Source organism: Panthera tigris, chromosome D2 (genome assembly GCF_018350195.1).
Source record: "Panthera tigris isolate Pti1 chromosome D2, P.tigris_Pti1_mat1.1, whole genome shotgun sequence".
Lineage (NCBI taxonomy): Eukaryota > Metazoa > Chordata > Mammalia > Carnivora > Felidae > Panthera > Panthera tigris.
In genome coordinates this window covers 48,762,734-48,823,681 of record NC_056670.1, presented here as the reverse complement: position 1 = coordinate 48,823,681, position 60,948 = coordinate 48,762,734, and the positions used below count along the sequence as shown (strand labels likewise).

The 60,948-nt window shown below is 41.5% G+C and overlaps 3 long non-coding RNA genes across 4 annotated transcripts; 2 read left to right on the top strand and 1 right to left on the bottom strand.

Moving 5' to 3' along the window:
• Positions 1-12,574: 12,574 nt before the first annotated feature.
• LOC122231925 lies at positions 12,575-23,672 on the top strand. Of its 2 annotated transcripts, none has more exons than XR_006209218.1 (2): positions 12,575-12,932; positions 22,878-23,672. It is a non-coding gene; the product is annotated as an uncharacterized LOC122231925 (long non-coding RNA). The 2 variants fall into 2 exon arrangements; XR_006209219.1 differs by lacking the exon at positions 12,575-12,932 and adding an exon at positions 17,249-17,287.
• On the bottom strand, positions 23,139-32,236 carry LOC122231926. The gene is made up of 3 exons (XR_006209220.1): positions 32,151-32,236; positions 30,099-30,158; positions 23,139-23,341 (listed from the first exon to the last, which is right to left on the bottom strand). It is a non-coding gene; the product is annotated as an uncharacterized LOC122231926 (long non-coding RNA).
• Positions 32,019-34,239, top strand: LOC102963834. The gene is made up of 3 exons (XR_006209217.1): positions 32,019-33,383; positions 33,632-33,690; positions 34,206-34,239. It is a non-coding gene; the product is annotated as an uncharacterized LOC102963834 (long non-coding RNA).
• The last annotated feature ends 26,709 nt before the right edge of the window (positions 34,240-60,948 follow it).

Sequence of the window (60,948 nt, the reverse complement as noted above, 5' to 3'; positions counted from 1 at the left end):
TGCCTTATTAGGGAGCAGCCTCTCCTACCTCTGGTTCTTCACGGCAGACTTTGTGCTCCCCAAGGGCAAGTGAGAAAGGAGGCCAGAGTTGGCCAATGACTCCTGAGCCTCATTGCATGTGGGGCAGAGGTGATAGGACAGAAGTGTGGGCACAGGCCATGGGAGCTCCACTCCCTGTGAGGGCTGAATATATGCTAAGCATTTTCATGATCTATGCTTTTGTTAGAAGTTCTCTCTCTCTCTTTTCTTTAATCACGTGAGAGTTATTAAGCAGCAATGGCATCCTGTTAACATGTACATTTTGACTACTTTATGAAAAAAATAAACCCCAAATTTTATTGTGCAAAATTGGAACAAATTTCAGATCTTTATCTTCACAATGGAAGTTGTTAATAATGTTGACTTTGAGGGGCACCTGCGTGGCTCAGTTGGTTAAGCGTCCGACTTCAGCTCCAGTCATGATCTCATGGCTCATGAGTTTGAGCCCTTCACTGGGCTCTGTGACAGAGCCTGGACCCTGCTTCGGATTCTGTGTTTCCCTCTCTCTCTGCCCCTCACCCACTCATGTTCTGTATCTCTCTCCTTCAAAAATAATAAACATTAAAAAAAATTTTTTTAAATAACGTTAACTTTGAAAGTTTTTGATCTACAACAGAAAAAAGGGGGAGGGGACAGTTGTAAGTTAAAGATCAGTTGAGTAAAGTGGTTTGGTATGTGAGTGGCAATGAAAGAGACAGAAAAAACATAGAAAGGATAGGGCTTACTCTTCTGTACAAGGAAGAAAAAAACAAAAATTAATTGTACTGGGGTGCCTGGGTGGCTCAGTCAGTTGAGTGTCCCATGGAGTCTGCTTAATAAGATTCTCTTTCACCCACTCCTTCCCTGCTTGCGCTCTCTTCCTATCAAAAAAACAAACAAAAAAACAAAAAAACCTGTATCACAGCCTCAAATGAAGAATCACTAACATGTCCTAAACTCTTGCTCTTGTCAGGGCATACCAGGGGCAGGCCACGTGGGGCACAATAAAGAAATCAGGGTCAATGGCTTCACGTGTAGCCACCTGGTTAAGCTGGAGGATATTGCCCAGAATTCCCTTCCCTGTGTATTTCCATTTGGGGTAGGGATTTCAAGAGAGATCCTTGTGTGAGCTTTCAGGCAGTAGGACCTGCGGTTCCTTATCCTCCTAGGTGGGTGGCAGCACCTAGCCTTATAGCTGCTGTCCTTCCCCTGCGGCCTCTGTTTACTTCCCCACTCCCGGGCCAGGTGTGTGTTTAGCTCAGGAAGGAAGGGTCTTCTACTGGATACCCACACTACCAAGGTCAGAGGCAAGAACAAGGAGAGCTAAGGTGAATTTTAGCTTCATCTCTGACTTGTGAGTTCCAGCCATTCTGGCTGTTGCCGACTTCATATCCACCTTCCCTTATAGACAGAGACTGCTTAACCAGCTCCCACAGTAGTATAATTTTCAAATCCCTGTAAAAAATTATATATATACACATTCTCTGGTGGTACTCTTCTTGTCTTTGAACCTTGATAGATATGGAAAGCCGCCCAAAATTTTTAGTTGCACTTACACAATAGATGGGTATTTAATGACATAGCTGAGTTCTTAGTGCCCTCCTGCTTAATACACTGGAAGAGATAAATCACCTGATCTGATAAGCAGTTGATTCTGCTGCTTTCCAGACATGTGGCAGCAGACATTTTTTTTAAGTTTATTTTGAGAGAGAGAGCACGAGCAGGGGAGGGGCAGAGAGAGAATCCCCAGGCAGGCTCCGAGCTGTCAGTATGGAGCCCAATGCAGGGCTCGTGAGATCATGACCTGAGAGGAAATGAAGAGTTGGCTGCTTAACTGACTGAGCCACCCAGGTGCCACAGTAGAAATCTTTTTTTAAAAAAAGTAGTCCTGTGAACATTTTCCTAAAATGATATATTTTGCTATTGTCATCAAATGTACAATATATATCTACATACATTAAAAAGCTCTACAAGGATGTACCTAAAAGTGTTAACAAGGTTTCCTTCATGCTCACACTCTTCTGAATATTCGGATAACCACCAACTGCAATTATTCCCGCCCTTTGTCCTTTCTTCCTGGTTTCTCGTGTTAAGAAAACCAAAATATAACTGAGTAAACTTGAAGATGGATTGGCTTTATCAAGTGAGTCATGAATTGGGCAGCAAGCAGAGAGAGAACTTCAAGGAGTTCTACAAAATGGAAGGCTATTATAGAAAGGAGGGTTGGGCAAGAAAGTCATTGGCAAAGGAAAAATGAAAGTTCTGGTAGGAAAGAGTTCAGGGTGACAAGGCTTCTCATTGGCTGAGCTACAGCATTTTCTGTTGGCTGGGCTTGTTGCTGGGCAGGAGAACATCTTCTTTTCTCTTGCTAGGGTAGTAAAGTAGTGACATCTTCCAGTTGGAGATGCAAGGTATCTCTCCTTTTCTTTGGGGTAACTGACCAGTGATAGGGGGTAAGAGTTTCCTCTAGAAGTCTTCCCAACTCCAATTTTAGTTCAGGTTTCCTTTATTAATTTTCACATTCTCTTTTTTGGTCAAGATTGGTCTCTGAAAGCATCACTGATCAAGACTTAGGTTTTCCAAATTCAGTAGCCTTTTTTCCCTAATTTCAAGGAAGGACCATCCTTGATGATTGTTTCCCATGTCAGAGGGAGAGTGCATGGACCCAAAACACTTGAGGCCACATCTCAGTAACAAAAAAAAAAAAAAAACAAAAAAAACCAAAACCAAAACAAACAAACAAAAAAAAAAGTGGTAGGGAGAACTCTCAGGCATTTCTTATCCAAAGTCTATATTTTGTCAAGGTTGTAAGCACTGGAGATCATCTCAAAGCGCTGAGCAAGCATCACACTCCAAACTTAGGGGCTTCATTGTAGCAACCTCACTTGTAGGTCATCTGGGGGCCCTAGTGCAATAAGTTGTCTCTCTTTGCTCTTACAGGTCTTAACTACCTATTATCAATGTTAATTTCATTGGCTATCACCAGAACCTGAGGAGCAAGCCCCTCATCAGAGAAAAAGTTCTTACACTTTCTCAATGACCATCTTATATGCACTGGGAATAAAGTGTTAATAAAGACTATGAGTCATCTACCTTGTTATCCTTAATGCCTATCACACACAAACACACACACACACACACACACACACACACACACACACACACACACTGAGAAAGAACAGTGGTAAACTAAAATTATAGATGTGAAAAAAGGTAATGTTACTATGTTACTTGTTACTGGAATGTTTTTTGTTTGTTTGTTTGTTTGTTAAGTAATCTCTATACCCCAACATGGGGCTGGAACTCACTACTCAAGATTGAGAGTCGCATGATTTACCGACTGAGCCCGCCAGGGGCCCCTGGAATGTATTTATTCTTGCACTTGTTAATAGACTGGCTCATGTTCTGGACATTATTGCAAACCAAATAATAAAGATACCATGTAGATATGACTCAGAGAAACACAGATCAGTGCACAAAATCCCATCCCTTTCTTCATCTAACACCCTAGTTCCATCTCCTCCCTCCCCAGAATAAGGCAGTCCTCTTAAGACAGCTACAGCATACCTTCCTTTAGATATTCTTCCTTCCCTACCTCCTCAAAACTAGACAGACACCTTAAGTAGTCTTAAGAGGTTTTGGACTGCAAGAAAGGGAGTGATATGCTTCCATAAAGTATTTTATCTCCCTGTTTAATTACAATAAGAATGTAAAAGTAATTTTGGAATTGTCTATGGAAAATTAAGATTCCATTTCTGCTGCTAAGCCTGGCAGGCATCTGCCCAATGCTAAGTGAAATCAAATCTTGATATGATCACTACTTCTCACAGTAACCCTGAGAGATGGGATAGTTTTGTCTAATTTTACAGGTGAAGGACTTGCCTAAGGGTGTGAAAAGGTGTTAAGGAAAACTAACTCAAAATTAGTCAGGAAGCCATGAAGGGAAGGCTGTCACACAAGCCACTCCTCACAGTTTGCATAATCCAGCAGGAAGGAAGACTTCCTCTCGTCTCAGCCACCAATGAAAGGTGCCTTTCATTTTCACCTGCAGCCAATGACTTCTCATTTTCCTCCAATGAACTTTGTTCAAAACACCCCTTCCCAACTTCCTCCTTTCCTCTATAAAAGGATGCTCTCCTCCATTGTTCTCTGTACTTCCTTATGGTTTGCCATAGCGTGCTTGTTCTGAATTGCAATTCCTCTGCCATTCCCAATGACCTCAATTTTGCTGGCTGAATTGCTTACCTTTTTCTTTTAAAAGGTTGACGACGACGGTTATCCTGGATTTAAACCAGTCTGTCAAAGCTTCAAGTCTATATTCCTCTTAAACTCTCTACTAATTGCACCTGGACACAGCCAGCCCTCACTTTGTAGGGTTCCCTTATGCACAAATTACACTTACCATGGTTTAGTTACATATTAGTCCCTCAACAAGATGGTTCAAATTTTAGTTACCACAGTGTATTAACTGTAATTGCATAAAATATAAACTTTGGCTGCTGGCTCTTCAGGCCATAAACCACTACATACGTAACAGATGTGTATTATGATAAGTGACAAGGCATGTAAGTTCTCTGTCAGTGATCATCACTGTGAGTCTGTTGTACAGCTCACATATGGACAGAAAAGCATGTGACTGGGTCACCTCTTGTCTCCCAAAATAAAACTATGTGACATTTCAAAAAAAAAAAAAAAAATGGATGATCAAAAGAGAGAATTGACCAACAAAGACAAAAGTGCAGCAAATAAGTGAAAAATGATAATGCTGGGAGTGAAATTGGAACTGAGTGTAAATGGAGTTATAGCCAAAAGAGCTGACAGGGGGAATGTTGACATTGCTGGTGTTCAAGAGACTCCAGATCTGCAGCCAGGGGGACTTCTTGAAAGAGAAGTTAACATAAAAAAAAGTATTTGTGATGAAAAGGTTAAAGGTGTCCTAGAGGAAGTGATGCTGGCAAAATAACTTTGTGCTAGAGGATTCTTGGAGATATTTCTTGACATTAAAAGTGCAAATGATAAGATGTTGGAAGGTGATCCAAATCTATAAAGGAGTATGACAGTTGGCCAAGGAATTAAAAAGATGCTCTTTCTGTCATAAGCTATACAATGAACATAAGAAGCGAGCATTGTTCAGACTACTCGTGGTAAGTTTTTACATATAAAACACTTTAATTCTCAATATTTCTAATAGGTTCCAGAATACAAAATAAATATTACTTTTAGTGTTGTTTTCATTTTCCAGTACACTTATTACTGTCAGAGTTTTTAATGTTTTGGCAAAAATTTTTATCACAGAAATAAGAATATTTATAATAATTTATAATAATAATTTTTCCCCATTGAGCACTAAGATCGCTTTGCATCATTTCAGCTTGCATGGTCACCTTGACAGTCCCACACTACTGTACAAAGTGAGGAACACACAAGCACACTTACACATAGAGCAAAGAATCAGTCTGGCTTAAGAGGAACATCGCTAGAATGGGTCCCAAGCCTTCCGGGTTCTGTGCAATAATTTACTATTTGGGTGACTTTGCAAAAGTCATTTAACTTCCCTGGGCTGAATCTGAACAGTGAAATAAGGGGTCTTACCAGTGACTCTCTTCTGTCCTGGCCAGTCTGACTTCTGTTAATTGACAACCAACAAGTTACTATTGGTAAAGGCCTTCGTATTATCTTCTAAGTGAGAGGGCAACCTGACTCAATTTACAATGCAGTCATGAATATTGAATCTATAAATAAATCTACTGAATTCTGTAAGTACAATGAAAAATGTTTTGGCATTTCCTGAGAATGTGAACTATAAACTCTTCATTTCCTATTGGGACGTTGGCTGAGTCACAAAGTTGGTTTTCATTCATCTTCACCACAGCTGACAGAGAGGCCCCTATTTCCGTGGCTGAGCTCCCGTGAGCATGGCTCTTCTGGGTGCTGAATGTACTCAGACAATTGTGCCCCTTAAATGTGACTTTATGTTTATAAAATCCGAGAGGATGTCAAAAACCTCACTTTTGCTGTATTTTTTAACACTTAAAATATTTATAGGAGAGTTCTTCCTAAGGATTAATACATGCGATTATCTGCTCATTTTATTTATTTTTATTTGTTTAAAGATTTTGTTTTTAAGTAACCTCTACACACAACATGGGGCTTGAACTTACAACCCCGAGATCGAGAGTTGCATGCTCTACCCACTGAGTCAACCAGGTGCCCCATAATGTACATCTTTCTTTCTTTTAAGATTTTATTTTTGGGGCGCCTGGGTGGCTCAGTCGGTTGGGCGACCGACTTCAGCTCAGGTCATGATCTCGCAGTCGTGAGTTCGAGCCCCGCATCGGGCTCTGTGCTGACAGCTCAGAGCCTGGAGCCTGTTTCAGATTCTGTGTCTCCCTCTCTCTCTGCCCCTCCCCTGTTCATGCTCTGTCTCTCTCTGTCTCAAAAATAAATAAACGTAAAAAAAAAAAAATTAAAAAAAAAAAAGATTTTATTTTTAAGTAATCTCTCCACCCAACAAGGGGCTTAAATTTACAACCCTGAGACCAATAGTCCCATGCTCTACAGACTGAGTCAGGCAGGCACCACCTCGACTCATTTTAGAGCAGTTCACTTTAAAAAGCAGTTAGTTTCATTTATTTATCTATTCAATACTACTTGGGCCCTTCCTTCAAGCTGGAGACCATTCCAACTGCCCTGGATACTCAGTAACTAAGCTAAACTTGGCACCTGCCTTTGATTACTGGTGAGCAACAAAGACATTTAAACCTTGTTAAATAAAACTAGGTATTTTCATTTAAAACACACATGAACACCTGCAGAAGAAGTATGTCTAGCCATTAGCAAATACTTACTGAGAACTTGAGCCCTGTGCTTAATGGTATGGAAGACAAAAAGAATTAAATTGTTCTGTCCTTGCATTTAGAGAGCTTATCACCAAGCCAAGGGATTTTCATTCTTTTCTGAAAAGGCACAATGTGTGTCTTATCAGGCTTATCACATATTATGCCCTTTCAGAAAAGAATAAAAATTCTCAGGAGCTACAAGTTAACTAAAAAGACCTTGAAATTGTAAAATGTGATTAGATCACATGGTAATAAAATACAAAAATTACTATAAAAACAACTCTAATCAATCCTTGTCTAAAATATAAGCACCTGATAGGAAACTTAAAGTATATTAACAACTGTAAATAAAAGTCAACCACATTTAAGCCCTAGAGAGAAAGTCGAGAGCAAATCTCATATCTCCTTCACCCTTCTTTCTGTCCCTAAGGGGTCAAATCTCTGTGCTATTCACAAATGAGACTTAATACAAGTTGCTCTCAAATCTTATTCGTTGGATCACAGTGATTTCAGTGTTAAATAATCCACTTTGGGATACAATTTCACAGGGTGACAACTGGAGTTAGCAGAAGTCTCTTGCACCTCTCTTTGAGAAATATTACACCCACAGAGTCAAAGTGGATAGCCAATAATTAGAAGGCTGCCCTGCCCTCTGTATTCAAGTGAGACTCCCTAAAGGAAACCGAAGCTTATTCTGCAGTAATAGTGTGAGTATTTAACACAGGCAAGACTTAAGTAACAGGTTCTAGCCCTCCAGGCACAGGGGAGAAAGGCGGTGGCTTACAGCAGAGCCAGCCTTGGAGAAACCCTTTCAAAGTGGCAGTTGAAGATAGTAGCATTTCAGTTCCTCCTTTCTTAGTCTAAAGCTGCACTGTGTGATAAGGGGGCATTTAGCCACACAAGGCTATTGAGCATGTGAAATGTGGCTAGTGTGACTGACGACATGACTTTTTATTTTAATATTTTAATATTTTTATTTTTTATGTTTAAAAGTAATCTCTACACTCAACATAGGGCTCCAACTCATGACCCCAAGATCAAGAGTCACATGCTCTACTGACTAAGCCAGCCAGATGCCCCTGACTTTTTATTTTAATGTTTACTTTATTTTAATTATTTTAAGAGAGAAAGAACAGGGGAGGGGCAGAGAGAGAGGGAGACAGAGAATCCCAGGCAGGCTCCATGCTGTCAGCACAGAGCGCCCTTCTAACTTTTTAGCTGTGGTAAAATACACAACATAAAATTGGCCATCTTATGGAGTTCCTGGGTGGCTTAGTTGGCTAAGCGTCTGACTTTGGCTTAGTTCATGATCTCATGGTTCGTGAGCTGAGCCGTGCATTGGGATCTTTGCTCACAGAGCAGAGCCTGCCTAGGATTCTCTCTCTCTCCCTCTCTGCCCCTCCTGTGTATGTGTGCTCTCTCTCTCTAAATAAATACAATCAAAATTTGGCCATCTTAACCATTTTCTAAGATTTGTGATGTTAAATACATTTAACGTCGTGCATGGGCGGCTGGGTGGCTCAGTTGGTTGAGCGTCCAGTTTGGCTCAGGTCATGATCTTGCTGTTTGTGAGATCGAACCCCCTGTTGGGCTCTGCACTGGCAGCTCGGAGCCTGCTTGGGATCCTCTCTCTTCCTCTCTCTTTGCCCCTTCTCTGCTCATGCTCTTTCTCTCAAAAATAAAATAAAACTTAAAAAAAAAATAGTAATAAAGTTGAGCAACCAATCTCCATAACTCTTTTCATCTTGAAAGTCTGGAACTCTACACATATTAAACAATTCCCCCATTTCCTGCCTCCCCACGGTTCCTTGCAACATCACCGCTCTTCTTTCTGGTGTATAAATCTGAGTACTTTTGATACCTGATGTAAGTGGAATCATGCAGTACTCAACTTGTGATGGCTTATTTCATGTAGCATGATGTCCTAAAGTTTCATCCACATAGTAGCATGTCTCAGAATCTCCTTCTCTTTTGAAGTGGGATAATATTCTATTGTATGGATATAGCAAATTTTGTTTATTCATTCATCTATCAATAAATTGGGTTGCTATCACCTTCTGACTATTGTTAAGTAATGCTTCTATGAACATTGGTGTACAGATATCTCTTTCAGACCTTGCTTTCAATTATTTTGAGTGTATATCCAGAAATGTAATTGCGGGATTATATGGTTGAGGATTTTCCATATTGCTTTCCATAGTGGCTATACCATTTTGCATTCCTGTTGGCAACACACAAGAGTTCCAATTTTTTCACATCCTTGTCTTATTTCAAATTTAAATACTGATTTAAAAAATAAATTTAAATACTGATACTCAATTCAGTTAGTGGAAAACTTTTAACTATGTTTGGAACAACATGGATATGCGAATCTACTTTTCTAAATGTAAATTTTTAAAAAATTTTTTATGTTTATTAATTTCTGAGGCAGAGAGAGACAGAGCATGAGTGGGGGAGGGGCAGAGAGAGGGGGAGACACAGAGTCGGAAGCAGGCTCCAGGCTCTGAGCTGTCAGCATAGAGCCCTATGCAGGGCTGGAACTCACAGACCACGAGATCATGACCTGAGACGGAGTCGGTCGCTCAACCCACTGAGCCACCCAGGCGCCCCATAAATGTAAATTTTACCAATAAAAATTTAACATCCGTATTGACATGTGCTGTAAGTGGAAAAAACACATCAGGTTTCAAAGGTCTAATCCAGTAAAAAATAATATAAAATGTCTCATTGATAATTTTATACATTGACTGCATATATAATATTTTAGATATACTGAAACAAATAAAAACATTAATATTAATTTTACCTGAGGGGCACCTGGGTGGCTCAGTTGGCTAAGTATCTGACTCTTGATTTTGGCTCAGTTCATATCTCACAGTTTGTGAGTTTGAGTCCCACATCAGCCTCTGTGATGACAGTGTGGAGCCTGCCTGGGATTCTCTCTCTTAAAATAAACAAACATTAAACAATTAATTTTACTTGTTTCTTCTTACTTTTGTAAATGCACCTCCTAGAAAAATTTTAAATTACATATGTGGCTCACATTATGTTTCTATTGGACAGTACTGCTATACTGGGAGCCTCCACTCCTACAGCATAATGAAAATCGCCAGATTCCAGAAGATAAACTTATCTCTGAGTCCCGGTTGTTTTAATATTTACACCCTCTGCTCTTAATATTTATATCTATCTTTCTTTTACTATGGGAGGATTCCCTGAATGAAAACTTCTAGTCACCTTTACAGCGAAAAGCTGGGCTGTTCTACCTAGTTCCCCAGTGACTATCTGGTTTCCATGTTTTCTTGGTGTATTACAGTCTTATGCCTTCCATTACAGTGTCAATTAACTCCTGTGCCTGGGGTGAAGGCTGGGGGCCACATGAGAAACACTTCACTGAGGAAAGCTCAGGAGATAGGCTCATGTGTTTTCAGAGTAAAAGTGGCAGTTTCCTTCTTCTTTAATTTGAAAATGCCTTGACACAACTTCTCCCATACCTTTGTGGTTCTTACCACTTACAGCTTCCATTCAGGAAGCAGTCAGGAATGCTGGAATGACTTATTTCCATGTCACAACAAAGTAGTGGGGCAGTACCTGGACCAGGTATGGTCACTTGCAGTGACTGATGGCTACACACCAGAGAGGTGTGTGGGGACCAAGGAAGGAACTCTGAAATGTTGGGTAGGGAAGAACCAAAAGCTGGAATTGAGGCAAAAGAGTTGTTGACTGTATTTTTGTCCCTCATACCTAGATCACTCAAGTTATAATAACTATCACCAGCGCTCTGAGTGCAAAAATAAAACTCTTTTCCTGGAGGATAATTGTTCATACTTTTTTTAAAATAAAATTTTTATTATGGGATTACTTTATTTTTCAAAGATAGAGTTTGGTTATTTAAAGCTTATTTATTTATTTTGAGAGAGGGAGACAGAGTAAGAATGAATAAACATGCAAGCGGGAGAGGGGCAGAGAGAGCGAGAGGGAGAATCCCAAGCAGGCTCAGCACTGTCAGCGCAGAGCCCCAACGTCAGGCTCGAACTCACAATCTGTGAAGATCATGACCTGAGCCGAAATCCAGAGTAGGACACTTAGCCGACTGAGCCACCCAGGCACCCCTGGGATAATTTTAAATCTACAGAAAAGGTGCAAAGATAGTATAGGGAATTCCTGCATACCCTTTACTATTTCTCTTATATTTAATGTCTGATATAACCATGGCACCTTTGTCAAAACTAAGAAATTCACATTGGTAGAATACTCTTAATCTATAGATTTTAATTTGGTTTTACCATTAATGTCTTTCAATGATTCTAGAACCCAACACACAAGCCACATTGCATTTCACATGCAAGCTTTTTATATACAAAGACCTTGCCCCATTTTACCATTCACCTTAATGTTTTGATTTCTCATTATAGCCTGTAAGGTTTTATTTTTTGTGTATGCTTACGTATAATTCTTTTTTTTAATTTTTTTCATTTTTGAAACGTTTATTCATTTTTGAGAGAGTGCAAGCAGGGGAGGGGCAGAGAGAAAGGGAGGCACAGAATCTGAGGCAGGTTCCAGGCTCTGGACTCTCAGCACAGAGCCTGACGCAGGGCTCAAATCCACGAATTGTGAGATCATGACCTAAGTCGAAGTCGGACGCTCAACCGACTGAGCCACTCAGGCGCCCCTGCTTACGTGTAATTCTGAAATAGGAGTTTATTCATATTGGTGATGCCCACCAAAGACTACGCGTAGTTATGATCAAACAATGAAGGATTAAAACAAAACAAAACAAAACAAAACAAAACAGGGGCACCTGGGTGGCTCAGTCGGTTAAGCCTGAACTTTGGCTCAGGTCATGTCCTCATGGTTCCTGAGTTCGAGCCCCAAGTCTGGCTCTGTGCTAACAGCTCAAAGCCTGGAGCCTGCTTCAGATTCCGTGTCTCCTTCTCTCTCTCTGCCCCTCCCCCACTCACACTCTGTCTCTCAAAAATAAACATTGAAGAAAAATCTTTTTTAAAGATGAAAAGCAAAAGAAGACTGCTTAGCAGCTTTTGCTACAGAAATATGACAACTTTTGGCCCCCCATACTGCTAATTACGACTGTGTACAAATTCAGTCTGTCTTGAGAGCAGAAACACTGGTGGCCTGGATGTAGGAGGAACTCAAACGACATCGAACTGGCGCTTTTCTCCAGCAATGAAGATCTTAGCGATGACATCCTCTACCCCAGCGCTTTGTCTCTGAGAACCGGGCCAGAAGCCAAAGCCCTGTTCTCCAGAGGAACCTAGAGCCAGGTGAAGCTACCTGACAGTGCGGAGTAGGAACCCAAGAGCTGGGAGCACAACCTGCACCCACTCCTCATGCTCTGCCCTCTGAGCAGCCTTTATGTCTCTGGTGTTCCTGGTTCCCTCTTTCTCCCTCGACAGGAAACGACTCCATATCTCCTCTCACGGTGGTCTTCTATCTAGACATCTTTGGGGCCCGCCCTTTGAAGTGCTTCTCAGTGGGCAGCCTCAGCGACTCAGGAATGTTCTGCGGCGCCACTCCCCTACCTCACTGTCCGCACCCACAGGCCCTGGCTCCGCCCACGCTTGGCAGACCAATCCCCGCTCCGTTTCAGGCGCGTCACAATGGCGCCCTCGCGGCCCCGCCCCCGGAGCCAGCCACTGAGGGCCTGCCCCGCCGCGCTAAGTCCTTCCCGCTCCATCTTCCTGGGGAAGAAGGTGGGGTTTGGCGAGAATATGGAAGCGGAGCGGGGGCGCGGGCTCCCGGTGCTGGTGCTCCCGGGTGCTGGGGGTGCAGGGTGGAGCGGAGACCCGGCAAGCCCAGAACAGCGGGGCTGCCGGAAGCGCTGCGTGTGCCCGAAGGGCGGGGGGGGGGGGGCGCTACCGCGCGCCAGACCCCACCCTTCGGAGGCCCCGCCAGGGGAGCAATGCCAGGGGTTTCCATGGTGATAATAAACAAGCGCCAACTGCCTTAGCTACAGATGCCTAGTCCCCAGTGTTCCATCCTTCCCTGGGTGCTCAGAGGGACGACCAAGGTGCGGAATGTGAAGAAGAGCGAGAGCGTGGAGACTCGGAGTCCGATGTGAGGGGCGGGACGGGCGGCGGGTCCGAGGCTGAGGGTCGTACAAGGGGGACCTGCAGAGAATTGGGCCCTCTGGGGGTGGGGACAATGGGACTGGGGTTTGGAGTGTGTGTGTGTGTGTGTGGGGGGGTCGTTGTAGAGCTAGCCAAGGTTCTTGGCTCCAGTGGGGGAATCGCTATTCTGTCTGGGGAGATGGAGACAGGAGGATCCAGAGGGACCAAGTGTGAGGAATCCCTTCCTTAGGGCAGGGGTGTCAGGGAGGGGCAGAGAAAGGGGGAGACAGAATCTGAAGCAGGCTCCAGATTTTGAGCTGTCAGCACAGAGCCCTGTGAGGGGCTCAAACTCAAGAACCTCAGGATCATGACCTGAGCTGGAGTCGGAAGCTTAACCAACTGAGCCACCCAGGTGCCCTATGATATTCCGTTTAATAAGCAGGCAACAACTTATTTCTTCACTATTCTGTTAAAGGACATATAAGTTATTTCCATTTTGGGATATGATAAACAATGGTACTTTGAACCAGCATATGTCTTCTGGAGCGCATGTGCCAGATTTACTTTAGATTATACCTGCAGTGGAATTCCTGGGTTATAGGGATTGCCCACATTCAACTTCGTCACATAAAGATACTATCATTTTATTTTATTTTTTTTAGTTTATTTTTGAGAGAGAGTGTGTGTGCGCAGGGAGGAGCAGAGAGGGAGGGAGAGAGAGAATCCCAAGCAGGCTCCATGCTATAAACACAGATCTGGACTCGGGGCTCAATCTCACGACCCTGAGATCATGACCTGAGCTGAAATCAAGAGTCGGTCGGTCGCTTAATGACTGAGCCAGTCAGGCACCCCCATAAAGATACTTTCTAAAATAGTCGTACCAATTTACCTCCCTAACCCCAGTGGGATTGCTAGATTATAAAGTATTTAACTTTATAAGCAATTACTAAACTTTTCCAGTGTGTGTACCATTTTGCATTCCCATTAGCAATGCATGAGAGTTCCAGTTGCTTTACATCTTCACTAGTACTTGATATTGTCATTTTAGAAACTTAAAATATTTGTTCTAGCCATTCTAATGGGCTATATGGCCATATTTTATCATGGCTTTAATTTGCATTTCACTAATGGCTAATGATTATCTTTTCATGAACTTAACTTGTCATCCCCATATCCCTTTGTACGTATCTGAATAAGTGTTTTTCCCATTTTTAAAAATTGGGTTGAAGGGGCGCCTGGGTGGCTTGGTTGGTTAAGCGTCCGACTTCGGCTCAGGTCATGATCTCACGGTCCGTGAGTTTGAGCCCCGCGTCGGGCTCTGTGCTGACAGCTCAGAGCCTTGAGCCTGTTTCAGATTCTGTGTCTCCCTCTCTCTCTGCCCCTCCCCTGTTCATGCTCTGTCTGTCTCTGTCTCAAAAATAAATAAACGTTAAAAAAAAAAATTAAAAAAAATTGGGTTGTTTCCTTCCTGTTGAGATCTGACAGTTCCTTATACTTTCTAAATACAGGTCCAGATGAGTGATTTACAAAATTTTCTTCCAGAGGCCCCTGGGTGGATCAGTTGGTTAAGCAACTGACTCTTGATTTTAGCTCAGGTCTTGATTTCAGGGTTGTGAGTTCAAGCCCCATGTTGGGCTCTGTGCTGGGCATGAAGCCTAATTTAAAAAAAAAAAAAAATTCTTCCAGTTTATAGTTCATCTTCTCTTAATATTGTATGGGGTGCCTGAGTGGCTGTTGGTTAAGTGTCCAACTCTTGATTTCAGCTCAGGTTATGAACTCATGATTTGTGGGTTTGAGTCCCACATTGGGCTCTGCGCTGACAGTGTGGAGCCTGATGGGGATTTTTTGTCACCCTCTCTCTCTGCTCCTCCCCCACAGTATTGCAGGCAGAAAAGTTGTTTTTTTTTTTTAATGTTTATTTATTTTTGAAAGAGAGAGAGACATAGTGCGACTGGGGAAGGGGCAGAGAGAGGGAGACACAGAATCCAAAGCAGGCTCCACATGGGGCTCCAACCCACAAACCGCGAGATCATGACCTAAGCAGAAGTAGTTGTTTAACCGACTGAGCCACCCAGGTGCCCCCAGAGCAAAAAAATTTTTAATTTTGATGAAGTCAAGTCTGTCAACTTTTTCTTTTATGGATCTTGCTTTTGGTATTATATCTATTTGCATAACACTAGGTCTTGATTTTTTCACCTATATTTTCTTTTAAAAGTTTTATACCTTTACATTTTACATTTAAGTTTCATTCTGAGTTTTTTGTTTTTGTTTTTAATGAGGTGTGAGATTTAGTTCAAGGTTCTCTCTGTTTTTTTTTTTTTTTAATTAAAAACCACTTTTTTAAATTTTAAGTAAACTGTACCCTACACGTGAGGCTCAAACTCAGGATCCCAAGATCAAAAGTTGCTTGCTCTACTGACTGAGTCAGCTGGGCACCCCATCTTTTTTTTTTTCTTTATAGATATGGGTATGAAGAAAAATGGCTATACAATTGTTCTAGCACCATTGTTGAAAAGACTATTTCTCTCCTGAATTGCCTTTGCTCCATTGTAAGAAATCAAATGGCCCTGTCTGTGTGGGTCTAGATCTGGACTCTTTTCTCTGTTCTGCTGACTTACAGGAGCCACCCCCCCCCTTTTAAATGTTTATTTGTTTGTTTATGTATTTAGAGACTGCGCATGAGCAGGGGGAGGGACAGAAAGAGAGGAGAGAGAGAATCCTGAACAGGACCCATGCTATCAGGCTATCAGTGGGGAGCCCAACTCAGACTGATCCCAAGGTTTGCGAGATCATGACCTGAGCCGAAATCAAGAGTCAGATGCTTGGCTGACTGAGCCACCCAGGCTCTCCTCATATACATTTTAGAACAGTTGTTTATATTTTATAAAAAATATTGCTGGGATTTTGATAGGAAATATGTGAAACCTATATATCATTTTGGGAGAGAATTGACATCTGTCTTTGCTATGTTGAGTCTTCCAATCTCTGAGCATAGTACGTCTGTTCATTTACTTAGATCTTAGATTTCTTTCATAAGTTTTTTGTAGTTTTTAGCATACCAGTCCTCCATATGTTTTGTTATGTTTGTTAAATACCTAAGTAATTTTGATTTTGCTGAGCTATCATAAATGGTATTGTTATTTAAAACAATATTTGTTAATTTGAGAGAGAGAGTGTGAGCAGGGGAGAGGGGTAGAGGGACAGAGAGAGAGAATCCTAAGCAGAGCATGGAGCCCTATAGGGGGTTCGGTCTAACCACCCTGGGATCATGGCTGGAGCTGAAATTGAGAGTCAGCTGCTCAACTGACTGAGCCACCCAGGTGTCCCAATAGTATTATATTTTTTAATTAGATTTCCACATATTTTATTGCTACTATAAAAAATACAATTCATTTTTTTAAATGCATTGCATTCTTTAAAAAAAATTAGTGTTTATTCGTTTTTGAGAGACAGAGTGCAAGCAGGGGAGGGGCAGAGAGAGGGAGACGCAAAATCTAAAGCAGGCTCCAGGCTCTGGGGTGTCAGCACAGGGTCCAACACTGGGCTCGAACCTGCGCACTGTGAAATCATGACCTAAGCTGAAGTCAGACACTCAACTGAATGAGCCACCCAGCTACCCCTGAGATAGCTAGTTTTATAGGAAAACTCCACTGACTGAAGTCTAAGCTTATACAATGAGCAGCTGTTATTACAGAAGTGGAAGCTGTGTAACAGATTTGCACCATGAACTTGTGAAATCAGTATTTTTTAAAAATTGCCTTTTTAATATTTTGTAATGCCGGGGCGCCTGGGTGGCTCAGTCGGTTAAGCGTCCGACTTCAGCTCAGGTCATGATCTCAGGGTCCATGAGTTCGAGCCCCGTGTCGGGCTCTGTGCTGCTATCTCAGAGCCCGGAGCCTGCTTCGGATTCTGTGTCTCCCTCTCTCTCTGCCCCTCCCCTGCTCATGCTCTGTCTCTCTCTGTCTCAAAAATAAATAAAACATTTAAAAAAAATTTTTTTTTAATATTTTGTAATGCCTCAAAATGTCTCTTGCATTTTGAGCTTATTTCAATTTATATTGTGGTAGTGTAAGTCAGCAATTATATATGCATATTAAAATGATTATGTGAAATAAAACTTTTATGCCATGATGCTCTAAACACAGTCAAGAGACATGCTTTTGAAAAATTCAATTATAGCTATTAGAGTCATAATATTTTAAGATTTTGATTTTTTTCATTCTAATATATATATTTTAAGTTTTATTTTTATTTAAGTAATCTCTATACCCAACGCGGGGCTTAAACTCATGACCCCAAGATCAAGAGCCGCATGCCCTTCCAGCTGAGCCAGCCAGGTGCCCCCTAATCTTTTCTTCTAAGGTAAGTTAAGGTTTTATAACATTAAATTTGAAAATTGAAACATAATATTCATACTGTAGGGTTTTGGTCTTTGTGATTATATGAAATTGTGAAGCCTCAATTTAAAACTTTCTTTTTACTGTTAGTTTATTTTAGGTGTGTTTTGCTGAGTGAAACACTTAACTAAAATTTCTATTACCAAATTAAAATAAACGATTTTTCACAGAAAGGTTCATAGGACTCAGGATATAGTCGTACTTGTGGCTAAGATATATTTACATTATGAGGATGCAAAACAGAATCAGCAAAAGTTCATGGGGTGATGTCTGGAAGAAACCAGGCCTGAGCTTCCCAGAGTCCTCTTAGTGGAGTCACACAGGATGCTCTGAATTCTCCCAGCAACAAGTTGTTGTTATGAGGGAAGCTCACCAGAGCTAGGAATTCGGGATCTTTCTCAGAAGTCAATCACGGAGGCACAAAGTACCAGTGTTACTCGGGGCAGTCACTGAAATCCCAGACGTCCAGAAGGAAAGCAGGTGGTCAGCATACACGTTTGTTTAGGTGCAGTGAGCTACCCTTACCATTTAGGGAAAGTTTTTTATAAGTGTAGGCAGCCATTTACCAGGCATGTTCTCAGATACCAGCCAAGGGCTGGCCTTGCAAGCAGGCCTTGATAAAGTTAGCAGGCTCAGGCCTGCTGTGTTAACTCTTTGGCATGAAATATAAATGGCATAAACAAACCAATTAAACAACAGCAATTGTTGGAATGGCTTTAAAAAAGACCCAGTATCTACAAGAAAATCTGTATAGGGAGTTTTAGATAAAGGGATAGGAAAAGATATAACATGGAACAGTAAACAAAAATCTGAAGTGACTGTATTAATATCAGACAAAGTAGACTTCTGAACAATGAAAATTACCAGGGATAAAGAGAAACAGTATATAATGAAAAAAGAACTGAATAGCCAAAACTATTTTAAGTGAGCTCTATGCCCAGCGTGGGGCTCAAACTGATGACCCAGAGATCAAGGGTCACACACCCCACCAACTGAGCCAGCCAGGGGCCTCACCAAAACTTTTGTTTTTAATGTTTATTTATTTGTTTTGAGAGAGAGAGAGGATGAGCAGGGGAAAGGCAGGGAGAATCCCAAGCAGGCTCTGTGCTGTCAGTGCAGAGCCAGACCTGGAGCTCGATCTCAGGAATTATGAGATATGACCTCAACTGAAATTAAGTCAGGTGCTTAACCGACTGAGCAACCCAGGCACCCCCTTGCCAAAACTGTTTTGAAAAAGAAGAATAAAGTTGGAGGAATCATACTACCTAATTTTAAGGCTTCCTATAAAGCTATAAGAATTAAGATAGCACGGTATTAGTGAAGGGATAGATTAGTGGAACAAAATAGAGTCCAGAAATTGACACAAATATGGCCAACTGATTTTTGACAAAGTTTCAGAAATTCAGTGGAAAATGGATAGTCTTTAATAATTCAGTGAATTAATTAATAATTAATTAATAATTAATAATTCAGTGCCGAATGATTGGATATCCATATATGGATAAAATAAACCCTAATTGAAACTTCACGCCTTATATTTTAACTCAGATCACAGATCCAAATATAAAACTATAAAATGATTTATAGTTTAACCTCCTTAGGGACCCTGTTGAAGTAACAGCAATTAAAATATATTCTATGAGCACCTCCCTTATGGTCTGTGTAATGGTAATATCACCGCTATTGTTTTATAAATGGGGAAACAGAAGCAAATGGAATATCAGTAACTTAAGGGTACCCAACTCGTAGATGTGTTTTGCAGTAATGTTTTATGAGGGATTTGTGTGACAAGTGAAGATGGTGGAGAAACAGGTAGGAAGCAATGGCTTAGAAGGCTCTCGAGAAGAGCGTCTCTGGACATTGGAAACTTGTTGCTTTTCCTGCTGATTCTGTTAATAAATCGTACAACTGCGCATCTGTATGGTGTTACCTATTCTGTTCCTTGGCCTTACTGCCTCAAAGGAAACACCATGATCCATGGGCTGGAAAGGTGAAGCGGTTCACCCTCTGCTGGCCTGTGTCAGCTGTCCTGGGATTGGACCCAGCTAGACTGTAGAGTGCTCAGATGCACCCCCACCCCGACCCATGTCCTTGCCTTACCCCGTTTACCAAGTTCTATTTTGTATCTCTCCACACCGTTTTGAGTTTGTCCTTATAAATGTCATGCTCTTCTCAGCAAATACCTCGATGCTTCTATATTTATTACAATACGACTAGAATTTAGTCACATTTTATCAGATTACTGGGGAGTAGGAAAGTTTTTGGGTAATTAAATAGTTCAAATATCTTGCTAGTATTTCAGTAGTTTTTTTTTTTTTTTCTTAGTTTGGTTTTCAATTTGTTTTTAAATATTTTATTTTTTTTAAGTAATCTTTACACCCAACATGGGGCTCAGACTCACCACCCCAAGATTAAGAGTTGGGTGCCCTACTGACTGAGCCAGCCAGGCACCCCCCATTTGTTTTAAAAAAAATTTTTTTAACGTTTATTTTTGAGACAGAGAGAGACAGAGCATGAACGGGGGAGAGGCAGAGAGAGAGGGAGACACAGAATTGGAAGCAGGCTCCAGGCTCTGAGCCATCGGCCCAGAGCCCGACGCGGGGCTCGAACTCACGGACCGCAAGATCGTGACCTGAGCTGAAGTCGGACGCTTAACCGACTGAGCCACCCAGGCACCCCTAAAACTTAATTCTTTTTAAATAGATAATCTACTTTTGTTTCTTGAATTATTGCATTGATAAAAATTTGTGGACAATATCAGCAATAGTGATAGTAAATAGCCTTGATTGGTTACCAGATTTAATTGGAGTTCTTTTGGTGTTCCATCATTAGCTAAAATGTTGCAGGGGGCTATCAGAAACCTTTAGTTCTGTTACAAGATTGTATTCTCTCCATGCTCCTTTTCTAAAATCACCTTCAGAGTCTCATGGCATCTTATCTATATTCCAGTCACAAGATCCCTCTTTTGGTTATTAATTTTTTTAACGTTTGTTTATTTTGAGAGAGAGAGAGAGAGAGAGCGCACGAGCAGGGAAGGGGCAGAGAGAGAGGGAGAATCCGAAGCAGGCTCCTGGCTCTGAGCTGTCAGCGCAGAGCCCCATGTGGGGCTCGAACCCACGAACTGCGAGATCATGACCTGAGCTGAAGTCAGAGGCTTAACCGCCTAAGCCGCCCAGGCACCACCCCAGCCCTCTTTTGGTTATTAATAAAATCCAGGATGGGGCATTTGGGTGGCTCCGTCAGTGAAGTGTCCAACTCTTGATCTTGGCTCAGGTCATGATTTCGGTTCATGAGCCTGCTTGGGATTCTGTCTCTCCCTCTCTCTGCCCCTTCCCTGCTTGTACTCTCTCTCTCTCTCTCAAAATACATATATAAACTGAAAAAAAAAATAAAGTAAAATCCAGGGAGATGATTTACCATCTCAGTCACTCCTCTGAGACTTTCTGCCTCCTGACATGATCATGATCTGTGGCAAGGAGACAGGCTACTTGTCTTTCCAAGGCTGCTGTACAAATTGCCATAACCCTGGTGGCTTAAGACGAAAATTCTCTCACAGGTCTAGAGGCCAGAAGTCTGACATCAAGCTGTTGGCAGAATTGGCTCCTTCCGGAAGTTCTGAAAAGGGGCCCATCCCAGTCCTCTGTCCTTCTGGTGGCTGCTGGCAATCCTTGGTATTCCTCGGCTCGTGACTGCCCTACAGTCTCTGCCACCATCTTCACATGGCCTTTTCTCCCTGTCTCTCTGTATGTATGTCTTCTGTGTGTCTCTGGATGTCTGTAAGCTCTTCTGTATGTCATAAGCTCTCTGTGTGTCTTCCCTTTTCCTGTGTCTTATAAGGACACCTGTCGTTGGATTTAGGGCCCATCTTAAGCCAGGATGATCTCATCTTGAGATCCTTTAATTATGCCTACAAAAACCCTTATTCCAAATGAGGTCACCTTCACAGGTTCCAGGGATTAGTTAGGACTTGGGCATATCTTCTTGGGAGGCCGCTATTTAACTCACTATACTACCAATGTGTTTACTAAATATAATAACTTGCCCAAGCCCCGGTTTTGGCCAGGAATGGTGCCAGGCACTGGAGCTAGAAAGATGACTAAGGAATACCTTTTTAAATATCACAGAGTATAATTCCAAGAAAAGATATAAAAACCCTCAGGCCCTTATAATGAGATGTAAGTATAATGAAGAGATAAATACAAACCCTGTGGAAACACAAATTAGGAAACTCACAAAGGTACTCCTTAAAAAGATCGTGTCTGGGCGCCTGGGTGGCTCAGTCGGTTGGGCGTCTGACTCACAGTCTGTGGGTTCGAGCCCCATATCGGGCTCTGTGCTGATGGCTCAGAGCCTGGAGCCTGCTTCTGATTCTGTGTCTCCCTCTCTCTCTGCCCCTTCCCTGCTCATGCTCTGTCTCTCTCTGTCTCAAAAATAAATAAAAACATTAAGAAAAAAAATTTTTTTTAAAAAGATCGTGTCTGCCTAAAACTGCCCTATCTGATATGAAGCCACATGTAGCTGTTGAGCACTTGAAATGTGACTACTGTGACAAAAGAACGGAACTTTTCCTTTTCCTTTCTTTCTTCTTTTTTTTATCTTTTTAAGTAACGTCCATCCTGGGTGTGTCACTCCCCAATGCAAGGCTTGAACTCACAAGCCTGAGACCAAAACCTGAGCTGAGGTCAAAAGTCAGACGCTTAACCGACTGAGCCGCCCTGGTGCCCCTCCTTTCAATTTTAATATAAGTTTAAACACAGATATTTGATTCAGTTACTGGAAAGCTTTTAAGTGGGCCTGGAATAACTTGGTATATAAATATTTTTTCAATAGTAAACTTTATGAAATCTAAATATAGATCAAGCATTTCTCTTTTTTTTTTTTAAGTTTATTTATTTTGAGAGAGAGAGCAGGGGAGAGGCACAGAGAGAGGGAGAGAGAGAGAGAATCCTAAGCAGGCCTCACACCAGCAGCACTGAGCTCGAAGTGGGGCTTGAACCCACGAATTGTGAGATCATGACCTGAGCCAAAACCAAGAGTGAAACCCTTAATCAATGTGCCACCCAGGTGCCCCTCAAGTATTTCTCGTATGTATGTATGTATGTATGTATGTATGTATTTTGCCCCTTAAGTCTTTCTGATGAAAATTTAGCATCTGAATTCAGATGCTCTTAAGTGTCATATACACAGCAGATATTGAAGACCCAGGACCAAAAAAAAGCTTCATTGTATTGTGTCCATTTCCTCATCTATGATACCTGATTGACAACACCTTCCCTGTGATGATCCTACCAGCAATCTATCTGGAGGAGAATTGTCAAATTTTCAATTTTACATCCTTTTATTATCAGAGCGTTTACGATGCCTACTAACGAATGGTAGGATGGAAGGGGAGTAGAGTACTAGAGAAGAATTCCTGGGTCACGGAGTAAAAACTGGACGAGTTCTCTGAGGAGCAGGACAGCAGTGTGCTAAGAACAAGGGACTACAGGGGCACTATGGGATCTACTTCTCAACCCCACCGTCTGATCTCTTCTTCCTACTTTACCTTCCTCCAGCCCCTCTGGCTTCCTTGCTGTCTCCAGATCACACCAGTCATGCTTACAATGATCTGATCGCAGATGCCAACACGCTTCACTCCCCTGCCTCCTTCAGAGTTCTACCCAAATGCGACTTCATCACATGGGCTTTCCTCTGAGTCCTACGTAAAAGGCTCCGCCACTCACCACACATCAATCTTCATCCCTCTGCTTTATTTTGCATCACTACCACACGGCATATTTATTGTTGATTTTCTGTCCATTAAAATGGAAGCTCTATGAGAGCAGAAAGTTTGTCTTGTTTATTGCTTCATCCCCAGAAGCTACAGTGTTTGGATGTAAATGAGTGAATAGATTGGGCCGGGAGCAGAGTAACTGGGTTCCAATCCTTTCTCACCGTGGTAATATGGACACGTCTGTCAATCATTCTTGCATTTCGGTTTTCCCATTCGCAAGTAAGGGATGATTACTCTTCTCTCAGCCTAGATGAGAGGATTAATGGAAGAAGGGGCGACTATTGTTTATAAGCATCTTCTACTGGGCATGCATTGCTGCAATTGATTTGCATATATTGTTTTTAAACCCCAGGTCAGCCTGATAAAATGGATATTAGTGTTCCCATTTTACAGATTAAGAAACTGAGACTCAAAGAGTTAGTGGCTTGTGAAATCCAAAGTGAAGAAAGTATGTGAAATAAATATTAGAAGTATGACACTGCAATAAAAAATGTGAAGTATCTTGGTAATTTTTATATTGGTTATATATTGGAATAATATTTTGAATATTTAAAAAATAAAATGTTATTAAAGTTAATTTCACCTGTTTCTTTTTTTAAAATGGGTTTTATTTAAGTAATCTCTACTCCCCACATGGGGCTCGAGCTCATGACCCCGAGATCAAGAGTCTCACGTTCCTCTGACTGAGCCAGCTAGGTGCCCCAAATTTCAACTGTTTATTGTTACATTTTTAACATGGCCCCTACAAAATTTAAAATTACATATATGGTTCACATTATATTTCTATTGGATAGCACTGCCAGGTCATTTTAGACCATTTCACCATTTTAGGTGAAAGGGAATCAGATCAGGGAAGAAAAAAATATTTCACAGAAGAGAAAGAGGTATTCTTGATATGATAATTAGTTTACTGAATAAATGTATAGATTTAGTTTTACCCCAATGTCATATTCTTTTTTTTTTTTTAATTTTTTTTTTTTAATGTTTATCTTTGAGAGAGAGGGAGAGACAGAGCATGAGCCGGGGAGGGGTAGAGAGAGAGGGAGACACAGAATCTGAAGCAGGCTCCAGGCTCTGAGCTGTCAGCATGGAGCCCGACGCGGGGCTCAAACTCAGGAACCACAAGATCATGACCTGAACTGAAGTTGGTTGCTCAACCAACTGAGCCACCCAGGTGCCCCGCCAATGTCCTATTCTTGTTAGACCCCCCTCCCTCACCTTTAAAAAATAACTAAGAGTGTGAAAGGGTAAGAAGGAAGAGTATTTACATACAGTCTCATTGGTAATCTCCACCGTCGGGCATGGAGAACAATCAGAACCTGATCATGTCTGAGACTTTGTCATTTCTAGATGTCCCTCACCCAGTGGTGTCCCCCTTCCCTACTTGTCCAGCTTAATGTTGATTCTCAATCATTATTAGTCCCTCCATTCTTGCTTTACCATTTGGTCAAACCCCGTACCTGGCTAACTTTGCCTATCATGTACCTCCACTCATGTAGCTGGACCTGGGTGACCATTCTGTCATTCAGATCACTTCAGATTCAGAAACAACTAATCTTCCTGATTTCTTCATGTGTTCAGCAACCGTACCATGTGACTATAGTCTAGTTTATCTTCCATCCTTCCAGGGGGCGCCTGGGGGCTCAGTCAGCTAAATGTCTGACTCTTGATTTTGGCTCAAGTCATGATCTCACAGTTTGTGGGATCGAGCCCCATTTGGGACTCTGCACTGACAGCACAGAGCCTGCTTGGGATTCTCTCTCTCCCTCTCTCTGTGCTCCTCCCTGCTCACACTGCCCCACTCTCTCTAAAGAAATAAATAAATATTTAAAAAGATCTTCCAGGGGCGCCTGGGTGGCTCAGTCGGTTAAGCGTCCGACTTCAGCTCAGGTCACGATCTCACGGTCTGTGAGTCCGTGAGTTCGAGCCCCGCGTCCGATTCTGTGTCTCCCTCTCTCTCTGCCCCTCCCCTGTTCATGCTCTGTCTCTCTCTGTCTCAAAAATAAATAAACGTTAAAAAAAAAATTAAAAAAAAAAATAAAAAGATCTTCCATTCTTCCAGATGCTTTAATTTATACTTATCTCATATATCAGTTATTTCAACATCCAGTACCTTCTCCTGTCCTGTGAGTAAGGAAACCATCCTCCCTGGTCTGAAAGGGACAGTCTCAGTCCGCTCCTATCATCTAGGCCTAGTGACTAATAGCAGTCATATTCATTCTCAAAAGCGTTCATATTTAGATGATAAGTTCAAAATCATCCTACTCTCAGCAGGTAACCAAACCTTTAGAGTTTCCCCATAATGATGACAATTCCATCTGCCCAATTACTCAGGCCCAAAAAGGTCAAAGTCATTTTTGACTCCTCTCTTTCTCTCACATCATACACTGTCAGAAAATCCTATCAGCTGTACCCTAAAATACATATTTCACTCCACTTCTCTCTGTACTGATTCGAGCAACCATCATCATTTTGTACATGAATTATTGTAATGGCCTCCCAATTGGCCTTCCTGCTCCTGAACTTCATCTTTTTCAGTCATATTCAGGACGAGGCATTTGGAAAGTGCCTGAAATGTACAGATTCTCAATAGATGCAAGTTACAGATGACTAGGGACCATAGCCTCCCATTTTAAGCATTTGCTTCAATATATACTAGAGGCCATTATCTCAAATAATAGAAAACATGGGCTTCTGTGCTGTGTCAGGCAGTAATATCCATGTTTACCAGTCAGCTGTCCAGCCAAAACATATGGTCCCTTAAAAGACCTCTAAAAGCAGAGGGCAGGGAACATGTGGTCTCTTATCCTGTGACTGGGAAAAGTAATTCCTTCCTCTCTCCTCCCGCATCCCTTTTGCCCACAGTGACATGTCAGTGTTTCTCTCCACCAAGTTCAAAAGCAGAATTTACTGGGCGCCTGGGTGGTTCAGTTGGTTAAGTGTCCAACTTTGACTCAGGTCATGATCTTGAAGTTTGTGAGGTCCAGCCCTGCATTGGGCTCTCTGCTGTCAGCTGGAGCCTGCTTCTGATCCTCTGTCTCCCTCTCTCTCTGCTCCTACCCCAATTGCTCCCTCTCTCAAAAATAAACATTAAAAAAAAAAAAAAAAAAAAAAAGCAGCATTCCCTGAGTCCATCTCTCACAAAATGCAACCCTCACACTGGAAGAGGGAAAAAAAATAGGAAAACTCACCAAGCCTGGAACTTGAACTTGTATAAAATATACATTCAACCATAAAAATGTATCTGGGCCATTTTTTAAACTATAAAGGATAAAACCAAAATTCAAGGGAAGAGTTGAAAAATGAAAGAGAAATGCAGCAAAACATCTAGAAGAGAAACATGGATGGGAGTAAAGGATTTCACACACACACACACACACACACACACACAGAGCCCTGATTGCATTCTACAGAGGACACCCTCACACCGTCATCTTCCTTCTGGGTGATTTGTCACCTTCAGTGATCCTGCCCCCATATTCACATTTTTGTATAGTCCCCTCCCACATCGAGTGAGGGTTGCCTATGTGATCAACAGGATGCAGACAAAGTGGCATGTCACTTCTGAGGCAAGGTTCTAAAGGACACTGTGGCTTCCGCCTCTCTCTCTTGGATTGGTTGCCCTGAGGGAAGCCAGTCGCCACGTTGAGAGGCTCACCCTGCAAGGAATTGAGGCGCCTGCCAATAGCCATGTGAGTGTGTCTGCCTGGGAGCAGATGCTTCAGGCCTGGCCAAGCCTTCAGGTGCCTGAGGCCTGGCTGAGAGTTGCTGTGCCACCTCAAGAGAGAACCTGAGCCAGAAGTGCACACATGAGCTGCTCCTGACGCTCAGAAATGGTGTGAGATAGTAAACATTTGTTGTTCGAGCCACCAAATTGTGGGTTATTTGCTAGGCAACACTAAATAATAAACTGCCTGCAAGCGTGTGACTCTGTAGCAATTTCCGAAGAACTGAATTGGGAAGGGGCACTGGTCCCACTATTTTCATTTATGCACAAGCAGTTTGCTGGATACCCTCTGAAATTCTGGACATCCACATATTGAGCAGACAGAAGTCTAACACAGTTACTTAGAAAAAACAAACCCAGAAAAACAGCATCACTTCCTTGGGACATTTTCATCCCTTTTATCACTTCCCTCATTTATGTGGATGCGTTCCCCTTCCGCAAGTTTCTCTGGCTGTAAATCTAGAGCCTCTTAAATGGTGACAGTGTCGAAATTTCCCTGGCAGCTCTTTCTTTTCTTTTTTTAAATGTTTATTTATTTATTTTGAGAGAGAGAGAGAGTGAGAGTGTGAGCGGGAGAAGGGCAGAGAGGCAGGGAGACAGGGAGACCGAGGATCCGAAGCAGGCTCTGCATTGACAGCAGAGAGCCCAATACAGGGCTCGGACCCACAAACCGCAAGATTGTGACCTGAGTCGAAGTCAGACACTTAACTGACTGAGCCACCCAGGTGCCCCCCTGGCCAGCTCTTCCTTCTGTAACTCTATGTTCAACTTGAATTTCATTCCAGCATTATAACTTTTGCTGTCTTTGCTGCAATTTCATCCTTGTCCAATTTCCTCTTAATTACTATTATTTTTTTTAATGCCACGGGTTGGTGTAATAGTCCGACCCATTTTTGACCTTTGACTGATGACTGTAAGGGTAGGGCTAACCGGTAGCCTTAAGAGATAACATCTTTGTTTTAACACCATAGGTTAAGAGATAACAGCCTTATCCTATCAATCAAGGGATGGATTAGCGCTTGATTGGATTGGGGCAAGGGCCTGTTTGAACTGTTTCCACCTGGGAACTATTCCTTTGTTCTGTTCCCAGGTGATAATAAGACGATGTGGTAGGCTATAAAAATTCTGTACTCTGGGGCTCCTGGGTGGCTCAGTTGGTTGAGCGTCTGACTTCAGCTCAGGTCACGATCTCACGGTCTGTGAGTCCGTGAGTTCGAGCCCCGCGTCGTCGGGCTCTGGGCTGATGGCTCAGAGCCTGGAGCCTGCTTCCGATTCTGTGTCTCCCTCTCTCTCTGCCCCTCCCCCATTCATGCTCTGTCTCTCTCTGTCTCAAAAATAAATAAATGTTAAAAAAAAAAAAAAATTTCTGCACTCCGGCTGTTCGAGACTGCACTCTGGTCAAGAGTGCCGGTCCCGATTGATCGGTTTGCCTTGCCTCTCATTGCAATAAACTTTGTTGTGACTGTCACCAGTGCCCGTAGCATTCTGTTTCAGGAGTCGTGTGGATGCAACAATGACAGCTTTTAAGCTCCACCAGTCTTCCTTCTCCTCCTGCCCTACGTCTGGGCAAGCTGATGTGAAAGCCCAGGTAATCCCCCTCTTTGACTCTGGAGGGAATTTCAAGTCACACAAGCCCATGAGCCCACATGTCAGTCCCACCCCTTAAGCCCAATAAAACCCTTAAGCCAGTCGTTTTAGGGCTCTCTTAAGCCGTTTTGGGACTTGCATGGAAACTATCCCTGTTCGCTCCAGAAAGCCTCATTAGATGAGTGATAAACCCTCTTTGTGCATGTGGGGTGCCATCACTTTTGACACCCAAACCCAATTTTGAATGGGAAGTCCATCTCCTTTCTTCTGGGTAATGTCAAAGATAAACCCAGCTGGGGTGCCTGGGTGGCTCAGTCGGTTAAGTGTCTGACTTCTGCTCAGGTCATGATCTCACGGTTCATGAGTTCGAGCCCTGCAACGGGCTCTGTGATGATGGCTCGGAGCCAGGAGCCTGCTTCAGATTCTGTGTCTCCCTCTCTCTCTCTGCCCCTAACCCACTCATGCTCTGTCTCTCTCAAAAATAAAATAAAAAAAAAACATTAAAAAAAAAAAGATAAATACAGCCAGACATTAGTTAAGGTGGTGAAAATAGACTTTATCCAGTAGTTACTGACAGTAGAGGAAAGGGTTGAGCTCTATTCTAATTTGTGCAGAAGTGATAGGATTTTTGTAAAGTTTATTTATTTTGAAAGAGAGAGGGAGAGAGTTGGGAGTGGCAGAGAGGGAGGAAAGAGAACATCCCAAGCAGACTCTGAGCAGCTCCCTATGTGGGGCTCAATCTCATGAACTGTGAGATCATGACCTAAGCCAAAATCAAGAGTTGAATGCTTAACCGACAGAGCCACCTATGTGCCAGGAGGTAATAGAATATTTTAAAAGGAGAATGTGGTGGGGGAAAGCAGAGGCTCAAGTAGAGTCAGAGAAGTGAAATATTAAAAAGTATAAATGCGATTAGGTCAGCTGCAGCTGTAATTATTTTAGAATTCTATCCTCGCACAGAGATTGGGAGACAGAGGCCCTATCCTTCCTGATGGATACACTTCAAGGAAATGGCTTTCAGGTTCTTGAAGAGACACTTCTGAGTTGGTGGTACATGTACATCTCAAAGGGACAGAGGAAGAATTCCTAATTAGTAAATGTTCTAAGAAAAGGAAGTTAGGGGCCTATCACTATTGGCTGGCACAAACAGCAAATTCTGGCAGAGTTGAGTTTTTTGGCCCAACATTTTAATGGTGTGTGTGTGTGTGTGTGTGTGTGTGTGTGTGTGTGTGTGTGACTGGCAGGCAGGGTAGGGAGGTGGGCATGGGAGTGGCTGGGGTCATCCCAGGGACACAGCCTGATGCCGGTAGATGCCATACTAGAGTTTGTCTCCCAGCAGAGGTCCAGATGGAATTATTATGTGCTGAGAGTTCTGCAATTCTCAGTAACCAAAACAGTTTACCAATGGGAGACAAAAAGCCCACACAACTCCAACTGTTGCTCTCTCAGTGTGAACTGAGTAACAGATTTAGTGACGGATTACCGGCAGACTTTGAAAGAAGGGATGTGACTTGTCACTGATCGTGATGTGCAGCCGTTATTAGTGATTTGTAGACTGAAGACCTAGCAGCTGAGATTCTACTTCATGCAATTCCTCAGTTAATATAAAGTGGTAGCTGAAATTGGAATCATATTGTTGTGGGGCCAGTGTTATTTAACTAAACCATAGTGACTGAAATTCACACATACCTGAACTGTGCAAAAGACTGCCGGTTAAGGATATTGCTGTCACATACAGGAATTTAAGTTCTGCAAATTTAAAATAATGTGAATAAATATTTCAAAGTTATATGTTATATACAAAGTTTAAAATAATGAAATTCTCTTAATATTTTAAAAAAATTGTTGGGAGTCATAGATTTTTAAAACTCTTGAGCAGCAAATTGAGGTCAATATTTGTTATACTACTATACAAAATCCCCTTTACCTTAAACACACAAAATTTAACTCTATCACATGTCAAGTCTCCTGTAAATGTTGCATATGTGTTTTGAAACATTCATTTTGTGATCTCCAGACTTGTGTTGCTACTTTAATATTCAGTGTTGTTAAAATTAAAAATCTTTCTTTTTTTAACCAACTAATATTTACTTAGGAGTAGTATTCGACCTTGTGCTGTAAAACATGCCTGAAAATTGATAGCTTTGGAATAAAATTTTGATTAAAAAATTTTTGTTTAAATCTTTATTTTTGAGAGAGAGAGAGAGAGAGAGGGAGAGAGAGTTCGAGCAGGGGAGGAACAAAGAGAGAGGGAGACACAGAATCTAAAGCAGGCTCCGGGCTCTGAGCTGTCAGCACAGAGCCTCACACGGGGCTTGAACTCACAAATTGCGAGTTCATGACCAGAGACCAAGTCAGAGCTTAACCCACTGAGCCACCCAGCTGCTCCAAATTTTGATTTTTAATACAATTCAAGTTTGATGGATTATGCAGTTGAATTGGTAGCTGAATTCTGTTAAATGCTCAGAAAATATGAAGTAGAATTAAAACAAAATTTCTGTATCCTATTGGTAGATTTATGCTCTTTCAGAATGCACTCACTACACTTATTCCAATGGGAAAATTAGTACTCAATTATCTAGAGAGTAAATCTTGTCTTATTTTCACTTACACATTCTAATACACCACCACTATGTACTATAATATGTGGGTTCCATTGTTTTGGGTTTTGTTGAATCCTGGTTTAAAAAAAATAGTTTCAAAAAAACTTAACAAAACTTTTATAAGAGACATTTTGGAACAGTTGGGGAAATTTGAATATGGACTTGATATTAAATGGTTTTTATGGAATTAGTGTTAAATAGTATAGGTGTGATAATGTTATTGTGATCTCGCAGGAATATGCCCTTAATCTTAGATGATACATGATGACATATTCAGGGCTGGTGTCATCATAAATGACTACACATCTAGATAAAGCAAACATGGCAAAATATTAACAGCTGTTGACTCTATGAGAGTTGTATTGTGTCCGCTCATTAAATTCTTTCGAATGTCCTATTTATTTGGAAGTATCAATAAGAAAGAGCCGGGACATAAACTGACCAAGAAAATGTTTACCTTCTTTACCGAAAACATGCTAGAATAGTCACGTCCTTAAAATGCCATTTTTGTAAAATGTCAGAAGACGGTGCACAGCCATCTAACGGAGATCAGGCTGTGTGTGATAGTCGTTTTCTTTCGGTTTGTATTTTTATTCATCTACAATTTTTGCGTATTGCAAGTAATTTTGAGAAGCTGGCACCATCATATTTTATCATTACTACTACAACCAACACGCGCAGCTCCAAGCTGCCGTGCCTTCCTGGGGGAAACTCTGCGGCCAAGGGCTTGTTTTCCTCCGCAACGCTCGCTCGGCTCGAAACCTCTCGAGACTTTCGTCCACGAGTCTGGGCTGGCCGAAGGTCGGCCTCATGCCCCCTCGCGGTTATAGCCTACGCGGCTCGGCACCCCCATCCCCCTCTAGGGCGGGGCGGGGGGGGGGGGGGTTCCTGCCGCGGGGCCTGATGGGAAGCGTTTTCCGGGTCTGCGGTTTGCGCCGCGCGGGAGCCGGGGGGAAGGGGTGGGGAGGGCGGGAGTTCTGGCGCATGCGTCGCTCGCGCGCGGCCTGCCCCTGGGCGAGGCGGGGGCTGGAGCGCAGTTGGGGAGCGGCGGCTGCGGAAGGGCGGGGCGTGGGCCTCGGATCCGTGCCCGCGGGAGTGGCCGTGCAGGCGGATCCGGATCAGATCTTTGTACGCTTACCGGAGCCTGATGGTTTTCAAAAAGGCCGCGATGGCGTTGGCCCTCCTGTTCTGAGGCCGCCGCGCGCTCGGCGATGCAGGGAATCCTCACCCTTCTGCTGTAACAGATTAGGAAATGGAGTCTCAGGCCCGCGAGTGCCTCGGATCGTGCAGCCCCGCGGGAGGTGGCGCTAGGAGGCGCGTCCACAACTGCCTCCTCCCTAAGAAATGATTCTGCCTAAATCCGGCTTTGTGTCCGACCCAGCACTGAGCCAGAGGGTATCGCTGTCAAGTATAACGTAGACTCCGCTTTATTGTGGGGCACTGGTATTTTGGGGATTCTTGGTGTCGTGAGGTTTCCTGGGTCACTCTTCATAATGGTTAGTTCTGGGCCTGGTCTGAACGAACTGTCCAGCCTGTGGTCCTAGTTTGGGGTTTTTGAAGGACCAGCCCAAGATTCTGGGGCCCAGGGAGCTCCAAGATTTGAGACCCTAATGGTAGGTTACAACTAAAATGATTTTGTCCCTGACATTCGTGTCCTGATTCCTAGGAACCAAGCTCTTGTAAAGAGGAATCCCACCTGTAAGATCGCCAGTCTGAATGGCGATCCCGGAGCAGGGCTGCAGAGCAGAGGAGGGCGAGGCAGAGAAAGAGCAGACTGTAGATTTGCAGGGCTAGTAGCAGTATGTGATCCTTGTGTTGTGCAAGCCACCCTTCAACCTTGACAACCTGAGGTCTGAGCCAGGTTTTAGGAGAGGTGAGTAAGGGCTAAGGCCAAAGGGCAAGCCTGCCAAGGAAAGGTCACTTCATTTGCAGGTTTGAGAGAGGATGGTCTGGGAGAAAGAAATACCACCTACCACCAAGAAAATTCTTTTTTTTGGGGGGGGGGTGGTGACGGCATTTTTCTTTTATTGAAGTATAGTTGACATACATTATATTGGTTTCAGGCATACAACATAGTAATTTGACAATTATGTACAGTACAAAATTCTCACCACGGCAGGTGTAGTTACCCTCTGTGGGTGACACTGGTTTTCAACCCACCAAGAAAATTCTGAGACCTAACAGACTTTGATGTCTTTCAAATGCTCCACCCTTTTCAGATCCTGAGGGGCCCTTATGCCACATGCGGCATTGACAGATGTGTTGCATCCTCTCCTCTGACTTCGCAGACTCAGAAGGTAGTGCAGGAAAGAACTTCTGGGTTACCTGTTTCTGCCTACAATGAAAGATGAAAAACACTGAGCCAGAGAGGGTAAATGTCAGGGTCCTCCTGTTCATGTGCGTTCTAACCAGTAGTCGGATTTTCAGATACAGTTAAGTCAAAACGGGCTTCCATCAAAAGACAGAAACTACTGTTGAGGTAGTTAAGGACCAAAGGATGTTCTCCTACAGGAGAACATTTTATCCAGCTAGTGAGTGGAGTTTTATAGGTGAGAGAATCCAGGGAGGTGCAAAGTAGGTCAGATCTCTTGTGATTATTTTTTCTTTCTTCTCCCCTAGCTCCACCTTTGTAGTTCCCTACATGTTTCCTAGTTCCATAGAAAATGAATAGATCTCAGGTGAGTTGTTTATTTTCCCTATTTTGTTTACTGTGACTGTATGAGGCTTTTAAGGGTCAATAGGTTAGAATGGAAATATAGAAATAGATGAAAATCAGCTTCAGGGAAAATAGCCAGGAGCGCATCAATATGAGGACAAAGTGGTGTGCAGAAATGTGCAGGTTTTATATTACAGCCAAATCTGTCCGATTCTTCTGATAGTCGTAGCAAAAATGCAGACATTTTCTGTTGCATGGTTTGAATTGGCCCCTGAAGAAACTGTCATGCTAATTCCTCAGAAGACATAAGAGTTCTTAAAAATGTTCCTGTCTTGTTTTTCCTGTGTAACATAGTAAATAATCTTTCAGTTACTATGAGAAGTAATGCAGTCTGCTGCCTATAATTGCTCCTCAAGGGAAGCAGGACACTTGTGCTAAAGGAGAACTCAGTCAGTCCAGGTTTCTAAAGGCCAAAACACCATGGTGCCATAGACCTCTTTCTTTTTTAAAAAAATGTTTGTTTATTTATTTTGATAGAGCATGCGCAAGTAGGGGAGGGAGAGAGAGGATCCAAAGTAGGCTGGAAAGCGCGGGACTTGATCCCATGAACTGTGAGATGGTGACCTGAGCTGAAATCAAGAGTTTGATGCCTGACCCACTGAGCCACCCAGGTATGCTCCCACCCCCATCGACCTTTTTCTGCCTAATCCAGGCATAGAACCAGGGGTGTCTCCAAAAAGAATGGATTATACCACCTTCAGATAATCTTTAATGATATGTATAGAGTGTGCAACAGATGGGTTAAAGGTATTTTCTGGCAAATGTTTCCCCATTTCCTTTCCATATTTCAAATCAAATCACTGTTGGATCTGTCTGGTAAGGGACATTAGTGATCTTATTATGGCAAATGTCATGGATACTTTAGTACTGAAGTTACTTTAATTAAGGTAATGCTCAGTGAATTGAGCATTCTGTCCAGTTTTTACGTTCATGTCCAGTCTCTCCTAGAATGTCTTGTTGGTTGTTTTCTGGTCTATTCCTCCTTCTGGAATTCTTTTCTGTCCTCTCAGTAGAGTCTTCTTCCTCTTTTTGCCTCTTATTGTTTCTCCCACAGTGTCTGTTATTGATCTCCTCACTCTCCAGTGATTGTCCTCACTCTCCTGGTCTTGCTGACTAATCTGTTCTCTCTGGAGATGTACCATTTGCTGGGATGCTTGAATCTGGCTCTCTGGTCCAGCCCTCTCCCCTACCTTAGACCTTAATGGCCAACTGTGAATGGCTCGTCTAAAGGCCCTTCATACTCTATAGATCCCCCCGCTGCCCTGCCACCCTTCTTTATTTCCTACTAAATGTTATTACCAGCCAGCTCATCATCCAGGTAACAAACATAGCTTTTGTTCTAAGCGCTGGACTTTGCCTGCAACCTACACATCCAGTTGGTAAATAAATCTTGTTACTTTCAAGTTGTTAATGTTTCTTTCTTTCTTCTTCTTTTTTTTTTTTTTTGAAATTGAAATTAAGTGCACAAATCGGAAGGGTACAACTTGAATTTTTCGTACACTATGCATCTGGGCGGCTATCACCCAGGTCAGAATAAGGGTCATTTTCTGCAATGCAGAAGAATTCCTTTGTGTTCTTTCCAAGACAGTACTTGCCCACTCTCACTCGAGGGGAACCATTATTTTGATTTCTATTAACATTTATTAGTTTTGTCTTATTTTAAACTTCATATAAATAGAATCATGCAATATATGTTCTTTTGTGTCTCATCTGACTTCTTTTACTGAGTGTTACGTCTGTAACATCATCCGCGGGTAGCACTAGTTTGTTTTTTTCCCACTGTATGACTCTACCACAGTTCATCCATTCTGCTCTAGATGGATATTTGGGCTGTTTTTAATTCTGGCTTTTGTATATGTCTTTTGGTGTACATATGCACTTGATTCTGAGGAATATAAACCTAGAAGTGGAATTGATGGGTCTTAGAACATATGTATGTTTGGCTTTGACAGATTTTGCCAGTGGTTTGACAAAATAGTTGTACTACTCTACCTTCCCACCAGCCATCCCCCAGTCCTGTTGCACTGTATCCTTGACCCTTGACAGCGTTTGATATTGTTTGTGAGGTTTCTTTTGTTTTCATTTTCTTTCTTTTCTTTTCAGTATTTGGTGAGTGAATGTAGTGGTATCTCATTGTGATTTTAATTTGCACTTCTCTGAAGGCTGATGATGTTGAGCATCTTTCCATATTAACTGACCATTCTGATATCTTTTTGTTGAAGTGTGTTTCAGTCTTGTCCATTAAAAATTTTGGTAGCTTGTCTTTGCTGTGTTAACTTGTAGGAATTCCTTGTATGTTCTTTATAGGAGTCCTTTGTCGGATACATGTACTGCAAATATCTTCTTTGAGACTTTTTCTGAATTTAATCAAGTCCAGTTTGTCGATCTTTTCTTTAATTGTTAGTGCTCTTTGTGTCCTGCTTAAAAAATCTTTGCCTGTCCAAAAGTCATAAGGGAATCCATCTGTGCTTTCTTCTAAAAGCTCGGATTGTTTTACTTTCACATTTAAGTGTATGATCCATTTTGAATTATTATATATAAATGCATACACATGTATCTTTCCCTGTCTCTTTTTTTGTCATGAGCTATGGCTATCCCGTTTTTGTAGTACCTTTTATGAAAAAGACTTCCTTTCCCACGAGAATTTTGTTGAAAATTAGGTGACCATGTATGTGTGTGTCTCTTTTTGGATTCTTATTTCTCTTCAGTTTTCTCTTTATCTAGCCTCATGCCAATACTACCCTGCCCTTATTATTGTAGCTTTATAAAAAGTATTCATATCTGTGGGAATATGTTTTTTACTTTCATTCTTCAAGATTTGTCTTGGCTACTTTAAGTCCTTTGTATTTCCATATAAACTTTATAATAATCTTTGTCAACTCCCCCCCCCCCCCCCCCCCCGCCAATCTGTTGGAATTTGGTATGACATTGAATCTATAGATTGATTTGGCAGACTGGTCATATTAATAAAGACTTGAATTTTCTTTTTTTTTTTTTTTTTTTTTAAGTTTATTTATTTTTGACAGAGAGAGAGGCAGAGAATGAACAAGGGAGAGGCAGAGAGAGATGGAGACACAGACTCGGAAGCAGGCTCCAGGCTCTGAGTTGTCAGCACAGAGCCTGACGCGGGGCTCGAACTCACAAACTGCGAGATCATGACCTGAGCTGAAGTCAGATGCTCAACCAACTGAGCCACCCAGGCGCCCCAAGACTTGAATTTTCAATTCATGAACATGACATTTTTCTTCATTTAGGCTCTCTTTTTCTCAGCACTGTTTGATAAATTCTATATATACGTCTTGTACTTTTTTTTATTAGAGTTATCCTTAGTTGAAAATTTTTCTCCTTATTTGGGTGTTGCTGATATATAGAAATATAGTGAATTTTTGTATATTGAACTTTTTTTAGTGACCTTACTGTGATGTCTCTCCCAATAGGATGGAGGTGAAAGAATTCACCAGAGGCAGAACAAAGGAGATAGAAGTTTATCAAATACACCCCAAGGGAGTAGAGGGCAGGACAGCAAAGCAGAGGTTGTCTGCAATAAGGCAGTGGTGGGGGCTGTATTTAAAGGGGAAAAGTGAGAAGGTAGGGGACAAATGGAATTTTCCCTTTCTTGGTAACTCTGCGTGGTTGTAACTAGCCCACTGATTAGTTAAGGCCTATGGATATTTTGAGGCGTGTCATCTAATGAGACTGTTTGTATTCAGCCAGGGGATTGGGGTCCCCCTGGGCCCTTTCTATGTTCATTGTTCAAGGCTGTTGCCTAAATGTGGCCTCTACACTTAACCATTTATTAACTCATATTTCATCTGTAAATTATTTTGGATTTTCTACCTACACAACTATGTTGTATGGACATTTTTTACTTTTTCTTTTGTCTTTTTTTAAAATTAAAAAAAAAATTTTAGAGAGAGCTTGCAAGTGGGGGGAGAGGGGCCGAGGGAGAGAGAGAGACAGAAAGACAGAGAGAATCTTAAGCAGGCTCCATGCTCGGCACAGAGCCCAATGTGGGGCTCTCTCCCATGTCCCTGAGATCATGACTAGGGCCAAAATCAAGAGTTGGATGCTCAACTAACTGAGCCACTTGGGTGCCCCCATTTAATAGATTTTCGTTCATTTAAAAATTTATATTTTTTTATTTTGTCTCTTTATTGCTGTGGCTAGGAGCTATAAAGTACTATGGAATAGAACTAGTCCATCCTTGCTTGCTTTCCAGTCTCAAGGGAAAATTTTTAATATTTTATCACTTTGATGTGTGCTGTATGTTTTTTTGGTAGATATTCTTTGGGAAGTTTCCTTCTGCTCCTAGTTTGCTGAGCGTTTTTATCATCCAATGGGTGTTGATTACTGAGATGATTATATACGGTTTTCTCCTGTGTTCTTTTAATGATTGATATTAGCATGTTGGTTGAGGTAAATCTATTAGTGCTTGATTTTCAGATGTTAAACCAGGAAAAAAATCCCCCCTGGCCTGTTTATTCTATCACCTTTAAATATGTTTCATGATAAGTTGTCTACAGTTTTTGTCTTTGTCTTTGTTCATGAGAGAGACTGTTATTTTCCTTTCTTATAATGTCTTTGTCAGGTTTTATGTCAATTTTATACTGGCCTCAAAAAACTTGTTACTGATTTCCTCATTACCTCATCTCTGGAAGTGTTTGCGTAAGATTGGTATTACTTATTTTTTATTTATAAAATTAAGTGAATTTATCTAGGGTCTGGATTTTCTTTATGGAAATTTGAAAAAATGTTTATTTTTAAGAGAGAGAGACAGAGTGCGAGCGGGAGAAGGGCAGAGAGAGAGAGAGGGAGTCACAGAATCCGAAGCAGGCTCCAGGCTCAGAGCTGTCAGCACAGAGTTTGATGGGGCTGGAACTCATGAACCGTGAGATCATGAGCTGAGCTGAAGTCAGACACTTAACTGACTGAGCCACCCAGGCTCCCTTCTTTCTGGAAAATTTTAAAGTATAGATTTAACTTCTTTATATTAAGGAAATCTTGCTTTAGAACACGATAAAAGTTGTGGTTGTTTCTTCCCAGTTTGTCACTTGTCATCCCCAAGTGGGAATAGGTGCTTTTTGTTCCAGCGAAAAGCATGGCTCACACACACCAGTTCAGTTAACCAGAGTCCCACAAAGGGTTACTCACAGTTTGCTTTGCTTTCCAGCTCTTTCTCCCTGGACTGATCTTCTGGGAGGGAGCCAACAATGGTTGTTAATTTAGCATCCTGCTATGAACTAAAAACCTTAAAACCCTATCTTCTCCCTTCGTTTTTTTTTAGTCAAATTCAGCAGTGCCCTCCATTGCTGAATCCAGTGGTAAAAGGCTTCTTCTTACGTGCTCTTTTAGTCACTTTTGACACCACTGGCTACTTTTTCCTTCTGATTCACTTGATTCACTTGGCTTTCACACTCTGTTAATATTCCTTCTCTCTCATTTGCTCGTTCCTCCTTTTCTTCCTACCTCTGAATGTTGGTGTGCCCTAGAGCTCAGTCCTTGGTCCTGGTCCTTCCTCTGTCTGAGCACCCCCTCTCCTTGACGGTCTCGTCTGTTCTCATCTGCTGATAATCTCTGGCCTGCAGATCTCTTCCTGCACTTGAGATGCATGTATCTAACTGCTCTCTGTCTCCACTTGAATGTTTTATAGACTCAAGGTCAGTGTAACTAAAATTGACTTCCTGGGCTTCCCCTCCCAAACCAGCCCCCTCTGGTGCCTTCTCCTTGTTTAATAGCAGACTCTTTGGAATCATCCTTGACCTTTAAAAAAATTTTTTTTAAATTTTTCTTGTGCTCCATATCTTCTTTGTCAGCACAACCACTGGGTCCTGTATCTAACATGTATCGAAAGTGTGACCTCTTCTGATCTTCTCTGCTGCAGCTACCCTCACCAGGCCAGAATAATTGATCTGCTGTTGTCTAGATTATAGAAATAGTTACAGAGCAGGTCTTGCTGCTTCTCAATCCTGGCCCCTCTGCACAGCATCCACAGTGCTCTTTGTAGAATATGAGTCAGGTTCTTTTAGGTCGCTCCTCTGTTCAGCATCTACATTTTTCTGAGTAAAAGCCCAAGTTCTTATAGTGGCTTATGTGGCTCATTTTTGATCCATTTTGATCTCACTTCCTTAGCCCCTTGATCACTGTGCTCTAGCCCTGCTTACTTTCTTGCTGTTCTGGAAACATACCATGCGCAATGCCACCTTCATCCTTGTACCAAATGTACCTTCCAAATGTGCTTTACCCAGGGAGCCTGGTGGTGCACTCCCATTCCTCCTTAGGGCTTGGCTCAAAGGTCACTGCTCAGTGAGGTCTAGGCAAACTCCCAGCTTAAAATTGCTACGCTAACCCCCAGTGTTCGCATCGCCTAATTTTGGTCTACTTTGTTTTTTGTTTTTGTTTTTAATTAAAAAAACACTTTTTTTTTTTAAACATTTATTTATTATTGGGAGACAGAGAGACACAGACTGTGAGCAGGGGAGGGGTATAGAGAGGGGAAGACACAGAATCTGAGGTAGGCTCCAGGCTCTGAGCTGTCAGCACAGAGCTCTACGTGGGTCTCGAACTCACAAACTGTGAGATCATGACCTGAGGGGAAGTCAGTCGTTTAACAAACTGAGCCACCCAGGTGCCCTGGTCTACTTTGTATTTTTAACATAGCACTTTTCATCTAACCTACTCTACGGTTTCTTTATTATTATATAGTTTACCCTCTGTTTTCCCCTTTCTGAATCAATGTAACCCCCCCCCCCCACCAACCCCTGAAGGCTAGAGGAGGTGAATTTTGTTTTTCACTGTTGTATCCCAAGTACCTAGGACAGCGGCACATAGTGTTGAAAATCATTAAATGGGGTGAGCAACCTGTGTGGCTCAGTTGGTTAAGTGTCCAATTTTTGTTTTCAGCTCAGGTCATGATCTCACAGTTTGTGAGTTCAAGCCCCATGCAGAGCTTTGCACTGACAGCATGGAGCCTGCTTGGGATTCTCTGTCTCCACCCCTCCCCGCCCCACACTCTTCCTTGCTTGTGCTCCTATGCTCTCTCTCAAAATAAATACATAAACATTAAACAAAACAAGAAGTGCCCACTTTGTTCTTTTCTAGGAAATTAGTAATTTGGATGTTGGTTACTTTTCTTTGACCTAGTTTTTAATTTGGAGACCATCTCATGAGTTAATGACTTTTTGGTAGAGATTATATTTTTCATTTCGGTTTTATATGTCATAATCAGACAAAGTAGGTTATAAAATATCTTTTATAGAATTTATAGAATTTAATAATATTTTCTCTGAAACCACAGTATAACAGAACAATTATAAGCGGATCTTTATCGTCAGATGACCCGATTCCAGTTAAGGATGACCTTAGAAAGTCGATAACTTTTTTCTGTCTCAGTGTTCCTATCTGTTAATTGGGGGGAAATAATACCTATGTTATAGGTTTGCCCTGAATATGAAATAATTTATATTTAAAATATTCTGTGAAAGGTACTCTTCCAAGTAAGTGCCTGTTAAATTTTAGCTGTCATTTATTACCTGACACAAGGGTTAAATAAACTCCACTTGATACTTGTCCTTTTTTTTTTTTTTTAATTTTTTTAATGTTTATTTAATTTTGAGACAGAGACAGACACAGCATGAGCACGGAAGGGGCAGAGAGAGAGGGAGACACAGAATGTGAAGCAGGCTCCAGGCTCTGAGCTGTCAGCACAGAGCCCGACGCGGGGCTCGAACTCACGAACTGTGAGATCGTGACCTGAGCTGGTCGGACGCTTAACTGACTGAGCCACCCAGGCGCCCTGATACTTGTCCTTTCTTATTGATAGAGATATATTGTCTCTCACTGTAATTGTGGTTTGTTTTCTTTAACCAAATTATTCTGTAATTATGGCAATTTTTAAAAACCTGTTTGGATGCGTGTAGATTTAACTTAAATGTTGATTAATTTTTGTCATTTATCATCATTACATGATGTCTGTCTTTGCCCTACTGAAAGTAAAGGCTGTAAATTGTAGTTAATCTGATATAAATAAAGCCATGCTTGCCTCCCTTTTATTTGCATTTTTTGGTAACATTTTGTTCATTCCTTCATTTTTCACCATTCCTTATCACTTTCAGATTTATTTTTTTATAAACAACAAATGTCAGCATTTTGGTTTTTTTGATCACCATGTCAATCCGTCTTGGATAAGAAATATATCCATTCACATTTTCTGCAATAATCCATATATTTGGTTTTATATATCCATCTTAGTTTGCTAAATATTATATTTTAGCATAACACAAATATATACCACAATTTTATGCTACTAATTGTACATTTTCAGAAACTTTACTTTTTCTGGCTTGTTCAAACTTCTTAGTGTTTAATTTTTCTTCTTTGTTAATCTGGTAGACTTCTGATTCTTAATTCTCACAGTTACCAACTTACTGCTGAATATTATAACTGAGCGCATATCTACTGACACATCAGGATTAAGCTTCATGGCTCTTCTGCTGCTCCGTGGTGTAGCAACTGCTACCCTTCCTCCTCCAGCCCCTCTTAGACGATCTTAGAAAGCTTTGGTCTCCTGCACCCCATACCCAGACTCCTTCATTTTGCTAACTTATCAGTGTATCATTGGTCCTTCCTTACGGAGAGTCTCTTCTGTTTCAACAGGTCTTTAACATTACGTGGTACATTTCACATCACGTTAATATTATCCATCTAGTTGTAGCTGTGTATCACCAACAAGATCTGTTGTTTCCCACTCCTTCCCCTCCTCTTCCCCTTCCCCTTGCTTGAGACTTGTTTGGCATCTTATTTGTACCTCCTCAGCATTTTCTCTGCAGAGATCCCGTAGGTGATTTATTCTTTGAGGCCCTGCCCGTTTGAACATATCCAATTTGGGGCCTGTCATATGAAAAGCAATTTATTTGTGTATAGCATTTCTGCATTGAAATTCTTTCTCATAATCTAATTGTGTTTTTGCTTTCACCGCTGCAGAGGAGAAATCTAAAGTTAGGATATATCTCTTTACTTTGTGAGTCAGTGTTCTTTCATCTGGAAGCTTATAAGAGTTTATCTTTGTCATTCAGTGTTATATAAATGTATGCCTCGGTGCATCTTTTTTATTCTAGGTTGGTGGGCCTTCCTTCCTTCCTTCCTTCCTTCCTTCCTTCCTTCCTTCCTTCCTTCCTTCCTTCCTTCCTTCAGATGTGTGTGCCCCGTGGGAACATGAGCAGGGGGAGGGGCAGAGGGAAAGAGAGAGAGAATCTTAAGCAGGCTCCACAGACGGCTCAATCTCAGGACCCTGGGATCAGGACCTGAGCCAAAATCAAGAGTCAGATGCTTAACCATTTAACCAACTGAGCCACCCAGGTGTGCCTGGGCTGTATCTGCTTTCAAAGCTTTAGATATTTCACTCCATTCTTCTTGCTTGCATGGATTCTGAGAAGTCTATTGTAATTCTTATCATTGTTCCTTTGTAGGTAAGGTGCACCCCCCTCCCCCCAGCCTTCCCCCACCTCCCACTTCTTTGCTTCTTTCAGGATTTTCCCCTTTGTCTTTGATTTTCTGCAGTTTAAATATGATGTGACTAGATGTGGTTTTCTTGGTATTTTTCCCACTTGGTATTGTCTGAACTTCCTGAATCTGTCATTAATTTTGGAATTTTTTGGTCATTGTTACTTCAGATACTGCCTCTGTTCTGCTTCTGGCACTCTACTTATGCATATATTATACCTTTTGATGTTGACCCACAGTTCTTGGATGTGCTAGTTTTTTCATCCTCTTTCTGTTCACATTTCAGTTTGTGTAGTTTTTATTGACCTATTTTTAAGTTCACTGGTTTTTTCCTTGTGATGTGCCCATCAAAGGCATTCCTCAATTCTATTACTGTGGCTTTGAATTCTAGCATTTCCTTTTTTTTCTTGGAATTTCTATTTCTCTGCTTATATTACTCGTTTGTTCTTGAATATTGTCTAATTTTTTCATTCAACTCTCTAACATATTAATCATAGTTATTTTAAACTCCCTGTGTCGTACTTCCAACATCTGTGTTGTATCTGAGTCTGGTTCTGATGACTACTTTGTCTCTTCTGTGTGCTTTTTTTCTTGCTTTTTGATATGCTTTGCAACTTTTTTTGAACGCTGGACATGTATCCTGTAACAGAACTGAGATAAATGGGTTTATAATGTGAGGATTTATGTTAATTTGGCTAGGAGATGGGCAATGTTTAATGTTTTTTAAACAGCTGTAGGTACCAGAGTCTTCAAATGTCTTTACTGTCCTTTTTTTTTTTTTTTTTTTTTTTTTAATTTTTATTTATTTATTTTGAGAAAGAGCTTGCCCTGGAGCACACGTGCATACGAACATACATGGGCAGGGAAGGCCAGAGACAGAGGGAGAGAGAGTATCCCAAGCTGACAGCGAGGAGCCATCATGGGGCTTGATCTCATAAGATCATAGCCTGAGTCAAAATCAAGAGTCCGATGCTTAACCAACTAAGCCACCCAGGCACCCCTAAGTGCCCTTGTTTTTGATTCCCCTCTTGACTTTGGCCTTCTCTGTCTTGAAACTGTATAGCTTTTTCATCTGTTATCTGTTGTTACTGCCCTGGAGCCTGTTGATGTGGTGGGAAGTTGTAGAGAGGGAAGCATTTTGTAATCTTACGATTAACTTTCAGTCTTGTATTGGGCCAGGGTCCTGGTATTCTTATAAGCTGGAACACTGTTACTATTTCATTGTATTTATTTTATGTTTAAATGTGTTCTGTTTTTTTGAGGTATAACTGACAAATACAATTGTAAGATATTTAAAGTGGAGGGGCACCTGGTTGGAAGAGCGTGAAACTCTTGATCTCAAGGATTGTGAGTTCAAGCCCCATGTTGGGTGTAGAGATTACCGAAAAATAGAAACTTTAACAACAACAAAAAATGTGATTCGATGTACATGTACATTGTGAAAGTATTCCCCCATCTAGTTAATTGTTTGTTACATCTGTTCCCTCACATACTTATTTGGTTTTACTTTCTGGTGAAAACATTTAAGTTTTCCTCTCTTAGCAAATTTCAATTACATGGGATAGTGTTACCAGCTATAGTTACCATGTTGTACATTAGATCCTCACTTCATTCATCTTACAGCTGAAAATTTGTAACCTTTTACCAAACTCTCCCTGTTTCCACTACCGGCCAGCCCCTGGCAGTCACTTTTCTACCTTTTGTTCTGGAGTTTGACTTTTTTAAGATTCCACGTATACATGATGCTGGGCTATATTTATTTGTCTTTCTCTGTCTGACTTACTTCATCCAGCATGATAATGATTTCAGAATCTATCCATGTTGTCCCAAATAGGAAGAGTTCCTTCTTTCTCATGGCTGAATCATAGTCCTTAGTGTATGTATGTATACCCCACATCTTTGTCCGTTCATCTGTTGATGGACAACTTAGGTTGTTTCTGTATCTTGGCCATTGTGGGTAATGCTGCAGTGGATATGGGAGTATAGGTATCTCTACAATATCCTGTGTTCTTTCCCTTTGGATATGTACCCAGAAGTGGGATTGCTGGATCATATTTTTAATTTTTAAAAAAGTTTTTTTAATGTTTATTTTTGAGAGAGAGACAGAGCACGAGTGATGGAGGGGCAGAGGAAGGGAGACAAAGAATCTGAGGCAGGTTCCCGGCTCCAAGCTGTCTGCACAAAACCTGACGCGGGACTCAAACTCACAAGCCGTGAGATCATGACCTGAGCCGAAGTTGGAGGCTTAACTGAACGAGTCACCCAGGCGCTCCCATATTTTTAATTTTTTGAGCATCTTCCATGCTGTTTTCCATAGAGGCTGCACCAATTAATATTTCTACCAATAGTACACAAGGATTCCCTTTCCTCCGCAGCCTCACCAGCACTCAGGTATCTTAGACCTTTGTGTTGTCTAAGCTGCCTTTGTTTTCAGTGGCTCCTGGTAGTTAAGGGCGTGCCAAGAACTGTCAGTGTACCAAAGGCAAGGATCTCAGTTGGCACCTAGATGCAGGCTTATTGGAAGCTGAACCATCAGGCAGCAGCTGGGAAAATACGTAGTTAGGCCCTTTCCAGGGAGAAATTGGAGATGGGCTTTTTTTAATGCTCCCTCTGTGCCAGGCTTGGGTATATACTCATGGGGATGGGATTGTCCTACACCTGTTTAGAGCTGTTTGTTTGCTATAGTCCTGTGAGTCTCATGAATGTAAGTCCCGGTGACTGTCAGAGCCAGGTGATCTGGGGGCTTGTCACTTGGGCAGTAACCATGAAAGCTGGGGTGCCAGATAATATCCAGGGTCCTGCCAGGCAGATACTGGCTCTTTGCGGTGGGTTTTAGGGAGAAGGTAGAGGTGGTGTCATGGTTTCTCTGGCTTTCTGGGAGGATCCAGTTAACTGCCTGCTAAAGTAGATGCCTGGCCTTCAAGTAGCAAAAGTATGCAAATGGACCTCTTTTGGAAAAAGACTGGGAGATCTTGTTCTTTCTGCATGGAGACGTGGGATGATAGCTTTAGCATCTCAGGAGTCTGTTAAGAACTGTTCTTTGTTTACTTTATAGTCTTGTGGTTCTTTTTTAAAATCTTTTTTTTAAACGTTTTTATTTATTTTTGAGAGAGAGAGAGAGAGCATGAGCGGAGGAGGGACACAGAGAGAGGGACAGAGGATCCGAAGCAGGCTTTGCACTGCCAGCAGCAAGCCCATGTGGGGCTCGAACACACGAACCGTGAGATCATGACATGAGTCAAAGCTGGACGCTCAACTGACTGAGCCACTCAGGCATCCCTATAGTTTTGTAGCTCTTATGGAAGCAAGCACTGTTGGCTTTCAGAGCTTGGTGTTTTGGGGGCCTGTCCAGGTAGGAATCTTAAGAGTTGAGGCACTAGATGTGGGGTCTAAACCTTTGCTCCTCATGGAAAAGCTTGGAGTTGGGAGTTCACTCTTGATTATATTAGCACCATACCATGAATGGGGTTTATGGTGAGCTATGTATGAGTGTTTCCTATCCAATTCGATGTGGGTATTTTCTTGTTCACTGCTTATGAAGGAGTCACTCAGCTAGGTTCTGAATTTCTTTCAGAGGAATTGTACGTTGCTGTAGATTCAGCATGTTGATTGGAGCAGGTGACTTCAGGAGCCTTCTATGTCGCCATTTGGACCAGAGTCTGTTACTATTTTAAATGCCCGGGAAAGAAGGCTCAGTCTTCTTAGGACCTCCCACGTGTACTTGGCAGTCACTTTCCTTTGTCATATGCTCTAGGAGATTTGTACGACTGGTCAGTTATGTTTACTGTTTCAAGCCTTCAGTTGAGAGTTTTAGTTTTCATAATTTACCTGTCAATTTTTAACTTTTGATAACTCATTCTTTGATGACTCCATGTAATTGAAATCAATTCTTACTTTAAACAGGGTTTTTTTGTATCTATCTATATCATATTGAGTGCCATTGGAATTAAAAGCAGATTTTCTTCCATTTTTCATGATTTTTTACATGTTTATTTATTTTTGAGAGAGAGAGAGAATGAGCAGGGCAGGGGCAGAGAGAGAGGGAGACAGAATCCAAAGCAAGCTCCAGGGTCTGAGCTGTCAGCACCGGGCCCAATGGGGGGCTTGAACCCACAGACTGTGAGATCATGACCTGAGCTGAAGTTGGACGCTTAACTGACTGAGCCACCCAGGCACCTCTTTTGTTGTGATTTTGGTTTTTTCATGTTTAGTTGTTTAGATTATCTTAATTCTTACTGTTGTGCCTTTGGTTTCCATAAAATATCTCTGCTTTTTCATTTTGTGTTTATTTTCCACAAGTGAAGAACTGTGTGTTCAATGTGGGTTGCTAGTTTTATTTTTACCTTCCAGATAATTCTTTTTCATTTTTTATGACCTGTTCTTCCAGGCTTCTGAGTGAAGTTCTCTCAGATCTTGTATTTGCCCTTTGACCTCCTCAGTGTCTTTCCTTTAAGCCATCTGATTCATTGCTGGTTTCAGTTACCACCAAAATGCCAGTGACTCTGCTATCCCCACCTTCTTTTTATTGAAATATGAACATGATGTACTGGTATATTAGAGTTATCCAGAGAAACAGAACCAATAGGATATAGGTAGGTATATATAAGAGGAGATCTATTATAGGAGTTGACTCATACAATTATAGAGGCAAGAAGTCCTATGATCTGCTATCTATAAGCTGGAGAATCAGGAAAGCCAGTGGTGTATTTCTGTCCAAGTCTGAAGGCCTAAGAGCTGGGAGTGCTGATGTCTGAGGGTGGGAAGAGGATGGATATCCCAGCTCAGTCAAAAAGAGCACCCTTCCTCCACCTTTTTGTTCTGTTCAGGCCTTCAATGGATTGGGTGATACTCACCTGCATTGGTGAGGGTGATCTTTGACTCAGTCTGCCTATTCAAATGACAATCTCTTCTGGAACATTTTCTGTTTTTTTTTTTTTAGTTAAAAAAAATTTTTTTTAAACGTTTTATTTATTTTTGAGACAGAGACAGAGTGCAAACGGGGGAGGGGCAGAGAGAGAGGGAGTCACAGAATCCAAAGCAGGCTCCAGGCTCCAAGCTGTCAGCACAGAGCCCGATGTGGGTCTCAAACTCACGAACCATGAGATCATGACCTGAGCAAAAGTCAGAAGTCCAACCGATGGAGCCACCCAGGCGCCCCTCTTCTGGAACACTCTTACAGACACACCCACAAATAATGTTTTGCCATATGTATGGGCATCCTTTAGCTGAGTCAAGTTTTCATAAAATCATCACAACTGAGGAGCTGAGGGAAATAGGCCTTTAGTGTATGGTCTTAACATTTATCTGTCTAGGGGTTAGGTTGCATTTACTCTTTGCTGTAGCTGTGTTGCTGGGTGAACTGGGGAGATCTTGGGTCCTGAGACCCCAACCCAGCCCATCCCAAAGATGTCACCAAATCCTCTTGGTCTCCTCATGAGAAAGAATTCAAGGACAGACACAACACAGCAGACAAGGGGGCACAAATGGAAAAGTTTATTAAAGTGAAAGTACAGTCTTGAGATGTGAGAGCACCTAAGTTCAAGACAGCTGTGCGCCCTGGGGTTTGGGTTTCTATCTTTTATTGACAGTTGTCAACAAGGGATGGAATATTCATTACCTGAGGTAGGGATATTTTGGAAACAAGGTTTTGCACTTTTCTTCCTTATTTGATCAGGGGTTCCTGTTGTGAGAAGCCCACTGACCCTATCAAAGGAGAGAAACGGAGATTCAGAGCACAGTGAAGCAAGGCTTTAATCAATGTTCTTGCAAGAGCGGGCGTCTGATGAACAGGCACATTGCAGGGCGCGGGGGCGGGGTGTGTGTGTGTGTGTGTGTGTGTGTGTGCAGTTACAGCAGGCAATTTATCTCCTAGCATGCACATCCCTCCCCTGATTCCTCATTGGCTGAGTACTATAGAGGTTACAGCCTTACCCGGAATTTGCCTATGACCATGTAAGGCAAAAAATACATTCTTTGAGGTGATGCAGAGACTTCAGTTCTCTGGCACATGCTCATTGCAAAGCCTATGAAAATAAGCCCCAGAAATGGGTAGGGAAGAAGAATCAGGAAGTGAAGTGTCTAAGGGTTTGGGACTCCATTTTGGGGGGCGATGATTGGTATATATTTCTAATAGGTTGTAAACCTGTTGTAAAGTAGACAGCACAGCTTTTATTTGGTATTTCTGAAAATGAATCATCTCATTTACTTCTCATACTGTCATGGCACCTGCCATCTTAGGCCTGTCTGGTTTGCTCCAGCTTCTTGTGGCCTTGTGGCCCTGCAGGGACAGGCCTCTGACTTTCATGATGGCTGACCATGACTTCCTCTTCACTGGGCTCCAGGCATCCTGTTAGAACCCAACTAACTGCTTCTAACAGCTAGCTGTAGGTGTCAATTTTTGTAGTAGTTGCTCCTGATATCAATATATACATAACTGAATGTTTATCACCATTGACTGATGTCAGCATTTTACCATTTAGTGTTAAATATGGAAACCTTACTTCCATTTAGTTGTTTTTTACCTTCCCTACTTTTAAATATTATTATCTTGAGGATTACTTTGATGCAGGCAGGCTGAGTCCAAGGACCCAGAGGAGGATCTCACATGGACCAGCCAAGACAGTCCTTGACTTTGCACAGGATAGAAATCAAACATGAGCTGAGAAGAGATGAGAACAGAGTTTATTGAAGACATAGAAAGAGAGAAGATAGAGTGTCTGGGAGACATTGAAAGGAGAGTGAATCTTTTCTTTGCTTGGGGTCTGGGGTTTTTGCTGAGGACTGTAGTACTTGTCTTCCTCAGGCTTCCAGGAACTGGTTAAAACAGTGTGTAGATGTTCTCCATAGGTCACTTATGCCCTGGGGCCAGGGGTCTCCGTGAGTCAGTGGTCTGGAAAACTACATGAGGACCCTTCCTGGTCACTCCTTAGATGTTATCTATAGTGCTGGAAGACTCCAAAGAAATCATTAACTCCTTGACCTTATAAGGACATACATTGTACAATAAGGCATGTGTAGGGCAAAGGTGCAGGTCCTAGCAAGAATAGAAGCAGGAAAAGCAGCAAAATGTAGTCCTTCATGTGATCTTTTCAATTTCCCTGCCTCGACATGGTATTTAAACTTGTTTCAACCATAAGATATGAATTATAAAGCTTATGAGTAAAGGATAGTTTATTCTTTAGCCATTCTTAAAAAAAAATTTTTTTTAATGTTTATTTTTGAGAGGGAGAGACAGAGTGTGAAAATGGGAGGGGAAGAGAGAGAGGAGACATGGAGTCTGGAGCAGGCTCCAGGCTCTGAGTTGTCAGCACGGAGCCCAATGTGGGGCTTGAACTCACAAACCGTGAGATCATGACTTGAGCCGAAGTCGGACACTTAACCGACTGAGCCATCCAGGTGCCCCTTCTTTAATCATTCTTTAATGGTAGGTCTCCTTACAACAAATTCTATCAGTTTTCTTTCATGTGAGAATTTCTTTATTTCTTTTTTGTTCCTGAAGGAGGGTTTCAAAGCAGATAAAGAATTTACGACGTATTTTCCTATGAACTTTTGAATAATGTGACAATTCCTTCTGGCCTCCATGATCTCAGATAAGAAATCCACCATCATTCAAATTGGTGTTCTGTGGGTGAAGTACTGTTTCTGGCTGCTTTCAGGGTTCTTTCTTTAGCTTTCAGAAGTTTAATTGTGATGTGTCCAAGCATAGATTTTTGGGGGGGTTGATTAGCATCTTCCATTTAGATTTGTCTTTGTCAGTTTGGGGAAGTTTTTAGCCATTATTTTTTTAAACACACAGCTGAGGGCCCTAAGGCTTTGTTCTTTTTTTTTTTTTCCCCCTTTCAGCCTATTTTCTCTCTGGTTCAGATGGGCAAATTCTGTTGCTCTGTCCTCAAGTGACTGATTCTTGTCATTTACAATTGTTATGGGTTGAATAAAGTTACCCTAAGAGATATGATAAAGTCCTAACCTCTGGTGCCTATTTGTGGTCTTGTTTAATTATTCAATTTTGCCCTTAACAAATTTTAAGTCTTCTCATAGAGTTTCAAACTTGGTACTTATCTTGAGACATTTTATATATTTAAAGACATGCTTTTAACTCCAGCCCTTCATGAATGCTAAATCTCTGTCCTCAACAACTACTTTCTGCAGGGGCTCAAGCCTTATTTTCAACCTTTATCTGTGCCAGAATTGGTAAGTGGTCCTGGATTAAAAGTGGGTTTAGATCCCAAAGAACAATTCACTACCTTCTCTAGGGTTTTCATATCTTGCCTGTTTTGTTTTTAGGTAACCTCACCCAGAAAGTCTTTATTTTCTAAGCACTGTAAGACTGAGAAAAACTTCATTCTGCCTTTTGGCCTCATCTCATTAGCCTCTTAGTAGAGGCTCTTGAATTTGTGATTCCAGCGATAGTATACCACTGCTTAAAGTACTGTTGCTTTGTACCTCCTCCTGATTCTTTCTGTTCTGAAGTTTTGTTTTCCCTTATCCTTGTTGCTTCCACAACTGATGGATACCTTTAAATATATTTTTGTTGTTTATATGGGCGAAGGAGTATTGGCCTACAGCTATGTAATACATCCTACCATGAAGAGAGGTGTGTGTGTGTGTGTGTGTGTGTGTGTGTGTGTGTGTGTGTGTGTTTAGTTTTAAATAAATATATAGCTGGTCAGGCTTATATTGTTTTGGTCAGGCTTGTTTTTTGTTTATTTTTTTGTGGTGTTTTTTTGAACTTCCCTAGAAAATGCTGGCTTGGAATCCAGGTCAATGCAGACTCCCCCAAGGTTGCAGAGTTATCTTGCTGACCCCACTCCAAGCAGCCTGTCTCTTGCTGAAAAAGGTGACTTTCCCATATGATTTTCCTTTTATGGAGAAAGTGAGTGGATAGCCCAAAGGGCAGATAATCCAGAGGGACCTCCTGCCTCATATCCATGAGATTTGAGGGAGTCCTGAATTTTCTGATCTCTGAGCCTGTTACCCAAAATTCTCTTTCCTCCGAAAGCTGCCCCTAAATCTAGGCATACAACCTTTCACACTAAGGTAAAACAATCTGTTGCTGCTGCAAACTAATACTGTATATAAAATATTATTAGTTTTTAATTTTACAGAGAATTAACAATATAATCTTTGTTAAGAAAATAACTTTTTAAAATTATTTTTTTTAAGCCAGAAGATTTTACATACATTCTGGCTTCTCTTTATTTATTTTTTATTTTTATTATTTTTATTTATTATTTTTTTTTTTTTAGCTAGAAGATGTATTTTTTTAACTTGTTTTATTATTTATTTTTTTTAAATTTACATCCAAATTATGGGGCGCCTGGGTGGCTCAGTCGGTTAAGCGGCCGACTTCGGCTCAGGTCACGATCTTGCGGTCCGTGAGTTCAAGCCCCGCGTCGGGCTCTGTGCTGACAGCTCAGAGCCTGGAGCCTGTTTCAGATTCTGTGTCTCCCTCTCTCTCTGCCCCTCCCCTGTTCATGCTCTGTCTCTCTCTGTCTCAAAAATAAATGTTAAAAAAAAATTAAAAAAAAAAAAAATTAAAAAAAAAAATAAATAAATTTACATACAAATTAGTTAGCATATAGTGCAACAATGATTTCAGGAGTAGATTCCTTAGGGCCCCTTAGCCATTTAGCCCATCCCCCCTCCCACAATCCCTCCAGCAACCCTCTGTTTGTTTTCCATATTTAAGAGTCTCTTCTGTTTTGTCCCCCTCCCTGTTTTTATATATTTTTTTGTTTCCCTTTCTTATGTTGATCTGTTTTGTCTCTTAAAGTCCTCATATGAGTGAAGTCATATGATATTTGTCTTTCTCTGACTGACTAATTTCACTTAGCATAGTACCCTCCAGTTCCATCCACATAGTTGCAAATGGCAAGAATTCATTCTTTTTGATTGCCGAGTAATACTGCATTGTATAGATATATACCACATCTTCTTTATCCATTCATCCATCGACGGACATTTGGGCTCTTTCCATGCTTTCGCTATTGTGGATAGTGCTGCTATAAACATGGGAGTGCATGTGTCCCTTCGAAACAGCACACCTGTATCCTGTGGATAAATGCCTAGTAGTGCAATTGCTGGGCCGAAGGGTAGTTCTATTTTTAATTTTTTGAGGAACCTCCATAGTGTTTTCCAGAGTGGCTGCAACAGCTTGCATTCCCAATTATTATTTTTATTTTTTAAAGTTTATTTTTTTTATTTTGAGAGAGATGGGGGAGGGGCAGAGAGAAAGGGAGAGCAAGAGAATCCCAAGTAGGCTCCACACTGTCAGTGCAGACAATGTGGGGCTCGAACTCATGAACAATGAGATCATGACCTGAGCCGAAGTCAACTGCTTAACTGACTAAACTACCCAGGCAGCTCTCTCTCTATTAAAATTTATTTTACTTTATTATTTTTTTTAGAGAGAGCGCACAAGCGGGGAGAGAGGGGAAGAGGGAGAGAATCTTCAGCAGGCTTCACTTGGAGCCCGATGTGGGGCTGGATCCCATGACCCTGGCATCATGAGCAGAGATGAAATCTAAGAGTCAGACGTTCAACCGACGACTGAGCCACCAGGTGCCTCAAGAAAATAACTGTTTAGATCAAGGGTCAGCAACCTTTTTCTCTGAAAACCCATACAGTAAATATTTTAGGTTTCTGGGCCACATAATATTTCTAGAGCATATTTTTTAATGGCCCTTTAGAAAGATAAAAACATTCTTAGCTCACAGGCCGGGTAAAAACAGGCTGGATTTGGCCCACAAGCCCTTGTGTGAGAACCCCTGATTTATACGTCAGAGCAATGTTTGCTTTCAGCACCACTACTGATATTAGTCACTGACATAGCGGTCATTTTTGTTATTATTTTAGTGTTTATCCTTTCTGACTTTTTTAAAAATAATTTTTTAATGTTTGATTTATTTTTGAGAGAGAGGGTGAGAGTAGGGGAGGGGCAGAGAGAGGGGCAGACAGAGGATCCAAAGCAGGCTCTGTGCCGATAGCAAATGAGCTTGATGTGGGGCTGGAACTCAAGAACTGTGAAATCATGACCTGAGCCGAAGTCCGATGCTCGACAGACTGAGCCACCCAGGTGCCCCTCCTTTCTGACCTTTTTACTGTGCATATCTGTCTGTCTCTGTGTGTGTGAGTCTTGCATAAGAGAGTACTATAGCATTTGGGGGAAAATTTCAATTGTGCAAATATGAAAAAATATTTTTACATATTATAAGTAGTACTGTATAATACTAATAAATTTTTACATAATGCACTAAATTCAAAACAATGCAATTCCTTCTCATATTTTCAAAGTTGTCAGGAATTGTACACATTCAGAAACTGCTGGGCCCAGTGAACTGGGAGCTGTGTTTATGGTAGTGTTCTTTCGTGTTGCCCTCACAACCAGCACTTGGTGTTGTCACTATCTTCTTTCTCTGCTTTAATTATTATTGTTATTATAATTAATTTGTAAAGAATGTTTATTTATTTTGAGAGAGAGAGAGAGAGAGAGCAAGCACTAGTGCAAGCAGGGGAGGGGCAGAGAGAGAGAGGGAGCGAGAGAATCCCAACCAGGCTCTGCACTGTCAGCAGAGAGCCCAATGTGGGGCTCCATCCCACAAACTGTGAGATCATGACCTGAGCTGAAATCAAGAGTTGGATGCTTAACTGACTGGGCCACCCAGGCGCCCCATTATTATTATTATTTTAAGTAAACTCTGCACCCAATGTGAGGCTCGAACTTACAACCCCAAGATCAAGACTCATGTGTTCTACTGACTGAGCCAGCCAGGTACCCCTGGTTTAATATTTTTTTTAACTTACTGGTTATACTTCATTCCTCTTGGAAACTTTATGTGCTCATTTCTTAGAACAAATTTATTGAGATATAATTAGTATAAAATGTACCACTTTGAAGTGTGCAAATTAGTGATTTTTAGTATATTCACAGAGTTATGCAATCATTACCACTATAGGCATACCTCAGAGATATTGCAGGTTCAGTTCCAGAACACCATAATAAAGTAAATATCATAATAAAGCAATAAATGCCTGTATATACTTAATTTGTGTTAACCTTGCGTTGGGCACGTAGTGTTATATATTTCCTTTAGCTGGTATCTCATAATTTTTGATATGTTTTATTTTCACTTTAATTTGATGTATTTTTAAAAATTTCCACTGAGACTCCCCTTGACCCATAGATTTTTCTACAAGTGTATTGTTGAGTTTACAAGGGTTAGGAAAATTTCTTGTTCTCTTTCTCTTATTGATTTATAGTTTGGTTATTGTGGTTGGAGAACGAACTATGTATGTTTTCAGTTCTTTTGTATTTGTTGAAGTTTGTATTATGGTACACATTCCCTGGGTACTTGAAAAGAATGTGTATTTGCTGTTGTTGGGTGAAGTGTTCTATAAATGTCGGTTAGATTTTGTTGATGTTGCTACTGAGTTCTTTTATATTCTTCCTAATTTTCTGTGTAGCTATTGTATCAATTATTGAGAGAGGTATGTTGATGTCACTAGCTATAAGTGTGGATTTGTGTATCCTTTCAGTTGGTTTTTTGCTTCACGTATTATATGGCTCTTCTGTCTGGTACATATGCATTTAGGACTGCTGTGCCTTCTTGGAGTAACCCTTTTCTCATTATATAATGTCCTTCTGTTTGTTGGTGATTTTCAATGTTCTGAAGTCTACCTTATTTGATATTTATATAGCCACTCTTGCTTTTTTTTTTACATTAAGTTTTTAAAAATTAATGTTGGCTTGATATATATTTTTCTATTCTGTTACTTTCATCCTACTTATAGGATTGTATTTGAATTAAATTTCTTCTAGACAGTACATAGTTGGGTTATATTTTAAAAATCCCAACTTGCTGGGGCGCCGGGGTGGCCCAGCTGGTTAAGCCTCTGACTCATGGTTTCAGCTCAGGTCATGATCTTATGGATTTGTGAGTCTGACTCCCACATTGGGCTCTGCGCTGACAGCATGGAGACTGCTTGTGATTTTCTCTCTCCCTCTCTCTCTGCCCTTCCTCCACTTGCTGTCTCTGTCTCTCCCAGAATAAATAAATGAATAAATCTTAAAAAAAATTTTTTTTGCCAACCTCTGGGTTTTCATTGGCATTTTTAGACCACTTAGATTTAGTGTAATTATTGATATATTAGGATTTAAGTTTGCCATTTTGGTTTGTGTTTTATATTTGTTCATTTTGTTTCTTGTTTCTTTGTATTGTTTCTCTGTGGATTACTTGCACATTTTTTAGAATTCCATTTTGATGTATTTATAGTTTTTTTTTTTTTTTTAAGTTTATTTATTGGGGAGCCTGGTTGGCTCAGTCGGTTAGGCGTCTGACTTTGGCTCAGGTCATGATCTCGTGGTCCATGAGTTCCAGCCCCACATCAGGCTATGTGCCTACAGCTCAGAGCCTGGAGCCTGCTTTGGATTCTGTGTCCCTTGCCTCCCCTGCCCTCCCCCCCACACCCCATTAGTGCTATGTCACTCTGTCTCTCAAAAATAAATGTCAAAATAAATGAAAAACATAAAAGTTTGTTTATTTTGAGAGCGGGGAGGGGCAGAGAGAGAGGGAGAAAGAAAATCCCAAGCAGGGTCTGCACTATCAGTACAGGGCCTGATGCGGGGCTCCAGCTCACAAACCGTGAGATCATGACCTGAACCAAGATTAATAATCGGATGCTTAACCGACTGAGGCACCTAGGCACCCCAATGTATCTAGGATTTTGAGTATATTTTTTGTGTAGCTATTTTAGTGGTTTCTCTGATATATATGTAACCCATTAACTGTGTTCTCATTTTATTTGAGTGAAGAATAGAAATCTTACCTCCCTTTACATCCCTTTTCCTTCTACTGCTTTAAAAAAAAATTTTTTTTAATGTTTATTTATTTTTGAGAGAGAGAGAGAGACCAAGCATGAGCAGGAGAGGGGCAGAGAGAGAGGAAACACAGAATCTGAAGCAGGCTCCAGGCTCTAGGCTGTCAGCACAGAGCCTGACGCAGGCCTCGAACTCACGGACTGTGAGATCATGACCTGAACTGAAGTCTGACGCTTAACCGACTGAGTCACCCAGGCGCCCCCATCCTTCTACTGCTTATAAAGATTTTTTTATTTTTAAGTAATCTCTATACCCACTGTGGGGCTTGAACTTACAACCCTGAGATCAAGAGTTGCATGCTCTAAGGACTGAGGTAGCCAGGTGCCTACATTTACATATTTAGATTTTACATACATTCATAGTTTACACACATACATTCATAATTTACATGCATTCAGATTCTTATCAGACAACATTATAATTTGTGCTTCAACGATAAAATACAACTTAGAAAATTTAAGAGAAGGAAAGTCTAATATTTTGACTCATATTTTTGTTTACTGTGTTCCATGGTTTCTTCCTTAGACATTTCCATTCTGTTTAAAGAACTTTATCTAGTCATTTATTAGGGTAGGTTTAAGGGTGACAAATTCTGTTATCTGAGAATTCACCTCAGACTGACTGTATTTCCCCTTCATTACTGTAGGATATTTTGGCTAGATGTAGCATTTGGGGTTGACGTTTCTTTTCCTTCAGCACATGAAAAATCTTGTGCCACTTATTTCTGGCCTCTCTAGTTTCTAAAGAGAAATGCACTGTCATTCAGAAGATTTTGTTCCTAGAAGTAAGATGTCATTGCTGACTTGCTGCTTTCAAGATTTAAAAAATCTTTAGTTTTCCTAAGTTTGATCAGGTGTGTCTTAATACGGAATTTCCTTGGCTTTATCTGGTTTGGGTTTACTCCTTTTATTGAATGTTTATGTCTTTTACCAAATTTGGAGAGTTTTTAGCTATTATTTGTTGAAGTACGTGTCCAGTGTTACTCTCTTTATCCTCTCCTGTGACTCTGAGAAGGTGAATGTTAATTTTTTCACACTTAGTCTGTCAGGTTCCTGGGGCTTTTTTTCTTTAGTCTGTTCTTCACATTGAGCAGTGTCTATGGTTTTCTCTTTCAGTTCACTATTCTTTCCTTTGTCCTCTTCATTATTTTTTATTTTGAGCCCATCCACTTTGTTTTTAATTTCACTTAGTGTATTTTTCATTACTAAAATTTCCATTTAAGGTTTTTTGTATCTTCTATTTCTTTGCTGCTATTCTTCAGTTTTGAAATGGGGTTTGCGTGCTTTTGTAATTGCTTGTTGAAGCATTTTCATCATGGCAGCTTTAAAGTCTTTGTCAGATAATTCTAACATCCTGTCCTCTTGGCATCTATTGTTTTTTAATTCAGTTTGAGATCTTCCTGCTTTGTGTTATGACTGAATTTTGCTTAGAACCTGGATATTTTCATATTATCTTAGAAGATGCTAGATCTTACATCTGTTTTAACCGGCTTTCTCTAACACTGCTCCAGCAGGAGAATTGGGGGCAGTGTCCCTTTACTGATAGATGGTGGTAGAATTCGAGGTTTCCCACTCATCCTTGTTTGAAACCTGACTTGGGGGCTCTTTGTTACTCTCGAGGGAGATTGGGAGTTCTGGCACCCCAGTTGGTCTCCACTGACACTAAGGTAGGAATAGCCTCATTACTAATGGATGGAGCCAAATGTCCCAGTTCCCTTCTTGGCCTTTCTGAGAATATTCCCTCTCCCCTTTAAAAAAATTATGCTTTTAGGGCACCTGGTTGGCTTAGTCGGTTAAGTGTTCAGCTCAGATCATGATTTCTGGGCTCATGGGTTTGAATCCCACATCAGGCTCTGTGTTGACAGCTCAGGGCCTGGAGCCTGCTTCGGATTCTGTGTCTTCTTCTCTCTCTGCCCCTCCCCCCACTCATGTTCTGTTTCTCTCAAAAATAAACATTAAAAAAATTTTAAAAATTATGTTTTTAGGTGCTTTAATTGACCCCATGATTTTGCTATGAGTACCTCCTCAAACTTGCTTCTGTTTTTTACCCCCATTGATCTGCAAGTTCTTCTTTGTTCTTTAGCACAGTAAGCTTTCTTAGTTTTACCTTGTACTTTTCTTGGCCAGACTTGCAATCACTTTTCCAAAGGTCATTATGTACTTTTCACAGATAATTTCTGAGTACTAACTGTGTTCATTGCTACTGGGAGATCATTGTATCTAGGCTTTTTGACAGGTCAGAGGTGGGAGGCACATTGTTAAAAAAAATTATGAAAAGAATATAATGATTTACATATAAAATTAAAAAAATTATTTTAATGTCTATTTATTTTTGAGAGACAGAGAGAGACAGAGCACGAGTCTTGAACTGGTGTAGAAGTTCATTCAGTTTGAAGGATCTATTTGTCCAAAATGAATTGAATACTCAGTTCTTTCCTCATGTAACCATGTAATGAATTCTTTTTAAAAAAATTTTTTTAAATAATTTTTAAAATGTTTATTCATTTTTTGAGAGAGACAGAGACAGAGCATGAGTGGGGGAGGGGCAGAGAGAGAGGGAGACCTAGAATCTGAAACAGGCCCCAGGCTCTGAGCTGCCAGCACAAAGCATGACCCAGGGCTCAAACCCAGGAAGGGACCTGAGCTGAAGTCGGATTCATAATTCACTGAGTCACCCAGGTGCCTCTGAATTCTTAAATATTCTTTTTCTTTTTGTGCCAATTCCAAATTTAAAAAAAGTTAGAATACTTTTAATATATGTTAAGCAGTACTGGGGTTTTCTTCTTTTTTTCCTTCTTATTTTTCTTAGAGTAGGGTTACAATGCCCAGTCAAGTAAGATATACAAAATAAAAAGCAAAAAGAAAAACAGAAAATTGTTGAGATTCTGTTTGGAATATTGTTGAAGATTGAACCTTTCTAGGAAAATCATAGGAATATCTACTCATCCAGGTCTTTTAAATGTGATATACCACAAAATATCTTTTTTAAAAATAGGTTATTAACTCAATTATTTTGCACAATTTTTGATGCTGTTGTGAGTGGAACTTATTATTGGAAAAAAAAAAGAATTGGTGTTATATATTACAAGAAATTGTTTTCTGCAAGGATAGTGGTAAAAATGCGTGTTATCAGATTTCTGCAAACTGTAAGAAGGCTGCGTATAACGGTTAAGCAGGTAAATTTCAGGGAGCGGGAGGTGAAGCTATGTCCACTGTTCCTTTCTTTCATTTGTGCGTATTTTCTGATTTTCCTAAAATTTTCATGTATTACCGTGTAGTCTTTGGAGGCTAGCGTTGTAAAAAGCATGATAATGAAACATTCATCATTATTTTCCTGTATTGGGAGAACCCTGCCGTTCGGGTGTATTTCACAACAAGGGCGAGTCTCTGGCCCCCGCTTCCGTTGTTGCCCCGGCCCCGCCCGTCTCCGGGACAGCTCAGCGTTTCCCGGAACTTGTCCGGCGCATACTTACCCTGCGCGCCCCGCCCGGCCCGCCGCAGAGGCGCACACGTTCCTCGCCGGGGCTGATGGGAAGTTACACACCCGCGCGGCTCCGGTACGCATGTGCGTTCGGCGGCGGCCGCCTCACCACTCTGATACGTGGGGTAGATGGTCTCCGTCCGCATGGTCTTGCGGAGCCGCGCACCCACACGGCTGTGAGGCCCGCGGCTGTGTGTGGTGGGCGGAGACCGTGCGTGTTGGATCGGGTCCCGATCCCAACGCGGGGAGAGCGGGGCCCGGCGTCCAGACGCTGGAGCCCTGTGGCCGGCCGCCTGGCCACGTCCTCTGAGGGTTGCAGCCTTGTGCACCTAGCCTGCGAAAGCGGCCCAGGTCGGCTCTCAGCAG